At 43.0% G+C, this 62,373-nt stretch overlaps 8 protein-coding genes and 1 long non-coding RNA gene across 15 annotated transcripts in view; 5 read left to right on the top strand and 4 right to left on the bottom strand.

Moving 5' to 3' along the window:
* The window catches only part of LOC4339637 (cold-regulated 413 inner membrane protein 1, chloroplastic), a 2,079-nt gene extending 1,742 nt beyond the window's left edge, over positions 1-337 (top strand). Inside the window, exon 6 of the mRNA XM_015783869.3 lies at positions 16-337. Coding sequence (XP_015639355.1) covers positions 16-181 — 166 coding nt within the window. The 3' untranslated portion in view covers positions 182-337. The remainder of the gene's footprint in view (positions 1-15) is intronic.
* Positions 338-1,090: 753 nt separating this feature from the next.
* LOC9268415 (uncharacterized) lies at positions 1,091-3,956 on the bottom strand. Of its 5 annotated transcripts, none has more exons than XR_010741347.1 (8): positions 3,172-3,956; positions 3,012-3,099; positions 2,694-2,808; positions 2,338-2,476; positions 1,960-2,086; positions 1,677-1,884; positions 1,480-1,585; positions 1,091-1,403 (listed from the first exon to the last, which is right to left on the bottom strand). It is a non-coding gene; the product is annotated as an uncharacterized lncRNA (long non-coding RNA). The 5 variants fall into 5 exon arrangements; XR_010741348.1 differs by having other exon boundaries at positions 3,012-3,063; XR_010741349.1 differs by lacking the exon at positions 3,012-3,099 and having other exon boundaries at positions 1,677-1,849; positions 2,290-2,476.
* A 1,668-nt stretch (positions 3,957-5,624) lies between these two features.
* On the top strand, positions 5,625-8,778 carry LOC4339635 (uncharacterized). Of its 2 annotated transcripts, none has more exons than XM_015783870.3 (7): positions 5,625-5,752; positions 7,256-7,379; positions 7,461-7,523; positions 7,682-7,729; positions 7,837-7,896; positions 8,229-8,286; positions 8,369-8,778. In XM_015783870.3, the coding sequence occupies exons 1-7, from the start codon at positions 5,634-5,636 to the stop codon at positions 8,437-8,439; spliced, it is 543 nt and encodes a 180-aa protein (XP_015639356.1). In that variant the 5' UTR covers positions 5,625-5,633; the 3' UTR covers positions 8,440-8,778. The 2 variants fall into 2 exon arrangements, with proteins under 2 accessions (XP_015639356.1, XP_015639357.1); XM_015783871.3 differs by having other exon boundaries at positions 5,652-5,752; positions 7,237-7,379.
* Positions 8,779-10,116: 1,338 nt separating this feature from the next.
* LOC4339634 (eukaryotic translation initiation factor 3 subunit D) lies at positions 10,117-12,177 on the top strand. Its single transcript, XM_015783868.3, has one exon. The coding sequence runs from the start codon at positions 10,184-10,186 to the stop codon at positions 11,939-11,941; it is 1,758 nt and encodes a 585-aa protein (XP_015639354.1). The 5' UTR covers positions 10,117-10,183; the 3' UTR covers positions 11,942-12,177.
* Positions 12,178-20,502: 8,325 nt separating this feature from the next.
* On the top strand, positions 20,503-25,767 carry LOC4339633 (mitogen-activated protein kinase 7-like). The gene is made up of 10 exons (NM_001402634.1): positions 20,503-20,688; positions 21,786-22,194; positions 22,706-22,833; positions 22,948-23,007; positions 23,449-23,598; positions 23,694-23,849; positions 23,979-24,190; positions 24,269-24,361; positions 24,562-24,644; positions 24,746-25,767. Exons 1-10 carry the CDS (start codon positions 20,632-20,634, stop codon positions 25,174-25,176), a joined length of 1,779 nt encoding a protein of 592 aa, NP_001389563.1. The 5' UTR covers positions 20,503-20,631; the 3' UTR covers positions 25,177-25,767.
* An 84-nt stretch (positions 25,768-25,851) lies between these two features.
* Positions 25,852-31,409, bottom strand: LOC4339632 (uncharacterized). The gene is made up of 9 exons (XM_015783941.3): positions 31,018-31,409; positions 30,771-30,905; positions 30,133-30,243; positions 29,299-29,580; positions 28,757-28,956; positions 28,376-28,607; positions 27,700-27,813; positions 27,031-27,219; positions 25,852-26,444 (listed from the first exon to the last, which is right to left on the bottom strand). The coding sequence occupies exons 1-9, from the start codon at positions 31,336-31,338 to the stop codon at positions 26,094-26,096; spliced, it is 1,935 nt and encodes a 644-aa protein (XP_015639427.1). The 5' UTR covers positions 31,339-31,409; the 3' UTR covers positions 25,852-26,093.
* Positions 31,410-32,670: 1,261 nt separating this feature from the next.
* LOC4339631 (uncharacterized) lies at positions 32,671-37,996 on the bottom strand. Of its 2 annotated transcripts, XM_015783945.3 has the most exons (7): positions 37,846-37,947; positions 36,341-36,576; positions 36,148-36,239; positions 34,783-34,864; positions 33,748-34,164; positions 33,326-33,663; positions 32,671-33,136 (listed from the first exon to the last, which is right to left on the bottom strand). In XM_015783945.3, exons 2-7 carry the CDS (start codon positions 36,534-36,536, stop codon positions 32,969-32,971), a joined length of 1,293 nt encoding a protein of 430 aa, XP_015639431.1. In that variant the 5' UTR covers positions 36,537-36,576; positions 37,846-37,947; the 3' UTR covers positions 32,671-32,968. The 2 variants fall into 2 exon arrangements, with proteins under 2 accessions (XP_015639431.1, XP_066166579.1); XM_066310482.1 differs by lacking the exon at positions 36,341-36,576 and having other exon boundaries at positions 37,846-37,996.
* Positions 37,997-45,772: 7,776 nt separating this feature from the next.
* Positions 45,773-49,774, top strand: LOC136356698 (uncharacterized). Its single transcript, XM_066310947.1, has 2 exons — positions 45,773-46,811; positions 49,347-49,774. Exons 1-2 carry the CDS (start codon positions 45,773-45,775, stop codon positions 49,772-49,774), a joined length of 1,467 nt encoding a protein of 488 aa, XP_066167044.1.
* A 6,833-nt stretch (positions 49,775-56,607) lies between these two features.
* Positions 56,608-60,145, bottom strand: LOC9268095 (WRKY transcription factor 23). Its single transcript, XM_015782431.3, has 3 exons — positions 59,398-60,145; positions 57,965-58,108; positions 56,608-57,588 (listed from the first exon to the last, which is right to left on the bottom strand). The coding sequence occupies exons 1-3, from the start codon at positions 59,913-59,915 to the stop codon at positions 56,991-56,993; spliced, it is 1,260 nt and encodes a 419-aa protein (XP_015637917.1). The 5' UTR covers positions 59,916-60,145; the 3' UTR covers positions 56,608-56,990.
* Positions 60,146-62,373: the final 2,228 nt, after the last annotated feature.

The following is a 62,373-nucleotide window of genomic DNA, read 5'->3' as shown; positions in this document are numbered from 1 at the left end:
ATTTCCTGTGCACAGGGGAACTCAAGGTGGTGCAGCACTGTCTTTGGCATTGGCTGGGTACCTCGCTTTTCAGCACTTCACCAGGGTTGGGGGTTTAGGGAAAGCATTTGATCAGGGATCAATAATTGCAACCTTGGCCATCATCTGCATCACAGTTATCCCCTTGATGATGTTGTTCTGAGTCAGATTAAGCTGGCAAGCCGTTGTTCATTGTGGGCATTGCAGGAGCTAGTAGGGAGTACAGAAAAATAATAGCTTTGTAATGCAACACCCTGTCAGACTTTGTGGCCTTGATAAAAGTAATAATTTATGAGATGGCTACAGAAATGTTTACTGATGCTGATGTCTTCAGGGATTTGCTCATTTTCTCATTTCTTAATCTCTTTCGCAATCTTGCAAACAATTGATGCTTGTATGGCCTATATACAATTATACAAACTTATAAAGGCATGCCGAACCTTAAAAAAGAAAAGAAAATGGGCATGCCGATGGCCAATTTCTGCTTCTGGATTTATCATCCCCTGATGTAGTGGTGCTGTCTTTTTAAGTCTGTAATTACATAATCATGAATATAACTTGTTCATAGAATCCTCTTAATTTTTCAGCTGTTTTAACACAACTAATCGACGATGATATAGGGGCCCGGAGGTTAATCTTCCATTAACTAAACTGCGACGATTCTTGGTGCAATTTCCTCGTGCTGACTAACGTATCCTCTGAGGCCCATTTTAATTTTTAGTAGCATAGGAAATACGAAGAATTTGAATTTTACAGAAAACTTTGAAACAAAGGATCAGGACTATACGTACGAGGACCCTACGAAATTCATATGGAACTAGTAAGGTGCCCGTGCGTTGCAACGGGAAATGCTATATATCAATTTCAAATTATATTAAGTGAAAATATATTAAATAATTATTGAGTGAAAATTTGTTGAACACTGAAAAAAATCTGGCAATCCAAAAAAACTACAAATCATGATTCAGTCGACGATGTTTTATCAACTCCATGTTATGCTTGATGTCTTCAGCGTCTTTTTCCCCGTCTCACGCCAGTACCCAAAGAACGAAAGTCTGAACCGATTTCAGGACACATCCAATCAATTCGTTCGAATACATAATTCATGGCTTTTCAACGTTAATTAAAGCATCACATTCATATATCAGTACATGACATGGCAAACCACAAAGCCAAGGTTGCCATAATCTAAGCTACGATCAAATTACAGAAATCTTTGCATTTGCGAATAAATGCCCAAGAGAGAATAGATTAAATCGAATGCACTATTTCATACACGTTTGGTATTCACTTCCAAATATGAGAGTATGCACTAAACCTTAGGAGATATATGATTGCGTCCATATTCTAATACAGAAGTATATGATACTTGCTTCAGATAAAATCTGACAAGGAGAACAAAAGTTCAAACTCGTCATAAAAAAAATGTGTGCGTGTTGAGAAGTAAAATTATAAAGGTACCATTTTGCCATCGTTCGGAAGGAGCTGACTCTGTTATTGAATATCTGATCCTTTTTTTCATAAACTCACTAATACATATGAGCTAGCTTTGATTGATCATCATCAGCTAGAAGTGAAATTGTAAGTCAATAGTGAAGATAAATGATGGTTTTGAGAGAGAGAGAGAGAGGTGGGGTGGGGAAGGGGGATGAACTCACCAAAATATCCCAACTGCATACAACCATCAAGGATCACGCATTCATGTGTGATAGAGAGCTAGCTGAAGGGCTGGCACAGGCAACAGAATCAAGGCAGCAAGTGCCAAAATAATGGGACATGATCACATTCAACGACAAGAAATATATAGTATTTTCCAAGAATTGCCCATCCTCTGCTAGAAAAATTCCCATGTTGAGCTATTTTGATCTGAATCCAAAGAAACTATTAATCAAAAATGAAGGTGCAGATTTGCAGTTCACTGGGTACAAAAGTTAGATGCACCTCTTTAACATTTAGCAGATTGCTCTCAGCATATGACAACAGCTTCCCAGTCAATTGAGCTATTGTCCTTTAGACCCTCAAACAGCTCCTCCTTTTGTGTATATATGCCTTCATTATATATATATGTCTGAAAAAAACCAAACAAAAGGGAGAAATTTATGAACATCCCTGCTAGTTGGTTATTTTACAAGGCATTGAAAAAAATAAGAAAAAAATGATCTACTCCATAGTAATGACACCCTGAAACAAAACAGATAAAAACAAGAACACCAATAGCCGAGCACATGGGAAATCATAATAATTAAATTGACAACACAAAAAAGAAACTACCAAGACCACAGGCAGCAAGAATGACTTGGAGTGAAGAAAGCTGCTAACAACATAGGGCAGGCTCCCATCTGCCACCAGCCGGCTCAGATTGCACCAGCAGCAAGCATGTTGGAGTTTGCAGCAACAATCATGAAGCAGGATAGGCTTAGTTGGTGATCTTGGGGTTGGTGTGGTTGTTCATCTTGAGCTGAACAATACAACATAAAATGTTAGTCCTACTGCTAGGTATGAAAACTCAGCTCAAATTTTTAAGCAGGTATCAGATCTATCACAGCTGAGGGTTATTAATAGTAGAAAATGTAAGCAGTGTCAACTGTAGAGCAGATTTACAACATATTAATTCTTGGGCTAGCTTTAACATATGTTATGCAGATTTACAGAGATGAAGTTCACTAATTAATAACCTGCAAATTTTTGTATTTGTGCAATGGCCATCTATGAGAATTTCAGGATCGATATATCACGAACATTGCTTACATAATCTTCACTGCATCATTCCATTTTTTATTTTCATCCACTCTGAAACAATCAAGAACCAGATTAGTTTTGAGACTGCGAGATCCAAATTAGTTTGCTCCAACAGATCAATTGAATCTTTTTGCTTGGTAGCAACACTCTCAACTTCCCAGCACTTCATAGCATAAATAACAACAGAGAGAATCCTGCAATCATTAGTATAAATAACAACATAGGGGACATGACAATATGACATTCTCACTTACAGAGAAATCAATTTCTGGTAATACATTGGCTAAGCAGCATTTCGTTGAACATCTTATGGGCAAAAAAGAGCATTAGTGATCCTGCAATCTGTAATAACCCTCGGCACTCACAATGATGATTCTTGATAAATGAATGGATTGCAACGTAAAGAGAACGAACCAATTATCCACAGGGCGCGTAGAGTGCTGAAGGTCGGCGCATGCGTCCCTTCTCCGGCAGAAGCTAAGGAGGGATCGTGCTCCGATGGTATCCGGGGGCATGGAGCGCTGGAGGCGGGCACAGGTGTCACCTCTCCCATGGAGCGGGCGAGGCGGCTGGGAAGCAGATTGGCGAACCTCGCCCTTGGCGCCGACTTGGGCGAGGGGCGAGTGAGGGATCGGCGGCGGCATTGATCTGGGCAAGGACGAACAACCCCGCCGCACCTCGCACCGCATTCTCTCCCTCAGTGCCTGGTAGTGTCGCCGCGCGCAGCCGTCGTTGGAGTGAGGTCTTCAACATCTCCCCTCTGTCGACTGTTGTGGCGTCGATGCAGGGTCAGCGTTCGGTCCCCAATCGGCGGGGTGTCGGGCGGCGATGAGCGTGCGACCTTGAGAGGCGGAGGCGTGCGATGGCGATCTGCGGTGGATGGATGGAGGCGGGGGTGCGGCCGGCAGCGAGACGCGGCGGATGGATGGAGGCGGTGCTGACGGGGGAAGTGTTGGGGCGATGGGGCGGGAGGGACCGGGAGAGCAGGCGGCAGAGGAGGAATGGATCGGTGGTGCGACTGGCGGCGAGACGCGGCGGATGGATGGAGGCGGTGCCGGCGGGGGAGGAGCGCGATAGGAGGAGCGGCGATGTCGATCCGCGACGGCGGCGGCGTGGATTCAGGCGAGCAGGAGTGGCGGTTGGCGAAGGCGTGGTGGGGGCGCGGCGAAGGATGAGGGGAGCGGCGTCGACGGTTGGATAGTGAGCGCGATCTGGCCTGTGGGGGAGAGAAGTGATTCACGGAGGGGAGGAGCGCGTGCGATGGGATCCTCAGCACCATCCGATCTGCCAATCCCACGGTTAATAAGTCGCGTGTTTATCAGGTTGGAGTCATCTTCACCACTACAGAATTTTAAAGTAATAAGTAGCCTGAGTTTTAATCTCATGCAATCCTTTATTCAAGTATTTATCTCTTCTCTAATCCGTGTAATTTTCCATTTTGTCTATTTAAATAATCATTATTTTTTAATTTTCCTACGTCCTGTTGTAATTCTTTATTTCATGTTTCCATTTCAATTAAAATCATATAAACTGTATATCTTTTCCTAATCATGCATGTTCTCAATTGATTTTCGAAGAGGTTTTGATAGTATAAAAAAGAGTAAATTGTATTGATGGTACATAAACTTATTAGGTGGGTGTAATTTAGTATATGAACTTGCAAAATGCTTGTTTTTTACACGAACTTATCTAATCCGTGCGAAGTAGGTCCAAAATAGCATGGCAAGGTTAATTTTACCTAACTGATATTGATTAGGATATGGCGTACATACATATAGTTAGTATACATAAAACAAGCTATATTTATAATTTTGTTCTCTAGTTTATCTTGAATTTCATATGTTTCTAACCCTTTATAATTGCTCAGTTTTTTATATCTTTCTCTACAATCACCATGTCTCATTCTATATTTTTATTGAACAGGTGTATGTCTAAGTAGCAATCTTCTCATATATATATGTGTTTACGTAGTATCCTAATCAGCACCTAAATCAACAAAATTAGTCATGTAATATCCTTTTGACCTTAGCTCGCACGCGGAAGACAAGTTTATGTAAAAAAGAGCATTTTACAAGTTCATACACTAGATTGTACACACCTGACAAGTTCATGTTCCGCCGATGCAATTTACTCTATAAAAAAAAGCACGTACTCCTGTATTGGCCCTTCAATTTAGGGCCCGTTTAGTTCCCTAATTTTTTTTTCCAAAAACATCACATCGAATATTTAGACACATGCATGAAACATTAAATATAGATAAAAAAAACTAATCGCACAGTTATGGAGGAAATCGCGAGACGAATCTTTTAAGCCTAATTAGTCCGTGATTAGCCTTAAGTGCTACAGTAACCCACATATGCTAATGACGGCTTAATTAGTCTCAAAAGATTCGTCTCGCGGTTTCCAGGCGAGTTCTGAAATTAGTTTTTTTATTCGTGTCCGAAAACCTCTTCCGACATCCGGTCAAACGTTCGATGTGACACCAAAAATTTCCTTTTCCTCAACTAAACACACCCTTAGGGCACCCTTAATGATTATCTATAGGCTCTCTACAAGAGATCCATGTCAGCATATTTTCTTACTTGGAAGAGAAGAGCAAAGCTATCTACTAACCTGGAGATAGTCTATAGAGAAAAATAAGGCAATGGATTAGAGAGCTATAGATACCCATATAGACATACTATTAAGGTGGTTTACTATTAATCTAGTTTATTGCTGAGATATACATATTTTATAGAGAGTACCTTACTTTACCATTACGGGTGCTCTTACGGTAGATGCACGCCGTTGGCTGAGGTCAGATGAACAGAGGCCCCACAGGTTCCCCAGGTCCTCTCCCCCTCCTCCACGTGACGGTCGTCTTCTCCACGTGACACATGCGCCCTGCGCCCTTTGCGGCGATTGGCTCCCCATCATTTTGCCTCTTCGATCCATTCCCTCTCCTCCTCCTCCCCTCCACCTCCACGCGCTCCTCCCCACCTCGTCTCGAACCCAGGTATCATCCAGAAATCCCCCCTTCCTTTGCTTGGATTGTTGTTTCGAGCGATTTGTTCTGCTCTTTGATTTTCCGTGCTCAATCTGATCCACATCTCCCCCCTCCCCCCTCCCCCCTCCAATCCAACCATTTCTCCGCGGACTCATTTGCTGTATGTATGGTTGAGTGCTTGCTAATAGGCAGTTTATTTGTGAAGAAATTTGGGGATTGAGCTGAATCAGCTGCATACAGCCATACAGCAATCAACACAGCAGATGGATTTAGAATCATGTATCAGCATGCCTGTGCCTGTGGTAGCTAGGCACGGGGCTAAATTGCTTTCAGCTTATCCATCTGCTGTATGACTCTCGTGCTGTGTTGATTCTCAAATCAATTTTACGCTATGGGCTGCCATAACATAAACATCTTCAGGGTGTGTTTTGATTTCAGATCAACAGGGGAAATTAAGAGTAGATCCTTTTTAGCATATCCACTTTAGATACCTTTTTACAAGGCAGTCTGCTTCTTTGGTTCATAAATTTTCTATGACTGTATTGAACAGTACTCTTATATTTCTTTTAGTGTTTTATAAGTGAGTACAGCTCTTAATTGCTGAACAGTTGCTATCTCAACCATTGTAATTTTGTAAATCTGCTTGGCGAGAACCTCATTGCATATTTATAGCTCAAAACTTGACTCTCAACTCACAAGTTACATAGTTGGTTAAAAAAACACACTAAAAACTCAGGGTTAAAGATTGATCTCAGGGCTCTTGTTTAGATCCTGTCCGTTGCCTTTTCTCTTTTCCATGTAAACAGACAATTTAAAAAAATGAAAGAAAAGAAGAAACTAATTCTTCATGGTGTAATGCTTTATAAATTGTGTCATCTACTCATGTGTGGTAGGTCAAAACATACTAACATTGAGTTATAACCGATTTCAGAATATGTTTATGCTCCACTTTTGTTTTTCCGAGTTAGTATGATAGATCATCGCACTTTTATTATTGTTCAATTCATTGATAACTCATGTAATGTCTTGGAAAACTTGTGTGCATCTATACCTTATCCAGGTTGATCTACTCTTGTCCAGTCATTTCTGCAGTTTGCCCCCAGTACCTCTTTGAGGACCAATATTGGTGCAAATAACATGTTGATAGTGCAAACATATTAATGATAAATTCAATTTTAGAACATATGCAAACAACTGTTAGAAAGTTATGTATGACCAGCACATTTGGTTTCTACATTATTTGTCCAAAAAGGATGGGTCAATTGCTGTACCTACCCTCCATTGATAATGCCAAAAATATTGCATATAAGCATTATAGTTATTCTTGATGCTTAGTTACTCAGGCATGTTCCTCGTACTTCTACATTATTATTTATTTTTTTCCATGATTTTATTTCACATTTCCTCTTCCATCGGTGTATGTCCTAGTTTTTATCCAAATGATTTTGGTAGCTTTGGGATATATCATGTCATAAGGATCTGAATTGGTGCAGCTTGTTGAAACATATACAGTATGTCGGGGAAGCCATCTGATGATACAACAGGTCAAGTGAGGCCCGAAGTAGATGGTTCCGATGAGAAAGTAGAAATTGCCAACCAGAATGAAAAAGAGGTGATGCCTTCACCTCAGGAAGAGGTACTGTGTTTTCTTAACATTTGTGATTTTAGTCCATTAGCACCTTATTTCATACTATAGTGGTTAACTGGGTATTTGCAGGAAGCAGCAATAAAGAAAAAGTATGGTGGAATAGTTCCCAGAAAGCCAGCGCTTATAGCCAAGGTAACCATCATTGCCTTGGAATCTGATTCACCCTCTTATACAGATACCATTGTACAACATCTATAATTCTATATATGAAACAGTTAGAGAAATTGATTTAATATTATCTCCATATCCATGTTATTTACTTATGCTGAAAATGTAAAATGTTTTTTCAGGATCATGAGCGAGCTTACTTTGATTCTGCTGATTGGGCTTTGGGGAAGGTATTGTCATCTTATTTCCAAAGTGAAAACTAACTTTCATGCGATGCTCTGGACAAGCAATGCGGTTCTCAATAAAATGTCATTCACCTGATCTCGGCTTCCTGCAGCAAGGAGGACACCCTCAAAAACCTAAAGGGCCGCTTGAAGCACTCCGACCAAAATTGCAGGTGCTAAAACTCGTTGCCTTTTTAGAATGTACTTACATTGTAGGATTGATACTTTCTTACGTTGGCGTGAAGTCAAACTGGATGATTAGGATATCTGGGAAATCTACCTAATGTTTATCCATGCTGTTGGTTCTTTTCGCTTAGTAACCATTGTACAGCACTGAATGGAGTAACTACTGTATATGTGATGCATTTGCTTTGCCCTTGTAATATATTTTCGCGATGCAGCTGATGTCTGTTTTCCACCATACATAGTTAGCTTAAGTTGACATGCATGGCTTACATATACCACATGCACTTGTTGGCTTACATGTTTCACAATCTTCTTCCAGCCTACTCAACAGCAAGCACGTTCGCGTCGATTTCTTCATGCTTCTGTTGACAACGAAGGTACGTTACATTATAATCCACCACAAAGGCAATTCTGAAGGTTCATTTTGCCATTTTCACAAGCATCGCTTGTGCCTTGCAGAGGGTCTTAATTCACCGACTGAAGATGCAAGCCAGAACCAGGAATCCAATGAGGTCAAGGACGATAAATGATTGCTTTTAACCGATTCCAAGTTTCACCACAAAACCACTGTACGCGGTTTAGATACGAGAATGACTATAACAAGTTGTCTTTTTTGTTCGGGATTTTGCCAGCTGCTATGCTCATGCCAATTTGTTACTTCGGTAATAAGTACTCCGTCGCCTGTAATGCTCGTGCCTCTGTGAGGTTTAGCTGAATTTTGGAAATCATTTTTGAATTTTGGGACATGGTATCATCCTTATATTGATGCTCCCTGTTTTGATGCATGTAACAATCTGAGACGGAATTGCAACAGGCGTTGTGTTGCACTGAATATCTGAGTAAACAAAAGGAAACTTGGAGAGTGATAACCTTTTGTGCTTTATAATGCAGTTATGCAGAATAGCCTATGACTATGAGACTGGAAAGTTAAAGAGACATTCTAATATGTGTTTTCCTACTTGCGTTGATTGTTAGTTGTTGTACTGTACTGAGCCGGCTGCTGTTCATTTATCTGAACTGTGGGGAATTACTCTCTTGATCCAGATGAAAGGTTTAACTTTGCTGTTAATGTGTTATTGATTCAGATCGATGTTTTGACTTGCCAACTCAAATTCATAGAAATTTTGACACTAACTCCCTATGAAGCATTCTGTATCTACCAGGATTTTAGGCTGGAAATTGCCATGTTCCAAACAAGGTCAAATGATTTGTACTTTTGAAACGCATCAAAGTCCAGGGTGAACAAGAGCTTCAGAACTAATCCTATATCTGATGTTTGTATTCAGAACCTCTAACATTTCCTTATATCCCTATGGTTTGTGTTCGACTCTTTTATCTCTTAGAGTAAATTTCACAAAACTACATATTTTATGGTTCAAGTTGTAGAAAACCACACATATTTTGATACTTGGCACTTAATTACATATATTTTGGTAGTTTAGTTTCACAAAACCACACTATCGATGAATGGATTCACTCGTGATATGACGACGTGGTTGTTTCATCTAGTATAAGGACGTGGCATCGTATTAATTTCGTGCGATGGCTGGTAATAGGATGCCATGTCCTCGTCCTAGGTGAAACAGCCACATCATCTTGTGGGTGAATCTATACATCGATAGTGTAGTTTTGTGAAACTACACGACCAAAATATATGTACTCAAGTGACAAGTGTCAAAGTGCGTGTGGTTTTCTACAACTTGGACCACAAAATATGTAATTTTGTGAAATTTACTCTATCTCTTATCATGTATATCTATACCTCTAACAAACCACCCTGTATCAAACCGGAGTTATAGGCTGGAAATTACCGTGTTCTAAACATGGCCAAGTGATGCTCGCAAACAAGTTAAGGCTGAATAAGAAACATTTCAGAACTAATCCATCGCAAAATTTGTACTAATCAAGTACTTCCACCATCCACAAATAAATATAGTTAGTACTATAAGTCTGAACATCATATGATTAGGATATATCACATCTCATTATATTATATGTTTGTTTATTTTGGAATGAAGAAAATGAATGGGTGATACCGAGACTCTTGAGTCCTGATGGGCTAAAAACCCAGAGGCTTACGTGTGGGCCACACAGAAGATATGTGGGCCGGGCTCCAAGTCGCTAAGTCGATGCCCCTTAAATATTAGGAAAAAAAAATCCTATTTCCAAACCCTAAATTCCCCACTCTTCCTCCCCTCTCCCTCCCCACCCAAACCCTCGCGCCGCCACCCCCAGCCTCCGCCCGGATCCAGACCGCCTCCGCCGCCGAGCACCATGGGCTTCGACGTCGGCGTCGTCGCCTTCAACCCGGAGGGCTGGGGCCCTCCCGACACCGCGCCGGCGCCGGCATCCCTTGGCGGTGGCGCCGCCGCGGCCTCCATCCCCTTCGCGCCCTTCTCCCGCTCGGACAAGCTGGGACGGATCGCCGACTGGACGCGCAACCCGGCGGGCCCCGCCGCCCTCGCCGCCGCCTCCCGCGACTCCGTCTTCGACTTCACCTCCGTCGACGACTCCCTCGCCGCCGCCGCGGAGGACTCCTCGTTCCGCCTCGTCGACGCCAAGCCGCCGCCGCGCCACCCGCGGTTCGGCCCCAAGTGGCGCTTCAACCAGCGTCCGCAGCTCCCGCAGCGCCGCGACGAGGAGGTGGAGGCGCGCCGCCGCGAGGCCGAGAAGGAGCGCGCCCGCCGCGAGCGCCACTTCCAGAACAACCGCTCCCACCACCACCCCGGCTTCCGCGGCAACCAGTCCTCGTCGGCCAAGTCCTCCGTCGACATCCAGCCCGACTGGACCATGCGTGAGCAGATCCCCTTCGCCAACTTTACCAAGCTCTCCTTCTCCGTCGCCGACCAGCCCGAGGACCTCCTCTTGTGCGGCGCCGTCGAGTACTACGACCGCGCCTTCGATCGCGTCAACCCCAAGGCCGCACGCCGCCTCGAGCGCTTCAAGTCTCGCAACTTCTTCAAGGTCACCACCACCGACGACCCTGTCATCCGCCGCCTGGCTGAGGAGGACAAGGCCACGGTGTTCGCCACCGACGCCATCCTCGCCGCGCTTATGTGCACACCCCGCAGCATCCACTCGTGGGACATCGTCGTGCAGCGCGTCGGCAACAAGCTCTTCTTTGACAAGCGTGATGGTTCCCAGCTCGATCTGCTATCTGTCAACGAGACCGCGCAGGAGCAGCTCCCAGAAAACAAGGATGATATCAACTCCGCGCACTCCCTGGCTGTCGAGGCTACCTACATCAACCAGAACTTCTCGCAGCAGGTGCTTCTTCGCGATGGTGAGAAGGTTACCTTTGATGAGCCTAACCCGTTTGCTTCTGAGGGCGAGGAGGCAGCATCTGTTGGCTACCGCTACCGCCGCTGGAAGCTGGATGATGAGATCAGCATTGTTGCTCGCTGTGAAGTGCATGCTGTGAATGCTGATCCAGGTGGTGGTCGTCAGTTCCTTACTCTCAATGCGCTCAATGAGTTTGATCCTAAGATTACTGGTGTTGACTGGAGGCAGAAGCTTGAGACACAGCGTGGGGCTGTGCTCGCTACAGAGCTCAAGAACAATGCCAACAAACTTGCTCGCTGGACTTGCCAGGCTTTGCTTGCTGGTGCTGACATGATGAAGTTGGGATATGTGTCACGTGTGCACCCCCGTGATCACTACAACCATGCCATACTCACTGTTATGGGATACAAGCCAAGGGATTTTGCTACACAGATCAACCTCAACACATCAAACATGTGGGGAATTGTCAAGTCGATCGTGGACATCTGCATGAAGTTTGAGGAGGGAAAGTATGTGCTTGTAAAAGATCCAGCGAAGCCACAAGTGAGGATCTATGAGGTGCCTTCTGATGCATTTGAGAATGACTATGTGGAAGAGCCACTTCCGGAGGAGGAACAGGTTCGGCCGCCATCAGATGATGTTGATGCTACCGCGGAGGAAATGGATGCAGCGGCAGAGGCTGAGGCGAACAATGCAGCAGCTTCTGCAGGTGGTGAGGGCGAGAAGAGCGCAGAAGCTGCTGCCGCTTGAAGGGCTCCTCTTCAGGTTGCCAGCTAGATCCTTTTTGGTTTAATTATCTGTTTTTATGGTTTACATTTAAGAGTTGAACTGCCTGTTATCGATACAGTGGTCTTGTTTGGTCGATGATAAAACTGTTCTGTTTTTCATCTTAAAGATGCTAAGTTGCCCGCTCAATGACTATGTTGGTACTCCTAGTTTGATATCACTTCTGGCTGTTTATTGACCATGTTACTATGTTTAAACCATTACATGTGCCTCATTGTTTCCTCAAATTACTTTTAGGGCTCATTCGGTTGTTTTTCATAGGATTATTGTAGGAATTGAATCCTTAGGATTTTTTCCTATATGCATCATTTGTTTCATAGGAATGGATCCTACCAAATTCCAAAGGATCGTGGTATTACAAGCTAATTCCGTAGGATTGTTAGCATGAGGTGAGATCTCTTGGAAAAATTCCCAAGGAATGTAGTGCATGTGACATCCTAATCCTTCACTTTTCCTATTCCTTTGATTTGGAAATCATATGAACTGAATAAGCCCTAGTCGTTAATAAGCTTGCATTTGATTATTTTATATGGCTTTAATACGTTTCTGCTGGTGCGGTGCTGCGAGCAAGTAGCAAGTGTGGTGAGAGCCATGATGCCCTTAATCCTGTTCTTTGTACCCCCGAAGTTTTTTGAACGAACTGTACCCCAAAGTTAGGATTGCAATATTTGCAACTGGGAGAAATGAAGCTTGGATTTTACTGCTACATGGCTTTTTGATACACCGCAGGCATATATAGCACACATGAGTAATCCAAGTTGATTGCTACTGAAGCTGTCGTTTATCTGTATTTCATTTCAAGCTGCTAGACTTAACAGAGCGTATCAGTCTTTGCCTTGTGTTTTGATTAGTGTCTTGGCTGCAAATGTTACAGATTTTAAGTATGCTTGTTTCATCTTCAGATTTTACCTTCCTTGAAGAGTTGAGACTGTTGGTTATGTTAATTTTTGTTTCTTACTCTTTGCATTAGTCTGAAGAATGAATTCAGTTCTGTAGTCATATACGCTTTCACAGTTCAATAAACTTATTGACAACCAGAACATATGCAACCATCTGTCATCTGTGGGCTGCGATTCTGCAAGCTCTCCCTAAACTGGCCTTTCCATTTGGACAAGTTTTCAGTCGTTGCATATCCTTTCTTGGGCTGCATTTCTCCCTGTGTTGCTAGCTTTGCTAGGCTTATTAGATGTGACTGTTGAGTCTGTGACACATTCAACACGCAGGATCACGCAGTCCATCCATTCCATCCCTTTCCCAACCAAGATGACCTACTGGCTACTAGCCGATCCTGTTTGCGTTTGTTTATGCCTTGCTCAACTTCTCTCTCGATCGTTGTCACCACGGCTGGTGAGAATCGGATCGTACGCACCCATCAACAACCTTGCAGTGCAGAACCCGTTTACTCGCGTCAGTTTCACAGCATTATTCTACTGCCTGCATAACGCTGTCAACCAATGCCGTTTCAAACCCATCATATTTATAATCCCATACGCATCATCATCGATAAGCCACCTGTTTGTTCCTGGGTTAATTTACGTGTCAGGGTTATCCGATACACACGCTCGCTGCATCACTGTCACGATGGCATTGTACTACCACTCGTCACGGCCAGCCTTGACTACTCTTACAATTATTGTACTTATTGCTTGTAAATTGGCATGATGTATGTATCCTTGGAGCCAAAGCGTGTCAAGCGTGGCTGAAATGCCCATTTCCTACGTGCACTCGAATGGATGGCCAAATCGCTATTACTACAGTATTATCCCAAGCATTAGCAAAACAGATTGGCCAGGAGGCAACCATGGCTGGTCCACTCAACTCAGACCAGGCATGATGGTACAAGGGAAAGTACCAACAAATAGCGTGCTATCGCACTAAGCACCGATACAGAAAGAAACCGCTGGAAATGGCCATATGCCTTGGATTTCAGTAGCAGTGAAGCACCAGCGTGGATTGTCTGCAGTCCTGCAGCTGCAGTAGCAGCCGCTGACATATGAGACCGGATCCACCTGTCAGTCACTGCTGCAGAGGATTTATATCCGTGAAGCACACATCTATGGAGAGAGAGAGACAAGGAATCTAAGAGGTTGCATCGCAGGAAAGGCAGCAGCAACTGGCTGCTATTATTCCCTCGTGGAGAGCCAAGGTAAGCTACACTAGTAGCCTAAAACGGAGGTTGTTGGTTCAGTAATCAGTAGAGTTCACACACTGCCTGCTGCACTCATCGAGCTCTCCTCTCTGTGGTCCTTCCTGTCCATACGTAGATACCTCACGTCGCATTCAAGAATAATTTGGATTCGAGTGCCCCCCAAGTGACCCGACCCCACGACGCTGACGCCAACGAAACAACCTCTTCTGCTGTTCTTCATCATGGAAAATTGCCTGGAGCCCTGGACCCTGAGCAAAACAAGGAAACGTGAAAAATCCTAGTAGTAGGAGTAGGTTCTCATCGGATAACTATTTGGACTAAAACTTTTCAGCCGAAGCACATCATCTCACTGATTAGGTTAAGTACTTTCAACCAAATATAGATAGTAGATCCTTCATCAAGCCATTTAAGCAAAGTAAGCTACTTTCTCCGTTTTACAATGTAAGTCATTCTAGCATTTTTCACATTTATATTGATGTTAATAAATCTAGATAGATATATACGTCTAGATTCATTAATATCAGTATTAATGTGGAAAATGCTAGAATAACTTTCACTGTTAAACAGATGGAGTAACCAATAAAATTGCTTTGGTTAAATTGGAAAAGAAAACTTTGACCGATCAATCCAAGCAAGTTACTTACCGATGAGGCCCATAGTAACTTTTTTTCAGGTTCGTCGGCGTGGTTTTCAGCCGGATTCGCCGATACGGGCGTGCACGGACAGCGGCGAGCCCGGATTCCGTAGCATGGGCAATTGGGATGGCATGGGATGGGACCTCATTTCCTTGTCCATGTCCGGGCTCCAAAAACGTGGCCATCCACCGGCGTGTTGCCGTGTCATGCACCGATCGTCCGGGACATGGACAGCCAGCAGATGGAGCGGCTGGGCTGCGGTTGGAGGGAGAAAAATCACGGGGAGATACTTTGGGTGGCTCAGGTTTGTGCGTACTCTCATGGACCCATCATTTCGTTTATTCGGGAAATAAGTAAAATGGTATATTTGTAAACGGAAGATAATTTATAAATAAAATTGTTATGTACGTGTTCTTATCTCGATATGTAAGCAAAGGCTAAAAAATAAACTTTAATAAAAAACTTTAAAATCACCTCTAAATTTAAGATCGAAAATTTAAATTTTAGCTGATAAGTACAAGCATAAGCAAAAACGAGGTCCTCGGTTTCGTGGTGCTGTCTGATAGTATGATGTAGTGTACAGGCAATCATGCATACTATACGCAGTTGAGCGTAGGCAAAGCGATTACTGTCGTGTAAGTGAGGAAACGTAGGGTGGCAAGAGAGGAGAGCCAGCCATTTCTTTTGGATAGAGGTAAGGAGTGGGCAAGGGAAAAAAGTTGACCAAAATAATAATGGCCGACCATTAATCACGCCTTAGCATAAATAAGCTACGAGTACTCTAGCTAGCCGCTGGTGATGGAGTGCGATAGCCTGAAAGGGACGCCGTTCTAGTGTAGTGCAGCTACGCTAGCTGCTCCCGCGCGCGTCGTCTCGTTCTTCTCGTGTTCCCGTCTCGTACGTTCCTCCTCAAAATCTCCAATTCTTTTAGCCGAGACCGAGAGAGGGTTAGCTCACGTGAAATCCACCCGCGAAAACGGCTCTCGCGTCCGCAAGCCGCGGTTGGTGGTCGCATCATCCCGTACTCGCTCGCGTCTGCTCCAAACCGATTGGTTTTCACGGTTTTTCGATGTTTTGATATGGCTTTGGAATTAATTTTTCGGTTGAAAAAAAATTTCAAATGCTTTTGGAAACTTCAAACGTTAAATAATAAATTTCGATCAAAACTCAATCGAAATCTGTTGAAAAGCCGTCAAAATCTATCGAAAACCGTGATACCGATCACGAGTTGAAATGCACGGAAGCACCGCGCGCGCGGCAGCGTGGATGAGCGCCGCGTACGCGTACGCGAACGCGAACAGAGTAGCAGAAATCGTCGAGCAGATCATATCCATCATCAGATCACATGTGGGCGGTGACGGAGGAGGGAATCACGGGCCACACGCGCACACGGCACAGGCAGGCTGTCATTTTGATTCGGGCGACGTAGCTAAGCCACCAGCCTCCTCCTCGGCATACGCTACGTACGTCGGTGCATGGCAGTATTATTGGCACCGATTTGATCACCGAAACGTGTGTACTCCCGAGAAAATATCTCTTCTTCTTCCTGCAGGTGAGGCGAGAGCGGTGGAGGAGTGCATTTTTCACGTTCACAATGTGGCGCTACTACTACTACTGATTGGCAACAACGACCACACAGCCAACGTACGCGTCATGCGTGTTCCACGCCGCCAATTCTTTACTCTTTCACACTTCACTGATCACTACTACTAGTAGTGTAGTTGCAGCTGCTGCTGCTGCTCTCAACGACTAATTAACAATCTATTACTATTATATATTGAATTATTGATCCAATTGATCTACACATCGATCTCAACTTTATATGGGAAAATATGTAGTGCAAACCATATATATAGTGAAAACTTGGAAACTACCATTAGATCGAGAAATGGATGTCCGATATTCGTCCACATCACCATGAGTTAAAATTTAACTCGGAGTGACTCTACGAGTTAAATTTTAACTCATGGTGACGTGGATAAATCTCGGACGTCCATTTCTTGATCCAACGGTAGTTTCTAAGTTTCCACTGTATATGTGGTTTGTACTACATATTTTCTCACTTTATATGGCCTCGTCTACTACTTGGATTATGTAATAGACGAGGCCATAGACGGCGTATTAATAGAGGAAAGGTGACTAGGCCGTCCATCAACCGATCCACACGTACCTCGTCCTATTAATTAGACGATCAAGACGCATACATATACTTGTTGACCGCGTTTGATTGGCGCCCCAAGATATCACATCCGGGTAACTGTTTACTCGGAAATTAAAACTAGATGTTTTGCCGTGTGTGGCTCGTGCTTGATTCGTTAGTACTAGCTAGCTTGCAAACATTGCATTGCATGATGCTATACTGTTTCTCTAATAGGGCGATCGCAAATTCACATGTTGTGCACGTATATTTCTCTATCGATCCAACGGCACGACATCGATGTAAATATTTCCTTTGGTTTTTAATAGATGGTCCAATTTACTTTTATACATTTAATTAGCCATTTATCCTATTAAAAAATAAAGTAATAATTATTTACTTTGTTGTGTTTTATCACTAGAGGTATTCTAAGCATGGCCTATATTTTTTATATTTACCAAAAAAAAATGAATGGTCACAATATGGTTGCCATCGAGTCAGATTCTAACTCATATTTTTGTTCAAGTTCAGAACCAAATACGGTTAGTACCGGATAACATGATACTCACCCCTCCTATATTTTTTCCTCCGTATTGAATTTGAGAACAGACATCTACATGTATCTCTAATTAATAAATATTACATTAGGAAGATAATTAGAGTATTAAAAACATAAATCATGGAGAAATATACAATATTACTTGTGAGCTCGTAAAATAGTGCTAACGAATCTTTTATCATGTTTATAGATGCATTTATAATATATTTCATATATATTTGATAATATGAGAGATACGGACGGATACAACTCTCTATATCCTCGGATAGAAGGATATTCTTATTTTTCTCTCCCATATCCTTCCCGCGAGAATCGGGTCTAATGGATGAAAATACCCATTCCATTTTGCCCCAAGTTCAAATATAGGAAGTAATTTAAAAAGGATATGGTACAATTTAGCTGTAGCAGGTGTGACAAAATTGCCGGCACAGCAATTTGGTGCCACCGACGACGCTTCTGATCCACCTTGGCGTATTCAACAGTGATATATATATATATATATATATATATATACTTATATATACTAGCTAGGGCACTCAACTGCTCAAGAAAAGAAAAGGAGGGAGAGTTGCCTTATATATTTATAGAGCAGATAACCGCTCAAGGTATATTGGTATATTGTAGTAGTGGACAAAGATATAATCAATATTAATTAACAACTTGGTCACAATTAATATATTCCATTTCCAAAATATGGTGATAAAGTACAATATACTTTTACTCCCTTTGTTCCATAATTCTTGACGTTTTGAATAATAATACGTTCTCCAAAATGTTAGGAAACGATAGACAAACAAACGATAAAAAACAATAGATCAATCACAGAAGACACGGGATTTAATGTGGAAAACCCTCCCAAAGTAGGAGAGAAAAACCACGGTCGTGAGCCAGCAAAATATATTCGCTATATCGAGATGAGGTTACAACACCGCATGGCGGCTTACAAGAGGTGTATATGTGTATATATATATATATATATATATATATATATATATATATATATATATATATATATATATATATATATATATATATATATATATATATATATATATATATATATATATATATATATATATATATATATATATATATATATATATATATATATATATATATATATATATATATATATATATATATATATATATATATATATATATATATATATATATATATATATATATATATATATATATATATATTGAGGTGAAACCCTAAAAGGTATTACGATCCTGCCCAGCCTCTGGCAGGGCCTCCACTTCGCTTCGGCAGAATCTAGCCTTTATTAAATGCAGATGAATTTGGATATCTTTGACTATGTTTTTCAATTACAATGTACACAATAAATAAAAACAATTTTACTTTTATTATAGTATTTTGTAAGACAAATCTATATATGTTGTTTTAGTGCCTTTAAACTAAATATTTTAAAAGATATTTATAATCAAAGTTATAAAAGTTTGATATTAACTTTATCCAAAACGTCGGGAATTATGAAACTGGAGGGATTACTACTAATCCTACTTGACGAGTGCATTCATCTACACATTGACAACGAATGTGGGTGACGAAAGAAAAACAGATTTTCTGCGTCACCATTTGTCATCAAAAGTCAAGTGAGACCCATCAAGGTAAATACCACCCTAAGCATTACTAATAGTATCCTAAGCATCCGACTCACAGCCCTCGTGGACTTGCTTGAAACAAACAAACATGTGAAACACAGAAACCTAAGTTATCCTTGGTTACATACATGTGAAAGAAAGATACAGACAAAATTATCTAAGTTATCCTGCAAAACTCACCACCGACTTCTGCAACTTCAACTACGATGCTACAGGTTGATTGCCCGGTGCATGAGCACCACTGGTTTCTTGCTTAAATATTACTGTTACCTAGGCTTGCAAGTTGCTTGAACAATATAGCAAGCAATGAAGCGTGTGTTGTGTGTGGACACAAATCAAATTAAATCTGCAGAGAGAGGGGAAGAAGCCAAGCAAAAGAAATTAAAGGCAGAGAGATTAGTTTTGGCAGCGTGTGACACATCTCGGTTAGTTGGGGGATCGGTCTCGCGGTTCGGCGCCAACGGAACGCGCCACCTACTCCACCGCGCTGACGAAGCCATCGCTGACAAAATACGTCCTGTGCTCGAGTCACCCTTTAGATTTAACAAAAAAAATGATCAATTTCCATCAGTTTTGTTTCAGAAAATAATGCTACTGTCCCATATGATTCTTTTCCCCGGATACTACTACAGAGAATCAAGATTATTCTTGTTGGAACCTGCTCTATCTGTCTCAATATAAATTAATCTTTTGTGCCAGATCTAGATGTGACTTTGGGTCTAAATTCACCGTACATCCTCACATCCCGTACAAAATTGATTTATTTTGGGACGAAGAGAGTATTTCGTTGTGGTGACATGTATTTGCAGACATTATTGCTAATATACGTCCTTTTCATAATCATTCTAGATATAAATCAGTGTGATTGAAATCTTGATCATTTTGGTTCTCCGTAACTTCTAGAATCCTATTCGAACCGATGCTTCTTGTCTTCTTGACCACAATACTCCCTCCGTGCAATTCGTACACACAATTTCACATTATGTTGCCTATACAATATTAGGTTGGATCAACCCAATATCGAAATGTTAGCATTTGCCATTTAGTTTATCTTAATAGACACTTCGATCCATCTTCACATACAAAAAAACACACAATCCCATATTAAGATTTCTATACAACAAACGCTATTCTAGTCACACCAACAATATCCGAATATCACACGAGAAAATCCCAAATTTATTCGTCACGGAAGACGCTTGGATCCTTCTTCACACGCAAAGCCACCAAGGCGGCAGCAGCAGCAGCAACCATTTTCACATGGATACCGAAAATACCCCTACAAATACCCCTAGGTCCACCTCGACTCAACTGTCATGGAAGGGCAAGACCGTCCATTCCCCCAAAAAGGCCACGTCACCCACCGTGGATGGTAGAGCTGCTTGGTTTTTAACACACCACCACCACCACCACCACCACCGCACCGCTACACTACTCGGCTCGGCTGCTTCTTCTTCTCCTTCTCCTCATCCTCCACATCGCTGCGGATTCGAGCGGCGAGGCTTGGATTTTCTCCCGGCGAGATCTCCCCGGCGGCCGTCTCGCGATGCCTGAGGCAAATGCGGGTGGGCGGGCGGCGCCGGCGGCGGAGCAGCGGAGCAAGGTGGGTGGTGGCCGTGGGAGAACACTAAAGATTTCGCTGCTGCTTCGTTTTGTTTCTCTGGGTTCTTGGGGTTCGTCGCCGTGTTCATCTGAACTTGGATAGGCTGGACGAATTGGTGTTTTTTTTTGTTTTTTTTGGGGGATTGTGGGTTCTGATCCGAAGAAGTTTGGTGTCCTGCTCCTGCGCGTGAGCGTAAACGGCGTCAGGAAATTGCTCCCGGATTTGGAGCGGATTCTTGCCTTGTAGGAAGATCCTATCCTATCATATCCTATCCTACCTGAGCTTTGCGAGCGTTTCCTGAAATCTTTCCTGTGCATCTGCAAGAAGCCATTTATCTCTTTCCTTAAAACGTAGTCTCCTACTACAAGGCTGATTGACTTGTATAAACGCTACTATTAGCCCGTAATAACACGGTAATTCTTGTTTGGTTCAAAATCTTGGGGTAATGGGTAAGTTTATCCTAATCCAAGCAAGCTGTATTTTCTTTCCGGGATATAGCACTGTAGATATCTTTGCCCACTTAAAAAAAAGGAGGTATATTTTTACTTATAGGTTTGAGCCAAAGGTGTATCTTTTCCAGACTGATCATTAGACTTGTCAAGAATTAGGGCGATCATTAGTTCACCACAGCGGGAGCCGGGAGTAGAGGTCAGGTCAGTTTTTGTTTGGTCAGGCTGCAGTGTATCTGTATGTTTCTGTAATCCGGTTCTGTGAATTACTTGTTGCAGACCTTCAGTCTGTGGTTTCCAGTCGTCGAGCATAGACTAGGCAAAGGTTACTGTTTCATTGGTTTTTGTTTTTGCCTTTTTGGTTGTGATGTCTTTGGTGCAAGGAGTATTATTAGGAGTTCAATTGCAAGCTGTATGTAATTGGTTAACTTTTTTTTTTTGGCAAAGCTTCTTAGTATCCCGATAATGCGAAACCCTTGGTTTTGTGATTAGTTGTGTTGCAGCTGCTTAGCTCTTGGGGAAGATGTAACTCAGTGAATTTGTGCTTTGTTCCAATTCACATGCCATTGCCTAAATTATGTAATTGTTCTTGGATGCCATTGTGTTTTGAGACAGAGTGCTGAATTTTCAATCTTGAATTTTGTCCAGAACACAACAGAGATGGATTTCTTCAGTGAATATGGTGACTCCAGCCGATACAAAATTCAAGAAATCGTTGGTAAAGGAAGTTATGGAGTTGTTTGTTCAGCTATTGACCAACATACCGGTGACAAAGTAGCAATCAAGAAAATACACAATATCTTTGAGCATCTATCTGATGCTGCTAGGATCCTCCGTGAGATCAAACTTCTCCGGCTTTTACGGCATCCTGATATTGTCGAGATCAAACATATAATGTTACCTCCATCTAGAAGGGACTTCAAAGATATTTATGTTGTCTTCGAACTGATGGATACAGACCTCCACCAGGTTATTAAGGCTAATGATGACTTAACGAAGGAACATCATCAGTTCTTTCTGTATCAAATGCTTCGAGCATTGAAATATATCCATACTGGTAAGCATATTATGAAATCTTACCTACCCTCTGAAAGTTCTTCTATCATGGTATCACATTGGAGCTTCTCTGAGTTAGGATTATGAGCAATTCTAAGTAGTGCATTTGCACAAAAAGTTACAGTTTTCTATTAAGCAATGCGATAGTCTTAGTCTTATTGTCCTGTGCATTCTTGAAGTAGCAGTCGAAATTTTCCTAGTGCCATTTCTTCTGTCTTGTCTGTATGGTGTTAACCATGATTCTATTGATTTCCCAAGATAGCTGTGAGGTTCAGATTATATAGAGCTCTTCTCTTTGTATTGAAATTTCTTTGACATAAGTGCCAATTGCCAAAAATGTGCTCTCAATTCAATAGCTATCAAGTCGTGTTCAGTTCAGAAAGTCTTCTGTTGTATGAATCCTGTTCAAATTCTGTCTTTGGATCTGCTAGCTGCAGTAACTAAATTTATTATATCTCAATTGAGCATTGAGTATTTATCTATGTTCTGATGAGAAGTCTTTGTGGGTGCAGCTAATGTTTATCATCGTGATTTAAAGCCCAAAAATATATTAGCAAATGCTAACTGTAAGCTCAAGATATGTGATTTTGGACTAGCAAGAGTTGCATTTAATGACACTCCTACAACAGTTTTCTGGACGGTATGTTATTTTCAACACTAAGTTCTCTATGGAAAACTAGATGCCATGTCGTGTTCCATACCAAAGAATTTGTCATGCAACATAAGTCTCACTGTCTGCTTCACCATGCAACAGGACTACGTTGCAACTAGATGGTACAGGGCTCCTGAGCTGTGTGGGTCTTTCTTTTCTAAGGTATAATCAAATTTCCCAACCTGTGGGTTGCTTTATCAGAGTATTATTTCGTGTGCTCTTCATTTTCATAGGGCTCTACAGCATAAGAAATTTTAGCAACATGTTCCAATTTCTTCTTCTTATCTATTGAAATTGACCTTGAGATGCCACACACATACACATAAAGAGCAATAAAATTAAGGACTGAGATTCTACATGGTTGGTGCGTAGGTCAGTGTCCTTCTTTGGTTATTATATGTCAGTTAGTTTTAGAGTAGTGTAGCAGCATATTAATAGCAGGCTGCTTGTTCAGGAACATATTTTTGACAAGCCAAAATACACTGCTTAATGTTGCAGGTACTCCTGTAAAATCTGCTGTAGTTGTTTTTTGTTATCCCTACCTTCATTTTTACCTCCATTCCTATGCTAAGTTGGTGATACTAAATTGATTCTTTTCTGCAGTATTCACCAGCTATAGATACATGGAGTATTGGTTGCATTTTTGCGGAGATTTTGACTGGAAAACCTTTGTTCCCTGGTAAAAATGTGGTTCATCAATTGGACTTGATGACTGATCTCTTGGGTACACCATCAATGGATGCTATTTCAAGGGTATGACTTATTATTATTATCAGAAACATTGACATGTTTAATTCTCCAGCACAAATTATTCCAGGTCTGATTTTTCCATGTTTTGACTGCTTCAGATTCGGAATGACAAGGCAAGGAGGTATCTGAGCAGCATGAGGAGGAAGCAGCCAGTACCTTTTTCAGAAAAGTTCCCAAATGTAGATCCTTTGGCACTCAAGCTCTTACAAAGGCTTCTAGCATTTGATCCGAAGGATCGACCTACTGCAGAAGAGGCATGCAAGCTCTACTTGAATTAGATTAGTTTTCATGCTACTGTTTTGCATTGTCATCTGTGCTACTAAACATAGTTATATATGCCTACTTTAGATGTTATTCTAACAATCTATTTTGTGTATAATCAGGCGTTGGCTGATCCATATTTTAAAGGCCTTGCAAAAGTGGAGAGAGAACCATCATGCCAACCAATTTCAAAAATGGAGTTTGAGTTTGAGCGAAGAAAGGTTACCAAAGATGATATCAAGGAACTTATATTCCGTGAGATATTAGAGTATCATCCTCAGCTTCTGAAGGATTACATGAATGGCTCCGAAAACACGAGCTTTCTATATCCAAGGTTTTTATCTTGACACATCTTATAAATTATTTCCCTGTTTATATGGTTATATTCACAACCTTTATTTTTGTTATGTAGTGCTGTTGATAATTTCCGGAGGCAATTTGCCATCTTAGAGGAAAACGGAGGAAAGAGTGGTGCACTAGATAGGAAGCATGTTTCTCTTCCAAGGTAACTTACATCGTTACAGTTCTTTCCAATGTGATCATAATTGCCAATTCAGTGATTTGTGCTGCCATCTATTGCATCTGTTAAAATTAATACACAAGGGAAGAAAAAATGTTTTACCATTAGTATTGGGTTATCTTGGCTGTCAGATCCTAGATATTGTGCTTGAACTTTGCAGCTGACCTTTGATCGGCTCTTTGCAGGGCTACAACAGTTCACTCTACATCAATTCCTCCAAATGAAGGCCTAGATGCAACATCCCAAGTTACTCAAAGGATCCCAACAGGTATCTGTTTATCTTTACCATTTGTGACTTAATCCAGTGTACATTTTAATTTTGAATTCAAAGAGCATTGATCTCATATATTTCATCTTTGTCACTCACAGCTAGACCAGGAAGAACGGTTGGTCCGGTATTACCATTCGAGAATCCAGGCGCCGCAGATCCGCACAGCGCACGGAGGGTGGTGAGGAATCCGATGGTTCCTCCAGCAGCTGCCAACAAGTCAGGATACAGCTACAACCTAAAGTCAGACTACTCTGATAGGCAACATCAGGAAGAGCTTGAGAAAGATCGTGTGCAGTACAGGCCTGCACAACACTTGATGGATGCTAAAGTTGCTCCAGATACAGCCCCGGACATACGGTCTTCACAATACTACTTTACGAGGAGTGCTCCCAGAACTGATCTAACAGACAGGGCTGCACTCCAGGGGAGCATGCTATACGGCATTGCTCCGTTCAACGGCATCGCAGCAGTTGCTGGTGGATACAGCAAGGTTGGTGCCGTTCAATATGGTGTTTCAAGGATGTACTAGAGTTTTAGTCAGGCAGTTGTGGAATTGCTCCATAGATGAGCAAGATGGGAATGCCGGAGCATGGCTTTGTGTTGTGCCCATCCACCCAGATATAAGGCTGGCAAGGGAATTGGTCGCATCTGGTCATGGATGCAGGCGAAGGTTGAAGAAAGGAGAAGGGAAACTCCTATTCCATCTCAGGCGGCCATTGTCCATTTGAAATGGCAGTGAGCTCGCGATGGTGAAAGAGGAAAAGAGGGAGAGAAAGTTCATGGTGGAATTTCTCGCACTTTATTTGTTGTGGAGAAAAGGAGAAAATGTGAATAACAGCACTAGGCTGGGCTTGTGTACATACCTGCAACCCTTGATTTTTTTTTCTTGTTTTCTTGCTAGAAGCTGTTGCTTCTTGTGTAAACCTGCAAAAGCATACTCCGAAAATGAATCATTCGCCAAAAAATTGAGACGGCGGATTATTTGGTAGAATGTTATGCTAGCTATCCAAAGTTTAATCTTGTTGAAATGAGGAAGCAAAATATGCTAGTGATATTTGAGCCTCCAGCCCAGTTAAACAAGCAAACAAAAGTCAATAGAAAGAGCAATTTATTTGATGTACCTTTGTTTCAGTTTCAGGCTTGGGCGCCTGGTTTCCTCTGCTCGCATCTCACGCAGGATCCATATTCTGACGGACAAATTGGATTGCAAAAATATCATTCGTTGAATTTTGATGTCCAAACTCCTAAGTGGATCAAGCCACAAATATTATTCACGACCCATATTCTAGCGGGCCATCTTTCTCTGTGGCATTTGCCGAAGAACATACAAGTAGGCCGCACATGAATGGGTCAACTGGTGTTAAATCTACCATCCAACACTTCTCAAAAACAAAACTACTACCTTGTGCTTACTGTATTTCTATGATACACCTTGTCAGGTAGAACCTATTGCTGGACAATCTCTATGACACACACCTTGTCAGGAGAGCAGTAGTTCAAGACACTAGTGACCTCTGCATGCAAGCGATGACAGTTCGTTGCCTCTGGTTGGACATCGACCCATTGGCCATCGACATGCTCGACGTGCACATGTTGCTCCTGCTGCGCAGAGAACCTGAGCTTAGTAACATCTCTGCACATCTTGTTTACGTGGTTCATGGAAAGAATCAGATCAAAATCATCTTCTGTTTCCTTGCTGCTCTTGCGAAGCATGAGGCCAGCATCCGCGCCAAAGGAGCTGACAGCCCCAAACAGCAACGGATGCCCAAGGTTTGGCTTATTGGATAAGCTGCATATCTGCCGTACAGGTAAGATACATTTCAGGTACCGGTTTATGAAGGAATAGAATCAAGAAATAACTTGGATAAAATAAAGAGGAAGAAGTGCAACCTTCCAGCTTGCATGGTCAAAACTCAAAAGAAAGAAGGATTTGAAACATTAGTATACTACACTCAGAGATGTGTTTCACAGTGCAGTGTCAAGGGGGTGTGTGGTTTTAACCCCCAACACGCTCACAATTTCTTCTTAAAAAAATGTTTGGAGAGACGTCTCCCTCCAAATCTCGTTTGTTTTATTAGTATACTACACTCATCACTGCCTCACTGGCAGTCTGGCATTTGGTAGACTATATGTTTTCAGGCAGCGGTAGTAACAAATGGTAAGCTACATAAAAAGGGTGTGCTTCAAGTTTCTAAAGAGGTAATCGAAATGAAAATGTAACAATTATATCATGGCTTTATATAACACAGTGTTCCTCTTCATTCTTGACTATTGTGTACGGAGTTCCCAGTTCATAATGAACAGAATTATTAGAAAAAACAAAGTAAATGACTGAATGCCAAATGAGTGCCAGGACAAGAAGGTGAACTGCACTGGATCTTACCTGTACATACTCCACACCCATTTCATTTAGAGTATCTAAAATTTTATTTGATGATAGCAAGCTGAAAATCACCCCAGTTCCTGCTGGCTTCTGTAGTATCTCCCATGGAGACTTCAACAGAATCTTCCTGCTGTTTAGCTTAGAGGACATACTGACAATCGGAAGTTTCATTTCTTCCAGAACCCATACCTGCAAATGGATTCCACAAAAAAATTGAAAAAACAAAAGGAGAATCGGTAATATCCAGATTCCAAGTTATAAATAAAGAAATAATCACTAAAAATATCAAAGAATCCATGATGAAACCATTTATTTTTCAGGAAAAAGAATAAGGCACTATTAGGATCTGCAAAGGGGGGAAAAGATACGCCAACTCTGGAGAAGGCAGGCATGAAAAAAAGTACGTGTACAACTGTATATTGCAAGTAAGCTTGTCCCCACCATAACGAATTCGAGGTTCTCCATACATTTTACAAATTGGAACACAAAACAACTATTTCTTTGTACTGAGTTGTGTTCAATGGGTGAAAAATAATAACAAGATTAAGTTTCAACTGATCTAATATAATATATAAAAAAAGAAACAACTAGTCATCTTGGCTGAAACTTCTTTCTACGCACTACACAAAACATAGAACCACGTGAGGACCATTTTAAGACAACATTTACCTTCTGAGTGTCTAAACCAAAATAGTCATTCTCTACCAAACAATTCTGAACTGACCCCACATGACCAGCAGGACAAACAATAACAAAAGGGATAGAGCCTCGGGTTTCTTCAACCTGTATCAAGCAAAAGATATATCAATTTTCTCCAAACATTCATAATGAAATAGAGTCTAAGGCTGTGTTCAGGAGGTGTTGGGAACCCCTCCTCCCCGGCACACAAAACGAAGCTCATATTATTGCATGATTAATTAAGTATTAACTTTTTTTTGAAAAATGGATTAATATGATTTTTTATAACAACTTTCATATAGAAAGTTTTTGCATAAATCACACCGTTTAGCAGTTTGAAAAGTGTGCGCGCGGAAAACGAGAGAGGTGGGTTAGGAAAATGGGAGAAGAACACAGCCTAAAGCTCTTAACAACAAAGCACATGAAGCAAACAAGCACAAACCAACCAGTCATAATTTTAATGTTTGTTGTAGCTAAATAGATTAGTACTATGAACGATGAGAGAGACTGAGACTAAATCGATCTTCAATCTCTCTCTCCTTATGGCAGCATGGCATATATAAATTTATTACTGGAACAATCAGAGAGAACATAAAACTGCAAATTGGGCATGCATATTTAGTTCCCATACAGAAAGAACTGCAATAAACAATCATGAAATGCATACCTTCATTAACTTATTAAAAGAATTAAGCAATCCCTGAAACTCAGCATCCAGGGTATCAGAGTCATTTGTAATAAGTATGGTGGCTGCTTTCGACTTCTGAATGATCCCAGCGCCTTCATTGAGTTCACTAGCGAAGTTCGCATTCTCTTCATGGTTCAAGAGGGTTTCGTAAGGTATTCTCATCAATTTTTTCCTCGATGAAGAGGATTTGACAAAGACATCTTTTGACAAGCTGCAAATAGTAACATGTTCGAAAAAAGGAAGCTAGATTAAGAACTAGAGGCAAATTACTGACATCTATTTAGTGAAAAATTGCAGCACAAGTCAGCTTCTCTTGAAAAGGATTTAGGCAGAACAGAAAAGGTTGTCAGAAGTCTGCACCTGCCAATTGGTCTGCTAACACTATGCATTGCATGTCGGAACAACTGAAAGTCAATGGACCCAATCTGTTCTGCAAGTGAAGCCTTCTGAACCTTGTCCCCAGATAGCAAACCTTCCAGAACATGACCCTGGTCCATTTCAGATAGTATCTTCTTTGCTGCAATTACACGACGCTGTAACCTCTTCTTTTCCTTCCATTCCTGTGATATTTCACATCTGGTCACGCTTTATTTGCAAAATATCAGGTGGTTCATATGATTGCATCGTTCTTGGTTAGCACCACAAGCAAGAGAGTTCAATGTGTTTACTGCATCTATTCATTAAAAAAAATGTGACATGTGCATTCAATATTTGCAAAAGCTGTGCAGCTGCTGAAATAAACGTTTGAGTTTTTTAGAACCTTTTATTTTCTGAAACAGGGGTGGCCCCCTTCTATAATGACGTGAAATTCTTTAGACCTGACATATTCTTTACTTTTATGTGCGAAAGAATGCTTTATACATGGAACATAACATGCAAGAAAAGGATGATGCAGACCTAACCATAGCACGCCTTTCTTTCTTTGATCTCTTATCAGAACGCGCGTTGAGCTCAAGAAGCCCCTTTGGAGGTGTAATCCACATTTCTCTACTCTCCATATCAATATCAGGTACAATATCCTCAGCAAATGGAATCCACACATGCTCACCAGATGGGGTGGAACCTTGATTTTCTGAATTTGGCTGAGAAACAGTATCCTCAGTGCCACCAACCATAACCTGTAGAAGATCACCAGCTCCAAAGTTGAAAACCTGACCAACTGTTCCAACAAGCTTGCCCGTGTCCTATGATGAAAACAGAGCAACTTTAACTAATTATCAAAACAACTTTAATTAATTATTAGAAATTGGATGAAGAACTGCCCAATGAGAAAACAAGCATCATTGCATCAATACTGTGTTCTTATGTCCATGCCAGTGCACATTTTGCCAGTGTTGTTTACTTTTAGTAGGTGGGAAAAAAACTTATTTAAGCTGGACAGAGCAATTGAAGAGTAAAAGTTCCTAGTTCCAGCATTAGGGAAAAAACCCCATATAAGGCAGCGTTTTTGTAAGATAGTTTTATTTTCAGGAATGCATACGCTCAATAATAAAAGAATGCCACAATTATTAGTCTGTTGGACATGGCACATTTATTGAGTATCCAAAGGCAGGGTCGAAGACAAACAGCCAGAGAGCCAGTAATGTATTACATGTACACGTCATCCAGCTACCACTATATTTCAGTTTTACTGCCTAGGCACCAAATAGTAGGATCATGCCTTTGCTAACGTTGTAGATTCATTTTGTTATTTAAACCAACAACTAAATCACGAACTTGAAAAGGAAAATATGTACCTTGACAATAACTCTCATGCCAACAAGATCAAGTGAATAGATTTCATCTTCCTCCATTTTTGGTCTATCCCCAACTTTCACAAGTATAGCTGAACCAACTATTTGCCTGGCCTGAAAATAGAGTAATAAACGAATTACACCAGAAGCTAGGTATATATGCCAACTTATAGTAAGCATTAGTTACACATTACATACTGAATGCTATTCATAAAAGGATTCTGATCTAGACACATGCCGACCATAATATACAATTCGTGTGCGCTAGGTTGAGCTGAACTAATCATGCAGTTATACTCAGTGATGGTGTGTAAACTTGATCTGCCAGAAGCCGACAATTGATGTTGTATGTATGGAACAAAATGTACAGCATAGATGAAACATTATATCAGTTCATTTCCAACGACCTATAAATATCTCAATGCAGCCGATAATTGTTGTTGTAAAGTTGTATGTGCGCATGTGCGGAGCAAAAATACAGCATGGATGAAACATCAACTTAGTTTGTTTCCGACGACCTACAAATACCCCAATGCACTTCTAAACTAGTATCAACTATAGCAAGCTGATTTAAGGCTACGAGTCCTAGAAATTAAGAGCAAATGACTGTATAGGAATGCAATCAAAGTAAAAAACCAGACCTCATCCACGGAATCGACCCCATCAAAGGTGACGATCCAACTCTTCTTCCCGGTATGAGCTCTTCCTCGAACAAGCTCAAATTCCTTTACCTGCTGCTTCCCAGCGGCACGGGCCCTCAGCCATCTCTTCCCCGGCTGTCAGCGTGGCATGATCGTGATGATCAAACAACCGAACAAAAAACAACGCCCGATTACATATTAGCTCCGAAATTGGGGAGCGGGATGATGGAGAACGAGGGATGGGTACCGTGGCAAAGCGGAGTTGGGGGAAGTCGGTGCGGGGCGACACGAGGACGTCGCCGCGAACCCCGTGCGCGCCGCTCACGTATCCCACCACCACTAGCTCTTCCTCCTCCTCGTCATCGTACTCCTCCTCCTCCTGCGCGTCGCCGAGGCTGGAGAGCAGCGCGGCGCCAAGACGGGCCGGCGCGAGCGCGAGGCGGCGCGGGGGGAGGTGGGTGTGTGGCGCGGGGAGGCCGCGACACGAGGAAGGGGAGAGCGGGAGGGAGAGGAAGAGGAGGGAGACCGGTGCCGAGGCGGAGGCGGAGGCAGTGGCGGGAGGCGCCATTCGCGGCGTGCGGGGAAGCTGCTGGGATTTGGCGCTGGGAGCGTGGAGAAGAGGAGAGCGAGCGAGAGGATAGGGGAGGGAGGAGGAGGGTTTTTTGGGTTTTAGGCTTTTAGCCATGGCCCGTGAGAGCTTCTTCATCGGCCCAGCCTTCTTGGAATCCTTGCGAGCCCAGTAATTTTGCAGGATTCCAATAATTTTGTAGGATCTTCAGAAAAAAAAAAGAGTTTTACAGATTTTGTGATTTTGTTTTTGAATTTTTTTTGTTTTAAAGGAAGCATGCTAGATACTACACTTGTCAAGTGCTAAGTTGTTACATGGAATAAAGTTGTACTAAGATGCAAAAGCAAATCAAATTGACTTCTTCTGTCCATGCAAATGTAAAATATATCATGCTTATGTCCGAATTGTAATCAAATTTGGTCGACATGTTTCTTGTGTTTGAAAAGAATGTGGTTTTGTTACATATTACGGAGCTTCAGAAATCAGAAGTAGGACAAGACAAATATTACTATGGAATTACTGAATTGTCAGCTAAGTTAAAGCCTCTGCAGTCTGCACCAAAGAAAGAACCATGGCTACTACCCATCAATACCAGCTGAAATTCCAGTCACTAGACAGGCAAAATTGATTGCTACCAAGGCCCTAACTTCTCACTGACAAATACATCCTTGTTTACTCCATTAACCGCAAATTAACACCAAGGAAGGAACAACAACAATGGGCCAAAAAACTCATGAATCCTGACTGATATTACTGATAGACAGAAAGTTTTCCTATCCAGTGCTAACCATAAGCAAATTTATTTATCAAGCAGCACAGATGATACCAGCTTGAGCAGGCAGCACAGAAGTCGAATACACATGACACATGTATAATGGATATATCTCCACCTCCACCGGATTCGGTGTTGGCTTCTCCGCCGGCGCCACAGCTTTTCCAGCGATGACCTCCTTCTCCGCCTTCAGGTCCATCATCTTCAACCTCCCTCTTCTTCATCTTCAAAGCTTGCCCGACTCATGGACTAGGATGAAGGGGTGTCAGATCAAGCAGGATGATATAATTTACTCCTGGACAACATCAATCCACTTATCCACATCCATATGATGTAGATAAATCAGAGGATGAACTTGGAAAGGAAATACTACCTCCGTTTTTTAATAGATGACGCCGTTGATTTTTTCGTACATGTTTGACAATTCGTCTTATTCAAAAAATTTACGTAATTATAATTTATTTTGTTATGAGTTGTTTTATCACTCATAGTACTTTAAGTGTGATTTATATCTTATACATTTGCATAAAATTTTTAAATAAGACGAATGGTCAAACATGTAAGAAAAAGTCAACGGCGTCATCTATTAAAAAACGGAGGGAGTATAATCTTTAGTCTCCTATGATTGAATTTGTTTGTACATAGGCTAGTTTAAGGTAGACGCTACGTACAGAACTGCAAGTACAAAAATTAACATTCCCACCAAAAGAATTCACAAAATCTTGGGAATCAAACTCGGTAAAAGAAGCAATGGGAAACTAGTTCGATGATGTACCACACAGGTATCCTGTTCAACTATGGGGAAAAAATTCTTTGTAAAATAAGCAAATGAGCAGTTTCTGATATTTGTCGCAACATCTAAGCAATTGATCTTGGACGGCCTAACATTTGGGCGATAATTGGTCGGACGTCATCTGCAACAGCAATGGCTTCCAGGAAGGGTATCAGCTCAACCAATGATTTGTCAGCCGGGTCGCTGGTCCAACTCTCTATAGGTATACCATTTTCCTCCTGTAGCCGGAAAACCTACAGCACATGTGACAGAAAAATATTCAGGCACCAGATGATATAGGACCCTTCCCGAACTCATAAATTCAGGTTTCAAACTCAAAGCCAAGATCCACTGAAGCAATTCAAAACCCTAAGCATTAGTATAGCCATAAAAATTGGACAAAATTAAAAGGCACCTTAAGATGGATTATCACGACGACTCACCTCTGGAGAATTGTCGATTATCACAACCTTTGCGAGATCAGCAACAATAACAGTCAGATCCTTAAGATAGCTACCATCTACAGGCAGGCATGAATCCCGGAAATAACGCTTGGTAAAAAATATGTTCTTGGGATCCAACATATCAAGCAGCCGATTTGCATAGGAGCTTAGGCTAGCTGTGAAGATAACAACCTTAAACATCTCAGACACCTTCTGAAGGAAGGTGTCGACATGTGGCCTCTTCTTCACGTACACAGTGTGCTCTTTTAAGCCATGGTACATAGGAAATGAAAAGTCAGCACCATCACGGTCAACCGCTGATGAGTGGATAAGAGTTTCTGTGCAGAAAGAAAACGAATATGACGTTAATCTCAAGTGCAAGGAAAGAAACACATGTGTAAAGGTCGTCATTCATTACTTACCATCAAGATCAAGAACAAGAGTGATGTTCTTTCTAGGTGTTGGTAAGAAACTGTCTGGATATATGTCAGGAAGATCAGCTAAATCAGGCAATGGACCAGTTAAATTCTGGTCAATCCAATGAGAGAAATGAACGCTATTATAGCACATGGTTGCAGTTGCCCCAAACGAGTTAGCTTCGTCGATGGCAATACTGCCTTCTTCAGTTTTCTCAATGGAAGGTAGTACTCCATATCTCCCACTCGTGATTGCTAGCTCATCAATGGGAATAAAATCATTTGAGGTGGCATTAGTCAGGACTCCAGCTGAAGTACCAACATTGAAAGGAACAGAATCCTCTGTCAGGGAATGGTTCAACGGATTGCAACTCTGAGTCAAGTCCCAGGTAGGATTTGTTGTTGTAGGAATGCCATGTCCATCTGAGAAACACACAATACCCAAAACCCGTATCTCCATTAGAAAAAAGTTATTTGACTTTGACCTTACCATGGAATTTAAATGCAATGGCAGATAAACAATTAATACTAAGTGATAAAAATAGGTAATAGTGTGTTTAAGTTGATAGATATATGGAGTAACAATTCCACAATCTTTCTTGCACTAACCCATGTCCAATAACATACTACCTAATGGGGCTGAGGATGGCGAAGCAACCATCAGATGAGGACAGGGATGGGAATGCAAAACCACATGCAAATTTCACATTTTGCAAGAAGGCTTTGGCATTGGCAATAAGTGAAAACCTAAATGCAGTCAAGGTTATTAGCATGCCCGTAGTAGCCTGATACAGGAATCCAGAATGGTCATCATTGTTGACAATGAAAACCCCTCAATTATGTTAGCTGCATCGATTGCAGTAAACCAGTGGCATATTAACACAGTAATAACTAAATCAATATTCCCATAAAAAATAGATTCTTGGAAGGAGCATTTTAATGGTCTGTTTCTAAACAGATTATTTAAATAGGTGTGTTCTACATACGCAAGCAGGTCAGTGTAGTCTTGTTCAGGGGAAAGGGTAACTCATAACTCCTTACCTTGATTGACATAATTTAGTGAATTTAACTGATGATCCTTCTCATAATATGGTGACGAAGTTCTTGATTCAGTTACCAAATCCTGCAAGTATATGCCACTTAGTTAGCACTAGAGGCGAGAATTCCTTCAATCTAGAGAAAAACAATTATCCTGATAGAGTGATGCAGTTACAACTTCAAAAGAAAACGGAAATAATATAACATGTACATATCTTTTTTGAGACGAATGCATAGTTCATGTTAACCAAAAGGAATGTTGGTACAGAGTACACTTAATAAAGTTGTCAAAATAAAAAAAAACAAATGTACAGTATCTGCAATTCTAAATGCTACATGATTTTTGGAAGCAAACCTATCATGTGCAATATTACAAAGGTTAAAAACTTTTATTTGTCTAAATTTGAGTAAGATCAACAGTTGTTAATCAAAGCATGAGACGTGCATTTAATCACCATCTTAGAATTTTGTCCCATCATTGGATTTGGCCAAACCAGTAGAACAGTGCAGCCTGTCTGGGTTTACCTGTTTTCTAGATTACATGTATTTATAGATTTCACGTAACCATCTTCTTTATCCTAGAGCTATGGCTAGAAGAAAGTGTAGACTGCAGTGGATGGGGGCATGGCAAACCAATGGTATTACCCCACTCTGCATTTTTTTTTCCTTTCACTTGTCAACTGGATCTCATGATCATCCTCATCTCATTGAAGGTAAACATGGTATGTGCATATGCATGTTTTTCAACAATCCCATACTGCATATATCATTATAACATAGATGATTTTCTACAAATGAGTTAGTCCCTCGGAGGGACTAATAATATTTTATGTTGTGAATACTAAGATTAATGCTCCCGACACCAAATATTGCTGACTAGAGGGAGTATAACTTTGCTAAGTCTTGATTGAAGCATTTTATTAATAATTTACTACATCAAGTGAACTAGATGGTGCACTTGACTAAAGGAAGTAGTCATTCTCACATGTTGTTCCGCAACTTGACTAAAGGAACCAAAGATAATCATAGATGGGCAAAAACATGGCAGATACATCAATAAATAAAAATGTGTTATCCAAGAACATTTCTTACTTCGGCAGTGATCTTACCAACGGGATTGAAAAAAGCAAATAAACTTTTTCTGATTCTTTTTGAATGACTTGATTTGTGTACATGAAATAGCCTCCATCAAATCAATAAAAGTTCAAAGGAATGCAAATAAGAACATAAATCAAGAGCAATTATTAAATAATAAATGTAGAATCAATAAATGCAACATATATCAATATCATATTAACATATGACTAAAGAAGTACAACATTTTCATGAAGAGAAAAAAAAGAGAGGAAGAAATAGCAGAACTGGTACCTTAAGCAAAGTAAAAGTTCCATCATCCATAAAATCAGCACCTTCCCCACTCTTATTATCCTGCCCGGCTATCTGAGTCCTTAGGTACACATCTGAAAAATAACAGCCACAGATTATAGATGCATTAAAGTGGAGTTTCTCTAATAACATAGTACACACAGGGCATTCAGAAACTGTTAGTTAAGTTTCTCACCATACTGCAGATCTCCACAAGGCAAAGAAAATCCGGTTGTTTGCTCATATTGATTGAACTCTCCAGTTTTAGCCAGCTCCAACTTATTGTTTTGTGAATGTACATTCTCTATGGTATTATCTAAATTAAAGGAGTCATAAAACTCACTCCCAATATCATCATCATTACAATTGTTCTTCATCATCAATGTTAGCATATTAATGAATGCTGCGGCAATATGAACTATAATACATACGCTGCAAATATTTGACAAAAGAATATTTTCATTACAAAGCAAACCGAGTCTAGAATAATATTCTAAAAACAAAATGAATACAAAATAGAACACAAATGAACGTGCCATCATCATTTCTTTGTGGATAAAATACACTTAAAAGCAACAAACCAGTACAAGTTTTCATGTAATGAAAAAATAAATGTGTAAACACAAATGGATAGGAGAAACCTAAAAACATCTTTCGGAGACAAACCATGCCAAGATTTAATCATTACTTGGTTCATCATAATCATACAATAAGGGCAAACAATCATGTATTCCTATTCCTGGAAAAAAAAAACAAAGTATCCTCGCCCACACAATCCATAACAGCATAGAAATCTATTTCAAATGGTAATAACAGTCTTTTTACACTTTGCTGGTGCTGATTTCAATTAGTATGTTTAGTTTCTACACAAAATATACTAACTCAGATTCAGTATTTAGACGTACAGCAAGTACAATTCAATATCATTTTTTTAAAAAAAAAGAGAGAAGAAAACCACAGTATTTAGACGTACAGCAAGTGCAAAATCATGAGAGCAGCGGGTAGACATCTAGCAATGCTAAGTTGCTACAGTAAAGCAAAGTTTTTTTTTTTTTGCTAACTCGGTAAAAGAGTAAAATTCCCCGAACTATCACTTATTGATTTTATTTTTAAAAAAAGAGGATCAACAATTTCGATGCAACATATCCGATATTTCGACTAAGCTACGAGAAACGGGGCATAGCCAAATCCTTAGTCCTATGATAAGTAAAAGAAACCAATGATTTAAACCACCGCCGCCCACAGAAAATCGCCCGCACTATAGACACGAAAACAAAAACTTAAATTTTTGAGAAAATCACGTGTTTGAAGTTCAAAACGTGCCGCACAAATTCAAAACGCGAGCAAAAAGGGGATAATCCGCGCGCAAATCGTATTCTTCGATCCCTGCTTCGCCGAAAATGGACGGAGCGCGGAACCCCGCGGAAGGCGCCCATTCGAATCCTCGAATCCACCCCCCAAACAACGCGAGGGCACCGAATCGCGCAAACGCCATCACGAACGATACCATCCAAGCAGAGACGACCAAAGAACTCGAAATTTAGCAACCCCGGAGTCGGGAGCGACAGGGCTCCGAGTTTTAATCTAAAACCCATTTCCTCCACGAATACAATCTACTACTCCCAACAACCAATCCCGAAGCAAAGCACACGAATCAAACCATTGCTAGAACTCGAACAGGTACTCGAAGGTCTCGCTTACCGGAGATAAACGCGGATGGATCGATACTTCTCTCTCTCTCCCCCCTCCCTCTCTCTCTCTCTCGTCGCGGCGAGGTGGAGAGAAGCGGAGTAGAGGAGGAGACACCAAGAGAGCGGAGGGAAGCAGCCTGGTTTTATTAATGGCAGTTCTAAGCAGAGCCCAATTCCACACCTACCCAACAATAACCTACCCTCTGACCCTACAACATCACTGACATCTGGGACCCACAACAATACTCAGTTTTCCGGACCCACATGCCATTGTCTAAGTGGTGTGGATTTTCAGGTTGAACCGTTTGCTTCCTTGCTGTAATTTTTTTCAGTTTTCCGCCATATGAGTTACCGGGGTCAACTTACCCAGGGTGACAGACAGGTGGGACCGGTAAGAATGCCGTGGGCCTGATGTGGACTAGCGTCCGACGTGTGAAAAATGATCGCGACGCCACGTGCCGGAATGCGGCGGGGGCTCCCTGGTCCCACATGTCAGTGGGGGAGCGCGTGTGTAAGCATGTGGGCCATGAGGAATTAAATGCTGACGTGGCTTCTCACCAGCCGTCAGCCCGTCGCTCACAGCCCATGGTTAAGAGGAGATGCGAGATCCGGGCGGCCCATACTTACATGGACCGGGATGGCACTGCGAGCTACGTAAGGACCATATTTGTGGGGAATAAGTTCATCTGAGGTCCCTATACTTGTCAACGAATTCGATTTTCGACCCTCAACCGAAAAACCAGACGCAACGGGTCCCTCAACTATCAAAACCAGTGCAGATTAGATCCCTCAGTGGTTTTTAGAGCGGTTTTGGCTGACTTGGCGCCTACGTAGTTAATTTGACTTGGTCTCCATCTGATGTGGCATTGACGTGGCGCTTACGTGGCAATTTGATATGGAAAAAAATAAACCTCATAGGACCCACATGTCAGTTTCATTTACAAATTAATAAAAAAATTGCGAAGCCCACGTGAACCCTACATGTCAGTCCAACTCATCCCTCTTCTTCCTCCTCTCTCCCCTCTCTTCATCACTCATCAGTTCATCTCTCTCCCCTCTCCTCTCTCACAATGGAGAGGCAGCGGCGCGCGGCGGCCGGCGGGAGAGGACAGAGGAGGGAGCGACGCGTGGCGGCGTAGGCACGGCTCCGGTGTGTCACGCCCCGAACTAGCCCCGAACGGAACTAGCCCGTGACGCTCCAAATTAACCTGTTAATCGATACCAGTCCCAGGAAACAATGCTAGTATCACAGAAAGACAGAATATCACAGCAACAGTGGTCTCTTTATTACAGAGTAGGAGTACAGTCATGTTGGGCTGTGGACAGATCCCGAGCTCACAACTGCATTACAAAAGAGAAAGCGGAAGCCAAGACTTAGACCAATCATCACAGGCGCGACTTGGGAACTAGGCCGAAACCCTAAAACTCATCGTAACCGACTTGCTCCTGGAAGAACTCATCAGCGGGATCCACATCATCTTCTTCAGCAACTGGGGGGGTTATTTATATAGAGCAAGGGTGAGTACAGGAGTACTCAGCAAGCCATGGGAATTTAAGTGTTTAATGCAGGCTTCAAGGAAAGACTGTTGTTTTTGCAATTAATTTTATTTAAACTCCTTTTTGAAACCACTAAGTGAGTGCTTCTCAAACGACACGGATGAGACAGTGCATCACGCCCGGTCGGAGTATGTGCAATATATCAGTCTTTGAATTGATTCAAGGTTGGCACCCAGCCAACAACTTTCAAACGGCCACACGGGCCTGACTGATCCCATCAGCCGCCGATTTTCCAAATATCGAACCCATTCCACAGCAGCAATTTCACAAAGCAGTAGTCAAACAAAACTACGCTAGGAATCACCTCACATCCGCCCATGACCGTGGGCACGGCTGTTCGAACAGTTTAATAACCTCTGCAGAGGGGGTACACTTTACCCACACGGCATTACTAACCCGGATCATCCAGCCCGTGCAGAACGGCCACGTCTAGAGACCTTAAGGCTTTCATGACAGGGCATTTTGAAAGCCGACACAGGTTCACCATATGCCAACGAGAGGGGTCCCAGACCAACACCAGATTAGGTCCCAGACCATACTGTGCCAGGAAACCCGGGGGTTCTCCCCGGCACCACCCCGTTGAATCCATATGTCTCTTGGCATCATGGTTCCCTCGATTAGCTAGTTACTCAGCCAGGGGTGTCCCATTCTACCCATGTGGTCGCACTTGTCTTATGCTCGGATGAAATTCCAAGGAAACGGTCCTTAAGTGCAAGAGCGGGAAACCGTACTCCCGGTACATTCTCCGGTCCGCGATTTTGGAAATTCATTTAGTTCGCAAGCACCGACCCAGGTGTCGGGTTTTCCAAGTCTTTTGTAAAACCCCAAGTTTTACCCATCGTTGGATGTTTTAAATTTGAGGGGAGGTGTTCCAATGCGCGTGCCCGAAGGCCCGTGCATCGAAGCACAACAGTCAACAAAGGAGGTCTAAGTGTTCAATAATTCAAGGAGGGTAATTGCAGCAATTAGGATGGGGGCCGACAGGCTATCTCGCAAGCCGCGGCCGAATTACTCGTGTTAATCCTATTCATGCAATATTTGCGGAAAAGAAATACTTAGATTTAAATTATAGGTGCAAGATGATCAAAGGTGACTTGCCTTGCTCGAGACCTTGAGCTTGATCCTCGAAATCCTCGCACTGCGGGTCTTCGGGCTCCGAAACTACACGCGAAACGGGACAACTCAACAAACGGCAAAAATAAAGCCCTATTATTGACCTCTAAGCGTGCTATTAGATAGATCTCGAGATTTGAGGAATTTTGGAAGTTGAACGGAGTCAAACGGACTTACGGTTGGGAAGATATTGAATTTCTAAGATTATTGGATTTTTTATCTAAAGGAAAAAGGATTTAATTAAACCCTTTTGAAAAAGAAAAGAAAGAGGGAGGAGGAACGGACTTCGCGGGCGGCTTGAGCGCGGCCCGAGAGGGGTTGGCACGGCTCGGCCTTGCCATTGGGCCGGCCGGCCTGAGGGGCGGCCCAAGGGGGCTCGCGGGGAGGGGAGGAGAGAGGGAGCCGGTGGGCCGGGTCCACCTTGTGTGGTCCCGGGTGGGACCTGCTTGTCGGCGGCTCGGCTCACCGTGAGCGAGGTGCACGCGGGGCGTGCTAGGGTTTGGGAAGGGGAGGCGCGGTGCACGCGCGGCTCGCGGTGGGCGCGGATGTGGCGGGCCCACACGCAGTCTCACGGCTCGCGGTGGACCGCACGCGCGAGCGGGGCCGAGGAGAGCGGCTGACCGGGGTCGGCTTGACCCGGTCGTGGCCGAGGTGGCGCCGACGTGGCGCCTTCGTGGCAGCCACGCGGGCCGGCGAGAGGTAGACGACTACGTCGGCCGGAACGGACGGCGGACGGCGGCTGCGAACGGCGGGCGAACCACGGCGATACAGGCGAAAGCGAGCACACCGGGTGGTTGTACGAGACGAGGGGAGACGAGTCAACGGCTCGGATTCGCCGGAGGGAGTTCGTCGGTGGAGGATTGCGGCGGCGGCCACTGGCGGCGAGAGAAGAGGGGAACGACGACGAACTAGAGCATCTACACGACCTCGGGATTGCATTCCTAGCACCGGATTGGGCGGAGCTACGCCGAGAGAAGCTGGCGACGAGCGGCGGTTTGCGGCGGCGAGCGGCAACGGCGGCGAGGCCGCGCCGGGCGGTGGGAAGGTCTTGTGCGGCGCCTGCGAGCTTCTAAGGGTACTACGAGTGCTACCACACAATCTAAGGGGAGGAAGAGGAGCGAAGAGGGAGAACGGAGGAGAGCTCTACCGAGACGAGACGGGGCGCTGTGACGAGAGGCTGACGGCACGGGAGTGATCTCTCCGGCCTCGGGCCGGGGAAGAGGAAGAAGACGAGCTCCCGGAGTCCCCTTCCGCATCCACGAACGCGCCGGCTCCTCCGGCATGCGTGGCAACGAAAGGCGGCGGCGAACAGAACACGGGAGGCGACGAGAATGGAGTGGAGGCGATGGGACAAACAAGAGGAGAAGGAAGGGAGGGCGCCTGGGCTTTATAGGATGGCAATGTCGGTTCGGAACCCGACCTTGGGTGGTCAAGGAGTGAGCTGGCGCTCCGACGCTTGCGGCCAAAATGGCGGCAGAGGGCATGACGCCGGCGGCAAGAGAAAAGGGAAAAAGAAGGGAAGAAAGGGGGGGCTTGCCCCTTGCTACTTTGGGAAAAGGAGGAGGGAGAGAGAGGACGACGGGGCAGTGGGAGGAGGGGCTCTGCCTCCATCCCTTGGAAGCTTACGCGGAGGTGGCGGGGCCGGGTCGTGATGACGGCGATGACGGCGGGGGCGGTGTGGAGCGGAACGGCGACACGGGCGGCAGGCGCGGGCAGGCGCGGTAGGCGCTGACGGCGGCGGCGACTAGGCGGTCGGCCACCACAGCGCGCGCGCGGGAAGCAACGGTGCACGGCGATTTGAGCGGCGGTGGTGGGAAGCGGCAACGAGAGCGAAGAGGGAGGGCGCTCGGCTCGGCGCGGCTCACGCGCACGCGCGCCCGGTGCACGGGCAGAGCGAGGGAGGGAGAGGGGGGGAGAGAGAGAGAGAGAGAAAGAGAAAGATGGGCCGAGAGGGAATCGGCCCACCAAACCCGAGGGAGGCAAATTAAACTTTTGCGGAGGAATTCGATTTGGGAAGGAATTGGATTCGGGATTTGAATTCGACGATGGATTGGGGATTTGAGATCTGGAATTGGCACGGAGACTGACTACAAGCAAAGAAACAATTTTCGCAATTAGGGTTTTTAGAATTTAAATTTTCCCGCTAGACGCCACGACGGAACGGACGCTACACGGTGGCTGTGGGCGGAAGAGGAAGGGACGGCGAGAGAGGTGGCCCTAGTCGTCGCGAACGCCTCCACCTCCGAATCCCTCGCGGCGCTCGATGCCCGCAAGGCCGCCGTCCCCGGCTCCCCACGCGCCTTGCCGAGGTCGAGGCGGCACTGTCCACGGCCGTTGTTGAGTCCCCGCCCGCCGACGTCCGGGGCGCGCTCTGGTGGATGTGCGACCGCATGGACGCCGCCGCGCTCTGGTGCTTCATGGTGGCGCTTTTCTGTCCATCCGGTGGTCCGGCCACTATGCCGGGCAACGGCGCCACTGCACCTTACCACACGAACCTGAACACCACCGCAGAGAAGTCTTCCATGCGACTGCGCTTGAGTTCCGTCGCTGAGCCCCTAGTAACCTATAGCACTATCGCTTCAAGTTCAGAAATTGAAGAACCGAGCCTTGGTTTCTTTTCATGAATCACGAGGAAAAAAAGCAGTTTTGATTGTGTTTGCTTATGATATTACTGTGTTAAAAGAAAATGTAATGAACATTCAAGTTTTGGATCCTGCGAGGTCTCGAGATTGTTGAGATGGTCATCAATCAGTTTCATCTATATACAACAAGCGGTTCCGAAAGTTTAACGACAGCATACGAAACCACCACTGCAACGTTCGGCTTGGCGGCGGCGATGCAACTGTCTAGCACCGTGGCCGGAGGCAACATGAACAGGCAAGAGCTAGCAGGATTGCTGGTGATGCTCCTCCGTGGGTTGGGCTCTCGTATGCCTAGCCGACGCACTGGCCACTGCCTTGCTGGCCACGGTCCCCACGGAGGTCACCGGTGTGGTCGTTTCCTTGCCGGCCACGGAGGTCGCCGGTGTGGCCGCCTGCTTGCCGACGGCCGAGGTCGCCGCCGGAGTGGCTGCGTCCTTGATGGCGTCCGAGGTCCGGCTGCCTCTCTCACCTGGAGAGAGGAGAGGAGAGAGAGATTAACAGAGGGGAGAGTCGGAGAGAGGAGGAAGAACAGGAGGAATGAGTTGGACTGACACGTCAGGCTCACGTGGGTCCCACTATTTTTTTTTAATTTTTTTACATGAAACTGATATGTGGGTTCCACGAGATTTATTATTTTTTTCTATATCAAATTGCCACGTAAGCGCCAAGTCAATGTCACATCAGATGAATATCAAGTCAAATTAGCCACGTAGGCGCCACGTCAGCCAAAACCGCTCTAAAAACCGCCGAGGAACCTAATCTGCGAGATTGCTATTCGGCGATCAGTCGCGCGCCTTCCTCCTCGCGCGACTGGACACGTGTCGCGCGCGGAGAGGGGGCGGCGATGTGCCGGAGGGAGGAGCGAGTTTTTCGGTTTTTTTCTCCCTTTTTTTCGTTTATATTCGGTTGGTTTTTTCATCGGTTTTTTCGTTTCTGTTTGGTTTTTTCCTCCGGTTTTTTTGTTTCTGTTTGGTTTGTTATTTTTTCGGTTTCTCTTCTGTTCAGCTTTTTTTTCCTTTTTTTTTCAAGATGTATAAATACCAAGTTTGTATTCGTACATACAGAAAGTTTGTATACGCGTATACAAAGTTTGTATACACATATACAAAGTTTATTTACGCGTATACAAACTTTCTATTCATGATGTATTTTTTTATTTTTTATGTGTATATAAACTTTGTGTATGTGTGTATATATTTTTTATGTATTGAAATATCTTCATAAATATATATATATATACGCACGTATATATATAGTATATACATATGATGTACATATGAGAGACTAGAGGGAGGAGGGGGGCGACTGACCACGCGCCTCCGCGCGCGCGGCTGATCGCGTATCAGGCGCCCCCCTAATCTACACCGGTTTTGATAGTTGAGGGACTCGTTGTGTCTGGTTTTTCGGTTGAGGAACGAAAATTGGATTCATTGACAAGTTAAGTAACCTCAGATGAACTTATTCCTATTTGTTGGGCTGGGATGGGATGGTGAGCTCATTTAGGCCCATAGTAGTTGGGCCGTCACGGGATTGATATTTATGTGCGGCCCAATGTGGAGGACGCGATGTTCTACAGTAGAGAAGGTGCACTGCTATTGGGCTTCTTGCAGGCTGAACTGTGGGCTAGATAAGAAAGCCTTGGAATGCCAAGTTCATTTTGGGTCTGTTCACTTTGATACCATTTTCAACCTTACCAAATTTTGGTAAAGCTGCTAAAAAAGTGGCTATATTTACTTTGCTGCCAAATTTTAGTAACTATATGAGAAATCCTGGCATCAAAGTGAACAGACCCTTTATTCCCTCTGTTTATGTATTAACGACGGTCATGTTAGATTAATGGGCTAGGCCCAATTAAATCCTAATAAATTCCATTGGCCCACATTAAGTGCTATGGGTAATAATACCACCTTGAAAATCTAAGTGAAGATGTCTCAACTTAAATACAGAGCTAGTGGAGAGTCTCTGTTGACCGGTTGAGATGGTGCGCGGACAACCAGGCGGGGTGAGGCGAGGCGAGGCAGACAGCTGCTGCGCTCTCTCGTTTTGTAATAGACGGTAATAAACACGGAGAATTGATTTCGTATCAATGAACGCTTCGGTTACGGAATTAAACGTCGTGAATTGATTTCGTCGGTTACGGAATTAAACACCGTGAATTGATTCCATATTAACGAGCGCGTCGGTTACGAGATTAAACACCGTGGTTGATGACTCCGAACGTTACTCTCGCGCTCGCATATATATACTCCGCAGCGACCAGAAGGATTGACGAAGTTCATCCCAACTCTTGCACTTCCTTCACCGGTTCTGTTCACCTGTGTACACAGATATACGGGACGAGCAGGTGCCTCCGGAACTCCGTCCGCTTGAGAACTTGCATGGGTAGACGGGTGATCAAGTTTTTGGGTAGCGCTTCAAGCGCGACTGCTCCTGTTCTTTGTTCTTCGACGACAACGTTGCATCTTCCTCTACTTCTGCTTCACCATGGCTTCTACTGGAGAGAACAGAGGAGACAACATCAACGGAGGCAATACGACTACCTCAAAATCCAGCGGTGGGACGTTCTCGGGGTATATTTTCATTCTCCCGATTCTATTAGATGTTTCTTTGTTAATACTCTTCGCAATGGCAGCATTGCGTTACTATGTAAATGTTGATGCTTATTTCATATTAAGCATGCTCAAGTTGTATACATCTAGCACTGTCACTAGATTTACTCATATTGCAAATGTCATGTTTATTGTCTTAATATTTTGGATTAAAATATGCCGAATTATAACCAAATTTCCAACAATCCAAAAACTTGATAGGTCTTTTTTGGTAGTTAGCTTTGCTGCATCACTAAAACCACATGCTTTCGATGGTTCAAATTATAAAAAATGGAAAGCACGTGCACTTTTGTGGTTGACGGTGATGCAATGTTTCTTTGTTTCACGGGGCAAACCGAGTGAACCGCCTCTCTTCCCTGAGGAGGAGGCTAAGTTCGAGGCTACGGATTGCTTGTTCCGTGGAGCATTGATCAGTGTGCTCGCCGATAGTATTGTGGATGTGTATATGCACATGCCTTCAGGGAAGGACATGTGGGATGCTCTTGAGGCCAAGTTCGGGGTTTCCGACGTCGACAGCGAGCTGTATGTCATGGAGCAGTTCTATGACTACAAGATGGTCGATGACTGTTCTGTAGTGGGACAGGCTCATGAGAATCAGATGTTGGCAAAGGAACTTGAGAACAACAACTGTGAGTTGCCGGACAAGTTTGTGGCAGGTGGCATTATTGCCAAATTGCCACCTTCTTGGACGGACTTTGCTACTTCTCTAAAACACAAGAGGCAAGAGTTCAGTGTTACTGATCTTATTGGCTCTTTGAGTGTTGAGGAGAAGGCGAGGGCACAGGACAACCGGGGCAAAAAGATCGAGGGAGGTTCTAGCGCCAATTTGGTGCAGAAGAAGAACCCTCACGCATCCCACAACAACAACAAGAAAGTCAAACCTGACGTCAAACCCAAGGCTACAACCAATTTTAAGAAGAAAGGCAAGGGAAAGGCAAAAGGAGATTGCTTTGTGTGTGGCAAGCCTGGGCATTGGGCCAAGGATTGTCCTGAGCGCAAGGACAAGAAGTCTGCAAACATGGTTATTAGTGAGGGCGGAGGAACATTGGGGTATGGTAAATTTTTACCTACAGTTCTCTCTGTCTGTCACTCACTTGATTGGTGGGTTGATACTGGTGCTAATATTCATGTGTTTGCGGACATTTCCCTATTTTCTTCTTATCAAGTTGGGAGAGGTTCCTCCTTGTTGATGGGAAACGGATCGCTTGTGGCTGTTCATGGTGTTGGTACGGTCGATCTGAAGTTTACTTCGGGAAAGATCGTGCAGCTGAAGAACGTGCAGCATGTCCCTTCAATAAAGAAGAATCTAGTTAGCGGCTCTCTACTGTGTAGAGATGGTTTTAGACTTGTGTTTGAATCCAATAAATGTGTCGTATCTAAATATGGAACGTTTATTGGAAAAGGTTATGATAGCGGAGGTTTGTTTCGCTTTTCCTTGGATGATATGTGTAATAAAGTTGTGAACCATGTAAGCGATGATGATGATGAGTCCAATGTGTGGCATTCGCAACTTTGCCATGTGAATTTTGGTTGTATGACACGCTTAGCCAACATGAGTTTAATTCCAAAATTCACTTTAGTCAAAGGCTCTAAGTGCCATACTTGTGTTCAAACGAAACAACCTCGCAAGCCTCACAAGTCATCTGAGGCGAGGAAGTTGGCACCACTAGAAATTGTTCATTCCAATCTGTGCGAAATGAACGGCGTGTTGACTAAAGGGGGAAAGAAATATTTCATGACACTGATAGATGATTGCACTAGATTCTGCTACGTGTACCTATTGAAAACAAAGGATGAAGTATTACATTACTTTAAGATCTATAAGGCTGAGGTAGAAAACCAACTGGAAAGGAAAATCAAACGGTTAAGGTCTGATAGGGGTGGAGAGTATTTTTCCAATGAGTTTACTTCTTTCTGCAAAGAGTATGGAATTATTCATGAGAGGACGCATTCCTATTCACCCCAGTCAAACGGGGTAGCCGAAAGAAAGAACCGCACTCTAACTGAGATGGTGAATGCCATGTTAGACACTGCAGGACTTTCCAAGGAATGGTGGGGTGAGGCAATATTGACTGCGTGTCATGTCCTGAATAGAATTCCTACTAAGCATAAGGAAGTAACATCATTCGAGGAATGGGAAAGGAAGAAATTAAATCTCTCTCACCTGCGCACATGGGGCTGTTTGGCCAAGGTAAATGTACCTATAGCCAAAAAGCGTAAACTTGGACCAAAAACCGTAGATTGTGTGTTCCTTCGTTATGCTATCCACAGTGTGGGATATAGGTTCTTAATAGTAAATTATGGAGTACCTGACATGCGTGTTGGTACAATTACTGAGTCCAGAGATGCCACATTTTTGAGAATGAATTTCCTATGAAAAATGCACCTAGCACTTCTAGTCAAGAACCTATTTTATCCCCTGAGCACTTTGTGCTGATAGAACACATTGATCAAACGCTTGAGGAAAATTCTGAGGAGAATAACATTGTAGCAACTCGAAAGAGTAAGAGACAAAGGACTGCAAAGTCTTTTGGAGATGACTACATTGTATATCTTGTGGATGATACTCCAAGAACCATTGAAGAGGCATATTCATCTCCTGACGTTGACTATTGGAAGGAAGCGGTACGCAGTGAAATGGACTCAATTATGTCTAATGGTACTTGGGAAGTCATCGAGTGTCCATATGGGTGCAAGCCTGTAGGATGCAAATGGGTTTTCAAGAAAAAGCTTAGGCCTGACGGTACAATTGAAAAGTACAAGGCAAGGCTTGTGGCCAAGGGTTATACCCAAAAAAGAAGGCGAGGATTTTTTTGACACTTATTCACCGGTTGCTCGCTTGACCACGATTCGAGTACTACATGCTCTGGCAGCCTCTCATGGTCTACTCGTCCATCAGATGGATGTTAAGACAGCTTTCCTCAATGGAGAGTTGGAGGAGGAGATCTATATGGATCAACCAGATGGGTATGTACTAGAAGGTCAGGAGGGAATGGTATGCAAGCTGTTGAAGTCCTTGTATGGTCTCAAACAAGCGCCTAAGCAATGGTATGAGAAGTTTGACAATACACTTACATCTACTGGCTTTGTTGTGAACGAAGCTGACAAATGTGTGTACTATCGTAATGGTGGGGGAGAGGGAGTGATCTTGTGTTTATATGTCAATGACATATTGATCTTTGGGACCAGCCTCAATGTGATTGAAGAGGTCAAGGACTTTCTGTCCAAAAGCTTTGAAAAGAAGGATTTGGGAGTGGCTGATGTTATTCTTAACATTAAACTACTGAGAGGAGATGAGGGTCGGATTACACTTGTGCAATCTCACTATGTGGACAAGGTCTTGAGTCGCTTTGGTTATAGTGACTGCAAGGCAGCTCCTACTCCTTATGATCCTAGTGTGCTATTAAGGAAAAACCGAAGAATAGCAAGGGATCAATTGAGATACTCCCAGATCATTGGTTCATTGATGTACTTAGCTAGTGCAACGAGGCCTGACATCTCATTTGCTGTGAGCAAGTTGAGCCGGTTTGTTTCAAATCCGGGAGATGATCATTGGCATGCTCTTGAAAGAGTAATGCGCTATCTAAAAGGGACAATGAGCTATGGAATTCACTATGCCGGGTACCCAAAAGTGCTGGAGGGCTATAGTGATTCAAACTGGATATCTGATGCTGATGAGATAAAGGCCACAAGTGGGTATGTGTTCACACTTGGAGGTGGCGCTGTTTCCTGGAAGTCTTGCAAGCAGATCATCTTAACGAGGTCAACAATGGAAACAGAGCTCACAGCTTTAGATACTGCCACAGTTGAGGCCGAATGGCTTCGTGAGCTCCTGATGGACTTGCCGGTGGTTGAAAAACCAATACCAGCAATCCTGATGAACTGTGATAATCAAACAGTGATTATTAAAGTAAACAGTTCGAAGGACAACATGAAGTCATCCAGGCATGTTAAAAGAAGACTGAAGTCTGTCAGAAAGCAGAAAAACTCCAGAGTGATAGCATTGGACTATGTCTAGACGGCTAAAAATCTAGCAGATCAGTTTACCAAGGGGCTACCACGTAATGTGATAGACTGTGCATCGAGGGAGATGGGCTTGAGACCCACTTAGAGTTGCACAATGGTGGAAACCTGTCCATTGTGATCGGAGATCCCGTGAATTTAGATGGCGAAACAAACTATTGTGCAACTGAGAGAAGAGACCCTAAAATGAGTTTATCTTCATGATGCACTTCTCTTCTAATCTGTATAGTAGGATGGTATACACCTTAATGTGATCCGAGTGGCTTTTCATAAAGAAGAGATGTTGGCCTACAGAACATCTTAGAAGGAACACACCTATATGAGTCCGACTGCTAGTCACAGTCTATGAGATCTGGGTGATCTCTAGATACTCATGAAAAGGCCAGGAGTATGACTTATACGCTCCAAACAGAGGGGATGCAAATGGCAGCCTAGTACCAGTTAAGGGTTTGAGTGAAACCTGAATCGCACAAGACTGACAATTCAAGGCATAGTCCATTATTCAGTTGTGATCTAGTGTAGCTCTTTTCCTAGGTGGAAGTTCAACTTAACAGTCTCCACCGAAACGCTGGTATAACAAACAGGATCAGAATCGAGAGCATTTCCTGTGAGCCATGAAATTTGGTGGGGATTGTTAGATTAATGGTCTAGGCCCAATTAAATCCTAATAAATTCCATTGGCCCACATTAAGTGCTATGGGTAATAATACCACCTTGGAAATCTAAGTGAAGAGGTCTCAACTTAAATACAGAGCTAGTGGAGAGTCTCTGTTGACCGGTTGAGATGGTGCTCGGACAACCAGGCGGGGCGAGGCGAGGCGAGGTAGACAGCTGCTGCTGCGCTCTCTCGTTTTGTAACGGACGGTAATAAACACGGAGAATTGATTTTGTATCAATGAACGCTTCGGTTACGGAATTAAACGTCGTGAATTGATTCCGTCGGTTACGGAATTAAACGTCGTGAATTGATTCCGTCGGTTACGGAATTAAACACCGTGAATTGATTCCGTATTAACGAGCGCATCGATTACGAAATTAAACACCGTGGTTGATGACTCCGAACGTTACTCTCGCGCTCGCATATATATACTCCGCAGCGACCAGAAGGATTGACGAAGTTCTTCCTGACTCTTGCACTTCGAGTTCCTCCTCCTATGTTCCTGAGCTGCAGAATCCTTCCCCGGTTCTGTTCACCTGCGTGCACAGGTGTACGGGACGAGCAGGTGCCTCTGGAACTCCGTTCGCTTGAGAACTTGCACGGGTAGACGGGCGATCAAGTTTTTGGGTAGCGCTTCAAGTGTGGCTGCTCCTGTTCTTTGTTCTTCGACGACAACGTTGCATCTTCCTCTACTTCTGCTTCACCATGGCTTCTACTGGAGAGAACAGAGGAGACAACATCAACGGAGGCAATACGAATGCCTCAACATCTTCTGCACCATTCTCTGGGTATAAGATTCTAACTTTATTTGATTTTCTTCTTGTTATTTACATGTTCACAATGTTATCCATGGGACTTCAATCCTATGTGAATGTCAACGATGTCTATACTTATTTTACCTTAAGCATGCTCATATTTATGTTTAGCCTTATCACTAGATTGCTTCTCATTGTGTATGTCATGTTTATTGTCTTAATATTTTGGATTAAAATATACCGAATTATGACCAAATTTCCAACAGGTCAAATACTACTGCCCTTTTTCTGTTGAGAAATTTGCTTACATTTGAATGTGTTCAATGGAATTATTTAGTTTGGAAATACTATCGAATTATTGCAATTTGACAATTGCTTGAATTTGACCTGAAACAGATGGCCAACTGATGTAGACCGGGCCTAGTTTAAGCCCGAGCAGGCACCAAAGATTTAAGCTGAATTAATATTCTCGCTTGCTCAATCACTGAATTCAAACCGTAAAAATTCTTATAAATGACCAGACATTAGGAAGTACTGGTAAGGAAGTCAGGTGCATCACCATTTTACAGCTACAAAAGTTACTCACAAAAGCAGGCATTTTAGAGTCTCAAGAAATAGTTCAGCTCCTTCTCCAGACCCGTTCTAATCTACATTTCGCCTTGGCTACTTCCTATGTCTAATAACACGTTTTTTCATGCAAAATATTTCTATATAAAAATGTTTTTAAAATAACATAAATCTACTTAAAAAATTCAATAATTACTCCCTCTGGTTGGACAAGGTTAAGGTTAAGCTTTTATAACTTTGACCATCAATAACTTTAAAAATATTTAGTTTAAAGAAACTAGAAAAACATATATAGATTTGTCTTTCAAAACAATATAATAAAAGTAAACATACATTTATTTATTGTATATATTATTATAGAAAAATAAGGTCAAAGGTATATCTTGTAGAACGTGACATTGCTCAAAGCATCAATTAAAATGAAACCGGAGGGAGTAATACTTAATTAATTCTATATTAATCATTTTCTTGTTTTGCGTCCGGCTAATAATCCGTTTCAAAACCCACTTTGGAATTAACGAAGCCTGAAATTCAGGCCTGGACTGTCATCATGCTCATCTTTTTTTTCTCTACATCCTTTTATATGTTCGATGCGAAAGCATATTGAGTTTACGCAAACCATTCTTGCAGGACGATCTCGGATAATGGACAGTTCGTACGTAGTAGTAGTACGTTGGGATAAAATTTGGCAATCGAACAATCACTTTCCAGCACTCGCGTCTCACTCACCCTCACCTCCACATTCATTAATGCTCGATAGGTGATGGTACTACTACTAGAAGATCCCACCCTTGCAACTGCAAGATATCCACTGATGACCAATTCATCCACCACTAATTACTCATCTCTACAGGCTCATGTCGTCGTCTAGCTTCAGTTCTCAAGCTAGCTAGCTAGATACTACTTCTACTTCCTATATATGTACTCATATCTGAATATCTGATACAGTAGCAGGCAGGCGATTCGTGGTCGTTGAAGCGGCGAGGCATCGATCGATCGTCGCCGTCGTGGTCGCCCAGGTCCAGCAGGCTGTGCTCGATCGCAATTAATCCATCCATCCAGGACGTACGACGGCGTCGCTTTCGCCGGTGGCTTGCAAAGGCAGCCTCTCCGGCTTTGATGGGACCCAAACGCCGACTCGCTGTCGCTGATCGTTACCACCTCGATCGGTCGCCGCCGCGCTCTGGACCAAGCTAGCTACCCAGCCAACCCTTCCTTTTGCCGCGTACTCGCTCGCATGAATCGACCTGATCTTTTTTATTTTCGCAAACGCGCAAAATGATCATCAGTATATTAGAAGAAAGTAAAGTTTTAATTACACAATTGCCGTGGAACAAGGACAAAAAAATGGTCTCCAAAACCACCAAAAACCGACGATAGAAAAAAATTGAAAACCCTGAAGCGATATGATCATCTGATATCTCCATTAGAAGTTCACGAGTAATTGGGGGAGAATTTAACGAAACTTGATCAAAGATGAATACTAACAACAACCTGCTAGCTTCAGTACTGTGTATGCATATATTGATATATGGGAAACCTGATCATGAACGAACGGCTGGTGAGATTTGACACGCAACTTGACCATTTCTTGGTTGGTTTGGACATCTCACTAGCTAGCTGAACTGCTAGATCGTTCCCAAGAAAAAAGCAGATGGATCGATCGATCATTTTGACCAAGGAATATGCATGCAGGGCCTATCAATACAAGAACGTTTGTACGACGTTTTGCAAGCTAGTCAGCCAGCCAAATTAAGCCTTTTGGATTCACCTGCACACACGTACATGTCAGACAGTCCGAGTCGGTGTTAACTCAGTCATGGAGATTTCGATGGGTTTGGATGAAGCTGACTTTCCTTTTGATTCAAAGGTAGCCATCGATCGACACCAGCAAGTAATAGCAGCTTGCATTGGTCGACGCCAATTAATGACCGGTGCAACGGCGACCATCGCGGCTTAATTAACTAGCTGTTGAGACCAAGTGTCGTTGAGTCTAAGAGTGGATTTTAAACTGTAGATAGAACGTTTACACGTTATTTGCATGTTACTTTGAGGGAATGTTCACTTTGATGTCAAAAAAAAACCTTACCAAATTTTGGTATTGCCAAAATTTTGATAGGATTTATTATATAGGTGCAAACTAAATGTAGCCACTTTTTTGACAATTTTATCAAAATTTGATAAGATTAAAAATGATATCAAAGTGAACATGCCCTAGAAATTAACTTACCTCATTGGCGATTTTGATGTAGGTATACAAGTCAGCGAGCTTGATGGATGCAATTAAGCAGATGGAACCGGCGGCCGGGCGTGTCTCGCAAGTTCAGTTATCTGCCCTTCTGCTGGGGCCCTTGAATATGCTGGACAACACAGGGTTAATTACGATGCGATGTTCTTAATTAGTAGTTTGCAGCTGGACTCATAGTCTCATATGCGGACGTATTCACTGGGGCCTTAATTAATGAGAACTTTTACTGGTACAATATACTACCAGTATATACTGGCAGTATATAAAAGGGCATATTAAAAATTTGATAGAAAATAAAATAACACTTTAGTAATTTTCTGTTCAGATTGAATCTAATTGGGAGTACCCGGTCCTGGATCTTATCGTGCGCTAGGGGAGGAGCATACTGACCGCCATTTGATGACGAAGCACGTAATGATAGCATGATTTGATGATAGAATAACGAAGAAAAGACAAAATTACCCTTCAAACTTTATACTGCAATCTAATTAACTAAAAAAATCAAATCAATTTACACCGTTAGATCATATATACTTGCAGTATATACTAGCAGTACATTGTACCATAAAAGTTCTATAATTAATTAATTCCGCTTGCAGTACTGCACTGTTTCCTTGAGCGCTCAATTTTTTGACCTTCAGAGTTCAGACAACGAGTCTGCAAAGTAGCACGATCTCTCGCTCATACCAAAGTAATTAAGCATTGATCTGATGACCCAGAGAGAACATATAGAAGCAATTGAGTAGGAGTGTGCGTGTGTGTGTGTTTATGTATGAACAATGAGCTGGAGTGAGGTAGAACCTCATAAGGAACATACCAACAAAGTTCATGCATATTGAAATTGGTTGTATACACGGACTAATCATAGCTTCAATTGTTAGGTCCAAACAAATGCACTTCCTGCAATTAATTTTGTCTCAGATTTTCAGATATATATATATATATATATATATATATATATATATATATATATATATATATATATATATATATATATATATATATATATATATATATATATATATATATATATATATATATATATATATATATATATATATATATATATATATATATATATATATATATATATATATATATATATATATGACACTCATATGGGGCACCATGGTGCCCGGGCACCATGGTATCTAATGCACAAAATTTTTCAAATTGTGAGTATATACCTAGTTATAATAATTTGATTCATACCTATACTTATCAACAAAACAACTCAAATTTAACTTTATTTCACAATCCATGATTACATACCTAACTAATTATATGTATGGATGCTATATACCTATAATCAAAATCTAACAAAAACAAGTTCAAATTCAGTTCAAACTTGCTTTAAACTAGTTAGTAAAGTAGTTAATGTTAATACCTAAGTAATTGAAAAAGTTTCATACTCATTTGAATTGGGTATATACTCAATTTCAACAATAGTGCCCGGACACCATGGAGCACCAAACAAATTTACTATATATATATATAGTAAATTTGTTTGGTGTATATAGGTGTTTGTTCGTTGTAGTACTAGTACATATATATGGAAGATACTTCTCAAAGTATCGGATGACCCTCCATTTTCATCAAACAATTAATTAATGAAAACAAACACATTTTTGTGTCCCCTTCAGTAGACGGTGATCATAGCTGTAGATCAAAGCTAGCAATCTAGCTAGCAATACCTGGGATTGAGACCCAGTGCAGTTGTTAATATGACGGTAACTCTAGCAGTTGCAAGGTAGCTGATGGATCAAAACCAGCGGCCCGAATCATTAAAAAAAATATTGTTCACGATTTACTGTAGCCAATTCCTCATGTGGCAATTACTTTAGCGTCTAATGTGCAATAGGGTGGGAGAGCAAATCCAAGCCGTTGGCTGCATCGATCCAACGGTTATAATGTGCTCCGACTGCTAAAGTTTTAGTACTACTACGACCGCACTAGATCTCATTCCAATAGCTGGGTAATTAATTATTGTTCTATACCTTGATATTGAAGTACGTACTTTATTGTATATGACCAGGGAATGGATTCTAATTTCTAAACCCTCAAGAGATGTACCCTCGTTTCTGTCATTCAATGTAAATTTTCTTTAAAAAAATTGACAAGATGGAATAATATGTATGTGATATATCACATATTAATTAAGCTAGCTTATTATTTTTTAAAGAAAAACATAACTTTTAAGATGGCATATGAAAAACAAGAGAATGTTTGCTCGAGGGATTAAAATAGTTTCATGTACTTCATCTGCAATAACAGACTCAAGAAACCATAGATGAACATGAAACAGAAACGATTTACAGACACGCACATGCATGCCTCTTCCCTAACAACTTCTGAACGTACTGATGATATGAAGGAGCAACAACAAGTGTCTCATCATGATCATGCATGACAAAATTATAATCGAGCTAGATGCATCGCATGCATGGACAATCGTGATGTTGATACCAAGAACAATCATGCATGCATGAACATCAGAAGCTAGCCCTCGATCAGCTGCTAGCTAGCTGGTCCCATGATTATAACAAACAATCAAAAGTACTACTATGTACATACTCCTAGTAGCTATCAGTTGGAGTCAATTAAGGAAACAAGAGCATGAAATTACCACTGCTAGCTCATCATCAGTATTCAGTACTACTACTGAATAATGCCCCCCAAAGTGCAGTGCAAGTCTGCACGTACGAGCTCATGAGAATCAGGTACATGTACAACAACTTCTACTACTAGTAGTATACTACTGCTGCTGCCGCCGATGCTGCATGCTACAACTAGGCTACTTGCTAGATCATCATCATAGTACTACACGTACCATCGTCGTAGAATGCATCGTATACAGATCAATCGATCAGATGTTCAGAACCAAAAAAAGGAGAAATTAAGTTAACAAGATGCAAATCACTATCAGAGTATATCAGTAGCCGGCCATCCAGCTCGAGCTAGTGATCATCATCATCATCATCGATCAACGGTGGTTGTTGTTGTTGGCGTCGTCGTTGTGCAAGAACGGCGACGGGATGAACATGTCCTGCAGGAGGCCGTAATCCTGCGCCATGAAGTGCTGCATCCGGAGAGGAGTAGTAGCAGCAGCAGCGCTCCCCGTCGCCGGCGGCGGCGGCGGCGTGGTGGAAGCACCGGTGGTAGAGGCGATGATGGCAACCAAGCCAGCATGATCAGGCTGCGGCATCTGCTGCATGGCGGCGGCGTGCAGTGATCCGCCGCTCGCCGCCGCCGCCGCCGCCAGCTGCATCTGGTGCTGCATGGCATGGAGATGCTGCGCATGCGGCGGCGCCAGGAGGCCGCCGCCGAGCGCGTCGTGCGGCTGCGGAGGCAAACGGTGGCCGACGGCGGCTGCGAAGTGGCCGGGATGGTGGTACTGGAGGCCGCCGTGGTGGTGCGCGGCGGCGGCGGCGCCGAGGAGGTGCGCCGTGCCGCGCAGCGTCGCCGGGATCGGGTGCGTGTGCTTCCCCTCGTAGGTGGTGATCACCACCGCCGCGTCCTGGTACGACCGCTCCACCCTCTTCTTCACCGGGCACTTCTGCGTCGTGCACCGGTAGTAGCTCCTGCACCCATCCATCCATCCATCACACAAACGTAAGAACCCTAATCAATTATCAATGATCCATATATATCTCAGCTACCAAATGCATTCATGATTCATAACTAAGTTCTTACTCGTTCCATTTCATATTATAAATCATTTTAACTTTTTTTCTAATTAAACTTTTAAAAGTTTGATCGAGTTTATTATAGAAAAATATAGCTACATTAATTTTCAACACGAAACAAACGTATTATCAAACATATTAATTTAAATGCTAGTTTTGATGAAGCTAATTTGGTGCTATAGACGTTGCTAAACATTCCTATAAATTTGATCAAACTTAAGAAAATTTAATTAAAAAAAATTAAAACGACTTATAATATAAAACGAAGTACCTGGGAAATGGGCTGTTCTTGACGGCTTTCTGGCCGTACTTGCGCCACCGGTAGCCATCCTCGAGGTGGTCGACCTCGCTCTTGGTCATGAACGCGAACCGCGGCTGCCGCGGCCTCTTCTCCCCCTTCCCCTTCCCCTTACCTCTGCAAATGAAATTTTTTTTTCACTCACATCAATTCATCCAGTCATCAGTTCATCACACATCAGCTAGCTATGCTAACTAATTAACAGCAAGGTCAATTCAATGACAGTACTACTATACTACCCAACAAGCTACATATTTTTGGTGTGTGCCATAGATCGAGCAAGATCATGTTCATACTAGCTAGCTTAATTAGCTGCAAATTGAGATTAATTATACTAATCGATGGATGATCAGTTGTTGGTCCATTCAAACATAGTGGCTGCGTACAGAGGGTAGTAGTAGCCGCGTAGGTACGTATGGACGGCACGGCGGCGCGGGCATCTACACATGACGACTTCAGAGTTCACACGGCCATACATACATGCGTACGTATGTACGGCCTGGTCATATATTTTGGTAGGATCTACTGATCAATTTGTGATTTAACTGCTAGCTAGACAATTTGGAGGAGGGGTCAGGGTCACATTTACAGATGCAACAAAAATCTAGGAGTTTAAAGTTGCAAGGTAAATTAAGTTTGCCATGAAAACGATAGATCGATGTGTTCAGTTAAACTTAAAACTTGGCCACCAACTGAGATTGATCGATATCGATCGATCAGTTGAGTTGATAGGCTGAATCTGCAGACTGGTGTGATATATTATCCTAATTAAATGCAATTCATATATTGTGTGTGTGTGTGTCGTAATATAATGCTTGCGAACTAAGAACGCACCATGCATATCTCAAAGAGATATCAGATGAAGACAAGAGGAAGAGATCAAGAAAGTGATGCAAAGACTAGCAAAAGGCGTGAGCAAAAAAACATTGATCAACTTTTTTCTGAAAGAAAAAAACTACCTAACGATCAAGCTCTTTTCGTTTTGTATTAATTGCTCGGCGAGCATGTGCTAGCTAGTGAGAAACCCTAGCGCATCGAGTTCACACGTCCTTGACCGAAACCAAAAGAGGAGCCAAAATGCACACATCTTGACCAAACCAAAGAGGAAATAAATTAAAACGTGAAGAAAATTAAACATGCTCAAATCTGGATACAGTCATTCAGGAAACAGACGGAAGAAAAATCAACATGAACACAAAGAGAAAACCTGTTCCTGATTATTAATCTTTTTTTGTCACATTAATGTCACCAATAGCACCAGTCAGAACAGAAAATCAAAGACTTCGCCAAATCAACCTTTCTAAAGCTAGCAAAATGAATTTCAAGATACAGTTCAAGATGGGATGAATTTCAAGATCCAGTTCAAGATGGGATGGGATGAGATGAGATGAGATGAAAGAACTCACCCTTTCTTGTTCTTGTCTTCTCCATCGCCATCCCCCTTGGTCGTCGACGATCCTTCCTTGCCGTCGTCGTCGCCGCCGTCCCCCTCCTCCTCCTTCTTGCACTTCCCGGCCGACTCCTCGTCCCCTCCGGCGCCGCCGCCGACGCCGCACGCCTCGCTCGACGTCGACGACACCGACATGCTGTTCGGAGTCATCGGCCCCGCCACCGCCGCCGCCGCCGCAGCAGCAGAAGCACCACCCCCAGGGAACAACCCGACGCCGTCCACCACCAGCTCCCTCTTCACCTCCTCCAGAGGCGCCACGTCGTCGTCGAACTCCCCGGCGAATGCCTCGTAGTCCAGCGGCGGCGTCGTCGGCGCGCTCTCCTGCATCAGGTGGTGGTGGTAGTCGATGAACGACCACGGCTGCTGCTGCTGCAGCATCCCCGGCATGGCGCCGTTCGGCGGCCGCTCAGCGAACAGCGACGCCAGCTCGTCGTGGAACGGGAAGCCCTCGCCGCCGCCGCCGCCGCCCGACATGGAGCTAATTAAGCAAACTAGCTAGCTAGCTAGCTCAGATCGAGCTAAGCTTTGCTCCAAATTAAACTGATCGAAATCAATCGTGCAAGCAAGCAAGCAAGCTAGCCCTCTTCTCCTTGGCGTTTGCTCACATATAGATCGTACTTGCTAGCTAGCTAGCTAGCTACTGGCTAGTGGTGTGGTGATGCAGTGAAGAGAAGGAGATGAGAGGTAGACGACGAGAGAGAGATAGAGAGGGGAAGAAGAAAGGGAGAGGTGTGTATTTGTGTGTAAGCGAGCTAGCACAAGCTGAAGCTAGCTAGTGTGATCATGTGTGGGGATAGCTAGGTGGTTGGGTGAGAGGCCAAGGGCTTAGTTGAAAATTCCTAGTTAATCACGGGCTTTGTCGCATAATTGAAATTAACAAAAATTAATTGATTTGATTTGCTCTTGTCATGTGTACTATACGCCACTGTACTTTGCATGCGCAACACTAGTTTTTCTACCCTTAGATCGAGTTAGTATTCGGTCGCAGGTTTTACCTTCTAGTAACATCTTGTTGTTTGCTTTACCAATTCTCAATGCTTCATGCATTTCTCTATATTATCAACCAAACTTTTGCTCTTGTTTAATCTCTTATACAAAAAAATGAGAAGAAGAAAAAAAGTGAGTACAAGACCATGTCAAGGCTTGTGAGTTACTTTACCTTTCACTAACTTTCTCCACAGCTTTCTAATTGCAGAGTCGTGGATTTATTAAATGACATTTGGAACAGTAGTAATAATAAAAATTATTAGGGCTCAAACAATGTCCTAATTGCGAACATGGTGGGAATAGCTAGAAGGGGAGTGGTCCAAGGTCGTATAGGGTTTAGTCAGCGACGGCCACCGGAGGCAGCCGGTCAGGTGAGTCAACAGGACGGGGCTGCGTCAAACCATTCAAACCATTCAAACCCATCCCTCACCGGCACGTGTCCGTGTCGCTTTGACCGGGCCCACTCGCGTGACCGGGCCCACCGTCGATGGGCCAGCTTGATGACGTTAGCATGACGCTGCCGATGCCTCCTCGTTCCTTCTCCGTCCGATGGCGATCCGACGGCTGTGGCGTCCCGACGGTGGAAAAGCGAGAGGCCGTACGTGTCAAAGGGAAAAAAAACGGCGTGCCCAATAAATCGTAACCGAAATTTGCAAGCCAGGAATTCATCGGCTGGCACGTATTAAATGTGACTGATTTTACTTGTTAATCACATTTAGTAAAAAAGGACACTACTGCTTTACAGCTTTCTTTTTTTACATGTGTCTAATCTTCAGATTTACAGCTTTTTTTTTAACCACGATTACATGTGTTGCACGGAAAAATGCGACCAAATGTAAGTTGTAATTTTAAATCTCGATCGGATAATGATTCTTCATCATGTAAAGTGGTAGCCTGTGTCAAAAAGAAATGTTTCATTAATTACCTCTCCTAAACCTGCACGTAACTACTACTCCGTAGTAATTTGTCAGAAAAGGCGTTTCACCTGACGAGGCAGGCAGGCCGGGCCGGGCCGGTGCGACGACGGCTCACGCTACAGCGAGACATGTCGCGTACGCGTCGTGTCACGGTGCGACCGAGTCCGTGTCCGGGTCGCGACCGAGGTTGGTCGCGGGCGGGCCGACCACAGCCTGGCTCGGCGTACGTGGCCCCAGATCCGGCCGTCCATCCATCCCCCCGCCGCGGAAAGGAACCCGGGAAATTTTGACTTAGCTTGGGGGTATAGCGACCGATCGAGCTGTTGATTTCGCTGCCGTTTTCTTCTTTTCCGGCAAAAAAAGTTTCGGCTTAATTAGTTTGGTCCAACCTGCGGCCGCGACGACGACGGCGATGTCACTGAGATAGATGCCGGTCAGCTAGCTCCAGCGCCTTCAGGTTTGTATCCCATACTGATCGAGCAGCTAGGATCGCCCGATGAATTTGTCATGTGTTTTCTCTCCTATCAAAGTTTTATTAGAAGTATCTCAAATGTTTTAAACGAACCGGTACTAGATGTGTTAATTTCATTGAATAAAACATGAGTAAAAAGTTTGGTGAAAGGAAGGTTGTAAACGGAGATGAAAATTTCCTACCAAGCGTTTCTGATTCTAGCGATATATTGAATTTATGTTTATAAGTTTTTAAAACGTTGTATTGCAATGGTCACTAAATAGTTAGATGGGTGGAAATATTTAATTTCTACTCAACTGAGAATCATTTTCATAGAGATGCTACCGTTTCTAACTGTTTTCGTTCCTCGTATATTCATAAAAAAAATTTGAAACAAAACCAAAGTTGTTTTGGAGGAATTATGGTGAATGAATCGAATGTGGGTACTAGGTAGGTCATAATTCATACCTATTTATCACAAAGTAGTTTTATCTACCTGATGAATTCGGAGTTTTTGGTAAGGTGAAGAAGAAGAAGAAGAAGAAGAAATATTCTTCATCAGTCTACAAGTGGTCCT

Source organism: Oryza sativa, chromosome 5 (genome assembly GCF_034140825.1).
Source record: "Oryza sativa Japonica Group chromosome 5, ASM3414082v1".
Lineage (NCBI taxonomy): Eukaryota > Viridiplantae > Streptophyta > Magnoliopsida > Poales > Poaceae > Oryza > Oryza sativa.
This window is presented reverse-complemented; position numbering and strand designations above follow the sequence as displayed.

Excerpts from the sequence above, each read along its gene's own strand:
- LOC4339635 (XM_015783870.3), top strand. The coding sequence starts at position 5,634 with ATGCGCCCTGCGCCCTTTGCGGCGATTGGCTCCCCATCATTTTGCCTC. Across the intron at positions 7,897-8,228 it reads CACTCCGACCAAAATTGCAG|CCTACTCAACAGCAAGCACG; the intron begins GTGCTAAAACTC and ends ATCTTCTTCCAG. Across the intron at positions 8,287-8,368 it reads TGCTTCTGTTGACAACGAAG|AGGGTCTTAATTCACCGACT; the intron begins GTACGTTACATT and ends TGTGCCTTGCAG.
- LOC4339634 (XM_015783868.3), top strand. The coding sequence starts at position 10,184 with ATGGGCTTCGACGTCGGCGTCGTCGCCTTCAACCCGGAGGGCTGGGGC.
- LOC4339633 (NM_001402634.1), top strand. The coding sequence starts at position 20,632 with ATGCCTGAGGCAAATGCGGGTGGGCGGGCGGCGCCGGCGGCGGAGCAG. Across the intron at positions 22,834-22,947 it reads CTACAACAGTTTTCTGGACG|GACTACGTTGCAACTAGATG; the intron begins GTATGTTATTTT and ends ACCATGCAACAG. Across the intron at positions 23,599-23,693 it reads CAATGGATGCTATTTCAAGG|ATTCGGAATGACAAGGCAAG; the intron begins GTATGACTTATT and ends TGACTGCTTCAG.
- LOC4339632 (XM_015783941.3), bottom strand. The coding sequence starts at position 31,338 with ATGGCGCCTCCCGCCACTGCCTCCGCCTCCGCCTCGGCACCGGTCTCC. Across the intron at positions 30,244-30,770 it reads GGGTCGATTCCGTGGATGAG|GCCAGGCAAATAGTTGGTTC; the intron begins GTCTGGTTTTTT and ends CTCTATTTTCAG. Across the intron at positions 26,445-27,030 it reads TGGGTGTGGAGTATGTACAG|ATATGCAGCTTATCCAATAA; the intron begins GTAAGATCCAGT and ends CCTGTACGGCAG.
- LOC4339631 (XM_015783945.3), bottom strand. The coding sequence starts at position 36,536 with ATGCTAACATTGATGATGAAGAACAATTGTAATGATGATGATATTGGG. Across the intron at positions 36,240-36,340 it reads TTGTGGAGATCTGCAGTATG|ATGTGTACCTAAGGACTCAG; the intron begins GTGAGAAACTTA and ends GTTATTTTTCAG. Across the intron at positions 33,664-33,747 it reads TCTTGTTCTTGATCTTGATG|AAACTCTTATCCACTCATCA; the intron begins GTAAGTAATGAA and ends CTTTCTGCACAG.
- LOC136356698 (XM_066310947.1), top strand. The coding sequence starts at position 45,773 with ATGGCAGCATTGCGTTACTATGTAAATGTTGATGCTTATTTCATATTA. Across the intron at positions 46,812-49,346 it reads CGGAGGAACATTGGGGTATG|GGACAATGAGCTATGGAATT; the intron begins GTAAATTTTTAC and ends GCTATCTAAAAG.
- LOC9268095 (XM_015782431.3), bottom strand. The coding sequence starts at position 59,915 with ATGTCGGGCGGCGGCGGCGGCGGCGAGGGCTTCCCGTTCCACGACGAG. Across the intron at positions 58,109-59,397 it reads GAAGACAAGAACAAGAAAGG|AGGTAAGGGGAAGGGGAAGG; the intron begins GTGAGTTCTTTC and ends TTTCATTTGCAG. Across the intron at positions 57,589-57,964 it reads AAGAACAGCCCATTTCCCAG|GAGCTACTACCGGTGCACGA; the intron begins GTACTTCGTTTT and ends GGATGGGTGCAG.